At 42.8% G+C, this 72089-nt stretch overlaps 1 protein-coding gene across 1 annotated transcript; it reads right to left on the bottom strand.

Moving 5' to 3' along the window:
• Positions 1-21440: 21440 nt before the first annotated feature.
• Positions 21441-58676, bottom strand: AADAC (arylacetamide deacetylase). The gene is made up of 5 exons (XM_065411131.1): positions 58539-58676; positions 31165-31387; positions 28790-28859; positions 23310-23481; positions 21441-22049 (listed from the first exon to the last, which is right to left on the bottom strand). Exons 1-5 carry the CDS (start codon positions 58674-58676, stop codon positions 21441-21443), a joined length of 1212 nt encoding a protein of 403 aa, XP_065267203.1.
• Positions 58677-72089: the final 13413 nt, after the last annotated feature.

The following is a 72089-nucleotide window of genomic DNA, read 5'->3' as shown; positions in this document are numbered from 1 at the left end:
ATTTTCATGTAAAGTAGCTAAAATTTATTCACAACAGCCCAACACTTGGAGAAATTATTTCATACCTCTCATCTTGTTGCAGGCTTTGCAATGTATATAGTATGTACAAAAGCTGTCCTTCAAAACTAGGCAAATCTTATGTTATCTCACAACATGTAATGAAATACTTATTACTGTCTAGGTTATATTCTCCGTAGGACAAGACCTGCCTTGATATTTGTGTTTTGTAAAGCACCAATTACATGGAGGGCCTTTAAATAATAGACAGAATCTCTTCAATTTCATGTATACAGTATCCATATATATTTTTATATTTGGTTGCAAATTTAATCTGGAGGGAAGCCAAAGCTCTTTACAAACTTAAACGGATACACCAAGTACAGTATATGACTTTATCCACTACTGGCACATGTGGGATGGAACACTGCAACCCTTTAATAGTGAATAGAAACATGACAAAGTAGTTTCGATCAGGAAGTGAAGAACACTGCCCACCGTGGGAATGGCAAGTGTGCATAGTGCACCTTTCCAGAAGGCTGATGCATGCAGCTCTGCCAATGCAAGTTTGCACAATACCCAGGGCCGGCTCTAGGATTTTTGCCGCCCCAAGCAAAAAAATTTTTGGCCGCCCCCCCTTTTTTTCGTGCCCCGCGCCCTCAGCCCCGCCCCAACTCCGCCCCTTCTGAACCCTTCCCCAAATCCCCGGCCCTGCCTCCTCCCCCGGGGGTGCCGCATTTCTCCCCCCCATTGTTTCCTGCGGCCCCCCCCCACGACCTCCCGCCTTAGCTCACCTCTGCTCCGCCTGCTCCCCCAGTCGCGCCGCCGCTCCGCTCCTCCCCTCCCCCCTCCCTCTCAGGTGAGGGATGGGGGAGAAGCGGAACAGCGGCGCGTTCAGGGGAGCAGGCGGAGCGGAGGTGAGCTAGGGTGGGGGGGCTCAGGAAGTAATTGGGGGGGGGTAGAGGAACCGCTCCTCGCTCCAGCTCACCTCCGCTCCACCACCGCTGCCTCCCCCGAGCGCCCCACCTCTCGGCTTCTCCTCCCTCCCAGCCTTGCTGTGCGAAACAGCTGTTTTGCGCCCGGCAAGCCTGGGAGGGAGGGGGGAGAACTGGAGTGGTGGCGGCGCGCTCAGGGAAGCAGGCGGAGGTGGAGTGGAGGCGAGCTGGAGCGGCGGGGGCACTTTTTTCCATGCCACGGAGTCAGTGCCTATGATGGCCGGCGCCAGAATGCCGCCCCTAGAAATGTGCCGCCCCAGGCACCTGCTTGTTTTGCTGGTGCCTAGAGCTGGCCCTGACAATACCTGCCTCCATTATGCATGATATGAGCCATTGCTGATTAGCTCTTTCCCTTCATGAGCTGCAAATTCTCTCTCAAGTTTGCTTTTAAAATCTCAACATTTAAAACCAAACAACAAGAAATCAATCTTCCAGTGGATAAATACCTATTTCAGGCAGGATTACAGTGAACAATTTGTTATCAGTTGTCTAACATTCTCTCTAATGTGTGAGTAAAAAAATAGCTAGAGTGGGGCTTGTAGAGAAAGGTTGAGAGATCACTATAGCTCAGTATTGTCCCAACTGAGCAACTGCATGTGTGGCCTTTGAGACAATTTATCTTTTGATCAATATGGTGCAAGTGATCCCCTGTAAGGTGGGTTTCATATGTCAGCACAACACTGGAAACCCATGCTCATATCATAATTGAGCTGGACTCCAACCAAACATTAGCCCGGCAAATGTTACAATGGTAAATCCTGTAAATAGGACACTTGACTGGGAGGCAGAAGACCTGGATCTTCTATTCCTGGCTCTACTGTTGACCTTGGGCAAGTTACCTATGCTATCGGTTCCTCAGTTTTCCTTTCTTAGAATGAGGCTAACACCACTTACTAACCTCTGTAAAATGCTTTCAGGTCATCTCCTGAAAAGTCCTATATAAAGGCTAAGAAATGCTGGTAAGTAATACGCAGACTTCATATTGTAGCATGAATAAGCCTATGAACATTCCCCTATGTTTAAATGGCTTTAAGAAGTGATTTTTTTCATAATCTTTTTCATGTCCATGTGAAAAAGGGAGCCTCAGGAATGGCCAAAGGGTTTAGGAACAGGACACCATTCAGAGCCTTTCATCTCTAGGCCACACACTCAAATTCAGTTCAAGTTGCTAGTGACCAAAAGTGATCTCAGCCCTCTTCCATACCATAACGTACTATTACTGCCATTCCTGGCAGTCTCAGCAGAGATGTAAGGGACTGAGTAGGCTTAGTATCTGAACTACTCTCACTCCTGGAGGTGGTCTCTGTCGGTCAGGGCTAAGGCACATTTGGAGACAGAGAGGAACATGTGTATGGCTATCATCATTCTGAACCTATTCCGGGGCAAATAAAACATTTCAGGCTGAAGTGCTGTCAATCTCTCCTAAGCACTAAACTCAATTTAAAACATAATTAGCTCAAATTGTAATATTTGCCTAGACTGAGTCGTTAGGCAGATAAGTGGACTTTGGAGAAGACAAAGAGGAAGTGACTAAATCAAAGGAACTTGTTACGCCTTGGAGGCCTTTTGCTAAAAGAACAATGAGAAATCCTAGTCACTAATCAAGGCCTGTGACTATGATACATCACCAGTTGCAGCACAGAAAATGCAATACCTTGTGATGCTGATGTAAATAAATTCAATATTGTCATAGTGCTATCAAGCAAGAACCAGAATGACAAGAACCAAAAAGACTGAAAATTTTCCACCCCTTCGAAACATTTATGCTTAGTGCTCACAAAAAGTGCTGGATTGAAAGCCCTGAGACCCCCTTTATCTGCAAAACAGGTGTAGCCCAGAAGTGCAAGGGACATTTTCCCCACACTTCTTCTGAGAAGGGGAATCTATATCCTGGGGTCAGAGAATACAGTAAACAACCTTCCATGTCCTTTCAGAATTTATCCTCTCTAGACTGAGACCTCACACATTTTTTAAAAGGGTAGCAAACACCTACACAATAGTAACAAATTTTGGTCACTAGTGACCCTGGACTGACTTCAAAGTAGTAGAGAGGAAAGGCTTTATCTCCTGTTATCAGTCACCTAAGCCATCATATCTCCCATGGGAAACCTCTTGATTGCCAAGATATACATATATGTTTAAGCTCAACCCTGAATGCCAGATATGTTGCAATGTGGAGCCCTGCATCGCATGCATAACAGGGATGAGACCTCTGTGTCAGGACTGTAATGGGCAGTACACAAGATGTGAAAGTGGGTGTACTAGTGGCACAGCCAGTGGATATGTTAATAAAAATTCACCAGAATCAAAACACTCATAGCAATGGAACAGAAGGCCATATCCACCTCTCCCACCCATGCACAGCATTAGCTAGACAGAATTTGCCTACGCAGATTTTCCTGTGCCTTCCATGCTGTGATATCTCCTTCCCTCAGATCCCTCCCAGTTCCTTACAAAGAAGACATTTTTGCCAGGCTTTGCTCACTTGTTCAAGATTGAGACATCGGTACAATGTTGCTAAAACATTTGTTAAAAGACTCACTCGTAATTTATCATTTTCAGGATCATTTTTCTCCCCCTTGCAACAACAGCTTAGAAGTTTGAAATTTAGATCTGCTTTCTCCTGCACTGTGTGAGCATAATGATCTGTTACTTAGGGGTTGCTATTGAGCACCTGACTATGGGCACTGATCTACCGGTATCAGATCCTATTGCCAATCACCTCAGCTCCAGCCCCTTTTCAGTGTACGTGGAATAAAGAGCACTGAACATTTGAAAATAATTATATGAACTTTGCAAACAATTATAAAGAGAAAGCAAGTCCAACTGGGGCCTTTCAGCAACATCTCTGTAAATGTGATATAATTTAACATGTAATTTTATTTTATATTAGAACGTTAAGACGAACATTTAATAGCAATTGAGTCATACAATGTAACTAATATGAAACATGCTTTTAAAATGTTTGGAATCTGGCAGAGTCTCCTTTTTCATTTATAAGGTGTGTCTTGATGGCAGGAATTAGACTGTCTACTCCGGGGTCTAAACTGACCTGGAAGTCTCACTCGATACCAGAGAAGGATTCTACTCTGCAGGACTCATATTCCTCCTGAGGGTCATGGCTAGGCCCTACGAAATTCACAGCCATGATAAACGTGTCACAGACTGTGAAATCTGGTCTCCTACCATGAAATCTCGTCTTTTGTGTGCTTTTACCCTATACGATACAGATTTCACAGGGGAGACCAGTGTTTCTCAAATTAGGGGTTCTGGCCCAAAAGGGAATTGCAGGGGGTCACAAGGTTATTTTTTTTGGGGGGGGGGGGGAGAATGTGGTATTGGCACCCTTATTTCTGTGCTGCCTTCAGTGCTGGGGGGCTGGAGAGCAGCAGCTGTTGGCCAGGCACCCAGCTTTGAAGCCAGCGCCCTGCCAGCAGCAGCGCACAAGGGTGGCAATACCATACCGTGCCATCCTTACTTCTGTGCTGCTGCCTTCAGAGGTGGGCAGCCAGAGAGTGGCAGCTGCTTATCAAGGGCCCAGCTCTGCAGACAGCAGCACAGAAGTAAGGATGGCAATACCCTACCATACCATCCTTACTTCTGCACTGCTGCTGGCAGTGGCTCTGCCTTCAGAGCTGGGCTCCCGGCCAGGAGCCACCGCTCTCCAGCCTCCCAGCTCTTAAGGCAGCGCCACCGCCAGCAGCAGCAGCACAGAAGTAAGGGTCGCAGTACTGTAACCCCCACTACAATAACCTTGCAACACACACACACACACACACAACTCCTTTTTGGGTCAGGAATCCTACAATTACACCACCATGAAATTTCAGATTTAAATAGATGATATCATGAAATTTATTATTTTTAAAATCCCATGACCGTGAAATTGACCAAAATGGACTGTGAATTTGGTAGAGTCCTACTCAGGGCTCAAGGTTACAAGAGTTGTTAGTGTCCCAGCATCCACTAGGTGGCAGAAACAACATGTAACTCCAGATATGAAATGAATACAGGTAGCCCTAGAAATGAACACCTCTTTCATCATCAAGTCCCATTGACATACAAGGCTTTGAGATCCCTCTGTAAAGAAAGACTCTGCATAATATGAATTAAAATGATATCCAAATGAGGATAGCAGTGAGACATTAATTTTCAGCCAAACTGGGTGGGAATCTGCTGAAACTTATTTTGACTACTTCTTACAATTTTCTTACATAAATTGAAGACAATAAAACTCCCATATTATGACACATTTTGTAAATTAAGCCCAAAAGCCAGGAAGATACTATATAATGTATGCAAAGATCCAACTTTTTATCAGCTTTAGATAAGGCAGTCTCCACGCACAGTCCATCTCCTATTTAAAATAAAACTAAAAATACCATGCTGGGGACTGGCTCATTTGCCTAATGACAATGCTGTGCTTTCTCCTACCACACCAATGACTTACATTCATCTTTGGTCCCAGGCTCTTGGTATGTATCTGGGTCATAGCTGGGAGTTCTCTTAATGTAGTGCCTTATGTCATTCAACAGCAAATCCTCTAAATAAAGAATGATAGTGACTGGTCCCAAGGAGCAGCACGTCTTAATGGAAAGGATGGTGAATGAAGCATGGGGCCTCGAAAGTAGAAGAAACATAAAGCAGGAACACTTGGAGTGGCTGTTAAAAGAAAGATAAAAAACGTATACATAATTACACGCACACACAAGCCGTGTCTAAATATCCCCACCGCAGGAATGAGAGAAATAAAACTTATTTTATTACTCCCAATTTGTAGATTGTGACTATTGCTCTCAGTTAGCATAAACAGGTTCAAAAGCGGCTTTTTAATTTTGCTTTCAAGTCACATCTCCTTTTAAGTGATTTGCATTTAAGATATTGGCAGATAAGATAAAATATAATTTTATACCCCACAGAGCTAACCTTTCTCTGGAGAGACGAGCCCCATTAGCTCAGCTAATATTTAAAAGCAATATGCTTTTGAAAAGTTACCTACACATCTGCTAAATATTTTCTTTATTCGTTTAGAAAGATGAATGGATTTATGTGAACTATACAAAAGTATTCACATATAATCATGATTTAATAGCATTTCTTTTGTAAGGTTAAGTCTGGCTTATTGATTACTGCTATAGCAGACAAACTATAAAGGATACTCCCATTACACTACCTAGTCACTCACATACTAAACAGCTGCTAAATATTTTGCTGCTTCAGGCAACCAGGTAGAGTGAGGCCTGAATAAACCAGTGGGTTTCTTCCATGTAGTAATAATGTACAGACACTCTTTTCTTAACCTGTGTACTAGATCATTTTTTTAACATTAGCTTTAATAAAATGTTTATATCTTCAAGCCAAAGAAATGACAACATAACAACATCCTTTTCAGAAATGAACCTGTTTGAAAATGCACATACGTCTATTAAAATGTGCCTTTGCACATTCATGTACACATTATTGGCATGTACACATCAGGCAAAGTTTTGGTGTTGCTGGGTAGGTTTGTTTGTTTATTTCTTAATTAGGGTAAAGGCAAGGTGAAGGAAAATGGCAGGAAAGAGGGACTGAGTAAGGGCAAGGGAGAAGGTAAAAATGGAGGGGGAAAAGGGGGGAAATTGCACCTCATCAGCTGTCTAGCCATGATCAGCAGGTAGAGTTTATAGGCATCACAGCACAAATGATGGAGCTTAAGGGAATGACAGTAAAGATTTTTTTCAGGGAGTCTTCACCATGCATACAAGGTGGTTCAGGAGAAAGTGCAGAGCCATTTGAGGCAGAAGCTTACTGGTAGATGATAAAGGCTAGGAACGCTGGCTGAGTGAAGGTGTGGAGTGCCATTGTGATAAATTAGTAGAGCCCCTAAGCAGGTCAGGGCTAAGTATTGCTTAGTCATCACTCTCTCAGAAAGTTGAAAGTAATTGTTCTATTTTGATTTTGTATCTTCAAGCTGGCTGTTGGTATGTAAAGTCATTTTGTCCATTTCCTTTAGCAAATATCAGTTCTCTTTTATGCTTTGAATGGAACTAAAATGAAGCAGATTTAAAAAAGAAAAGAAAAGAGGAACTTTACTTATTTGCAGCTTTTCTGTGCCAAAATGTCTTTGTTTGTTCACCAGCGTCTTTGGCTGATGTCAGAATAGCTAATAGAGTTTGTCAATTAATTGGAAACAAAGAAACAGCAGGATGGGACAAAACACTGGGCTAGATGTATTATGCCTGCTATGAGGTCCGCACCAGGGCCATATTTGTCTATTGCATTTTTTGTTTTATTTTTATTTTATTTTTATACACAGCTAAGGTTAGGGGCCTTTTTATCATTATTGTTTTACTTTAAATATTTATAAGTCAGAGGAGTTTCTCCTTCCATTATTATTATCATCATCATCATCAAATTTTGAGCCTGCAGTCCAGATTTTCCTCCTATGAACTGCATAGAGCCCACTACACATGAGAACAGGCAACAGTGTGCTGGTGCTCTGAAGCAAAAAGGCCACAGTCTGACCAAGCTCCCCTTACTCTTGTGTCAAACTGGCTAGAAGTGGCACCTGTCAACAAAAGTATAATATGATGACAAAAGGTTTATTGACTGAAGCTGCCCTCCTTGGGCCAACTTAGCCAAAATGGCTCCTTAAACCATTTGTTCTTAACTGAATCAAACAGAGACATTTCTATTGGTCACTTCTCAGAAGCTGATTTTGTATTCTCCCTTCATGAAAAAATGAAAGGCGTCCCTTCTGCAAAGCTCACCCAGGATTCCTTTCCCTCAGGGTGGATTCTCAGGGTCTCCTTCATGCTTCTTATGACAAATGCCTGACTCTCACTTTCCTCCTGCAGCAAAAATAGCCCACTGTCCCTTCCCAGAAACATTCCATTTGGCCGGTTCCCAACCCAAGGGAGTCAGCCAGCCATCAAAACAGCTCCCCAACCATATTAAGTCCTAAATGTCAGCCCTTTCATGGAGGAAAGTAATGGCCCTTTAGATGTATTATGCCTGCTATGAGGTCTGCACCAGGGACATATTTGTCTATTGCATTTTTTGTTTTATTTTTAAAACAAGAACCATGATGATATTCAATGGAACCACTACCTCCAAATCAGTAAGAGAGGAATGCATTTGACACTCATGGTGTTTCCTGACCACTCTCTTGTCTCAGTGAGTTAAAGTTTAAATTTGTGGGGGGACAGTTTTTAAGCCACCTGGGGTTTTATCATTATGGTAACCAAATGCCTTCAGACTGCTTAAAAAGAGTTGCTTTGATGTGATGCCCGAGTCAGTGAGGAACAAAGCCTCTATTACAATGTGCTGGCTCAGCCCCAGGCACTGCATTACTGCAAGACAAATTCATTTGAGCAGCCTTAGTGGTACAAGATCAGTAGCAATGTCAGGAGGAGGATGCAGACCAACCTGTTCAGAGTGAATCTATGGTCCAAAATGATATTATCCCCATGGCAGTCAGAAAAATGTTTATCTAGTCTGAAACTTTTTTCCTCTGGGACTCATTTGTATTTCAGCATTTATAAATCACCAACCAGTTTTCAAAGAACTTGTTTCAGAGACCTGCAAGGATATCCTATTTCCTTTTTCTGAAAGACAATAGGCTGATGGGCTTGAGGTTTATGGATTTTCCATTACCAGAGTACTTCTAAGTCAGTGATTCTGGTGGCTGTAAAATGATTTCTGACTCAAGATAGGCAAATACTGCAAAACAAAACAGTACAACCCCCCCCCCCCCACACACACACACACACCTACCCTGCAAATATTTGAGTTTTTAAATGAATTCCCTTCATGTTTGTTTCCCTTTTCATTCACTTTCTACAGATATTCTAGCAGACAAATTATTTGAAAAATGTTTCCCAACTCAGTGTGTTTTCAGCAAATATTGGAGACTATCTGTGGAAAACAAATATTGAACCAATAAATGCTGGTATTGGCACCAGAAAACAGATTATAAAAATGTCAAATTGGAACAAAATAACATTCTGACATTCTCCCAAACTCCAACCACAACTCAGACTCATGAGACCAAAATAAGATAACACTTAATTGTGCAGAACTTCATAACCCCAGAATACCTTTACTTTGTGTGCTGTGATCAGCAGTGAAATAGTTAATGTGGACATTTTGATAGCCAGTGTTAGGGTTCAGCATAAACACTCATCTAACATAAAAAGGGGCAGAGCTCACACTACTTTAGGGGCTTAATCTCCTTAATCCCCTAAAATTAAACTAAAGCAAACTAAGGCCACTTTGCTTGTGAATAAGAATTGGGGTTTAATGAGTTTTAACTTCACACCTTTACTTCATTGGTCTTAACTTTTCTGAGTTTTCCAATGTAAATATGCCCTAGATCTATTGTTTTCAACTGTTGGCCAACATTACCACATTGATTCATATACTGCTTTGTCATAACTATAAAGGGAAGGGTAACAGCTCTCCTGTGTACAGTACTAAAAGCCCTCCTGGTCAGAGACTCCAAAATCCTTTTACCTGTAAAGGGTTAAGAAGCTCGGGTAACCTGGCTGACACCTGACCCAGAGGACCAATAAGGGGACATGATACTTTCAAATCTTGGGGGGGGGAAAGGCTTTTGTGTGTGCTCTTTGTTTTAAGGGGTGGTTCGCTCTTGGGACTGAGAGGGACCAGACATCAATCCAGGTTCTCCCCATCTTTCTAAACAAGTCTCTCTTATTTCAAAATTGTAAGTAAAAGCCAGGCAAGGCGTCTTAGATTCACTTTGTTTTTCTCAACTTGTAAATGTACCTTTTATTAGAGTGCTTATCTTTGTTTGCTATACTTTGAACCTAAGACAGAGGGGGTTCCTCTAAGCTCTTTAAGTTTGATTACCCTGTAAAGTTTCCATACTGATTTTACAGAGATGATTTTTACCTTTTTCTTTAATTAAAAGCCTTCTTTTTAAGAACCTGATTGATTTCTCCTTGTTTTAAGATCCAAAAGGGGTTTGGATCTGTATTCACCAGGAGTTGGTGAAAGGAAGGAGGGGGGAAGGGTCAATTTCTCCTTATTTAAGATCCAAGGAGTTTGGATCTGTATTCACCAGGGAATTGGTGAAGGTCTCTCAAGGCTACCCAGGAAAGGGAATTAGCGTTGGGATGGTGGCAGCGGACCAGAACTAAGCTGGTAGTTAAGCTTAGAAGTCTTCATGCAGGCCCCTACATTTGTACCCTAAAGTTCAAAGTAGGGATACAGCCTTGACATGCTTGCTTTTTGATTTTCATTTATTTTTGTATCCAAAATAACTAAAAACATTTTTTGTTAAAAAGGAATCTCAGACTCCGGAGCACAAAATTCAGCCACCAAAGAAAGGTTCCAGCTGGTTGAATGCACAGAAGCTTGTCAAGTTTTATCTAAGTCTAAGGAGTTTTCTAATCCAGTCAGGGAATAGTAATATACAGTATTGCCCAGCCAAAAATAACCATAGCTTAAATTTCAGCAATAATCAACCTTTTTCCAAACCAAGAATTGTTTGCACAATTCCATGACACTCTTGATCATCACGGGTTACTTTTAGTTTGTATCAAAATTTAAAAGTCTTTCTAAAATCCTTAAGCAAGTCACTTCCCTTCTCCATGCTTTTTTTGCCTCCCACCATTTATCTGTCTTGTCTATTTAAATAGTAAGCTCTTTGAGGTAGGGAATGTCTGTTACTATACGTTTGTACAGCATCTAGCACAATAAGGCCCTATCCTCAGTAGGAGCTTCTAGGCCATCCCATTATACAAATAAAACAATAGCTGCTACTGTACAATGTTAGCAAATTTAGTAACAGTACCTGTAATTCTTTTGTTGCCTTCTTTTGTGATCTTCATTGGCAGAAAATACCAATACAATGTGGTCCATACACACTATTAAATGAAAAAAAATATTCCCCATCTTCCACGGTGTACTTATCCTGTGGAATTCAGAGTTGCAGGACACTGCTGAGAGAAATGGAAGAACAGCATCGTCTAGTTCAGTGGCTCTCAACCTTTCCAGACTACTGTATTCCTTTCAGGAGTCTGATTTGTCTTACGTACCCTCAAGTTACACCTCACTTAAAAACTACTTGCTTACAAAATCAGACATAAAAATACAAAAGTGACACAGCACGCTATTATCGAACAATTGCTGACTTTCTCATTCTTACCATATAATTATAAATCAATTGGAATAGAAGTATTGTACTTACACTTCAGTGTATAGTACATAGAGCAGTATCAACAAGTCATTGTCTGTATGAAATTTTAGTTTGTACTGACTTCAGTAGTGCTTTTTACGTAGCCTGTTGTAAAACTAGGCAAATATCTAGATGAATTGATGTACCCCCTGGAAGTCCTCTGCATACTCCCAGATGTATGAGTACCCCTGGTTGAGAACCACTGGTCTAGTTGATAGGGCATAGTTTAAACTCAGGAGAGATGGATCTAGTTCCACTCTGCAACTGATTTGCTGTGTGTGATGTGAGGCAAGTCAGTTCGCCTCGTTTCCTTTCCCACCCTTTTGTCTGTCTTGTGCAGTTAGGGTTCGAGACTGTAAGGATCTCTCAGCTAGGAACCTAGCAGCTTACAGGATCGAGCCCTTGGACTGTAAGGTCCCTGGGACAGTTACTGCGTCTTACAAGTTTGTAAGAGTTAGTGTTTGTACAGCACAGCCGCAGCTGGGGCCTGCCGGTGCTATCATAATACAAATAATGCTGAGGATAATAACCTCCAACGCTTATCTGCACATTTCCAAAATTCTCTAGAATTGGTCTGAAAACTGGAGTTCTTGTGAACACAGGGCTGCCTTGGAAGATTTCTAAGCATTCATCATTTCCGTCTGATAAGAAATGCCACGAGAAAGGAATAGCTGCTACTTCACTTCTCACTTCAGCACATACCAACACGTGTGCACAGACACACAAAAATTTTAAAGAAAAAAACAAGTTAACCAAACATCTAAAAATGACTAGGCTGAATTCAAATCCTGTGTGAAGATGTCCGTTCTACAGCACCAAGCACAATGGGATGCTTGTCTGCGGCTAAGGCTTCTAGGCCCTAATACAAATAATACATAACAGCTGAACAGATGTTTCCCCAACCGTAATTATTGTTAGGCAAATTCCTTAGCAAATGTGTGTAAAAAAAAAAAAAAGTTTAGACATAGTTATATCAAAAGAAATAATGTCTGTAATTACACTAGCTTCTGTAGATTTGAGAGTCACAAAGGATATCGGTCCTTATATTTCAAGATATGAACCAATTGCCAGCTGGGATGTAAAAGGAGGTTTCGCCAGATGCACACAGCCTTCCTCTGAAATGTCACATGAAAGCCACTGCTACAAGCAGCTATACTAAGCCTGATGGGCCGACAGTCTGGTCTTATATGACTATTCCTAAAAGAATACTTGGTCACACACTTCAGCCTATGTGTAAAGCATTCCGAGACATTTTGCTCTTATTACTAGTGCACTATGCATGTTTACCCACAACTTCGTCGTGATTTTTAGTTTTGGTGTTATATACATGGAAATTTCCCAAAACTGTTTATGGCTACAGAGGCCTATTTTCCCATGAATTTATATAGCTTTGTTGTTGTTGTTGTTAAGGTTGGTGCAAGTCCTGGGCCTGGTTTTAGGCTAAGATATAATCTTCAATTTTCTCCAGGCCACCAATGTATTAATTTACTCTCCTTTTCAGGAAAACATTTCATGTTATAATACTCATGTATTATAGCAGATAAACAAATTTAATGTATCACAGCAATACTGTTTGTCTGTCATATACTTTTGTGGTATACTGTCCTCTACTGGCTGTTCTTTCAGCACTAGGTTTATGTCTAAAGTTATTGAAAATACAACTTGAATGGTTAGTTCTCACTTTGAATGACATCTTGGTTGTCTTTATAATAAACCCCAATCCTGCAAACTCTTAGTACTGGCATAATGTTAACAGCAGCAAGTAGTCCCACAGAATTCAATGTGCACTAAACATGCCATCTGGTAGTAAGCGTTAGCATGCAGAAAGTCTCAAAGCTGTAAGGTTCTCCTTTTCCAAACACTGTATATACCCGACTTTCAGAACACTTGATGAAAGCACGCACGTTGAAATTTACACATACTTCTTATATACTTAGGTAAACTCTGCAGGGACCATCTTTCCACTCTATGTCTGTTCAGTGCCTACAATAATGGTCCTGATCAGGACCTTTAGTTACTACAAGAATAGAGATAATAAATAACATCAGTAAATCAGAGATTTGCTGATTTACGCCACCTGAGAATCCTACCTAAAGTTGAGTAAGAAAGACTGAGCTAAACACAGACATGCAAATAACATGTGACAGGGAACACAGAAGTCATACCAAAGCAAACTGGAGAGATGATGCTCATCACCACTGTGTGGTTACTATGCTGGTACCCAAAAGATTAGGCAATAAAAGGTAACTTCTAACTGGATATTAACAGCTGCATTAACAGTTCCAAGAATAAACACAAACAGAAATTTCCCATGGACATTTTTTAATTCATATACAAACTTATATGGACTATGGCCACTCTAGTTTTTCATGTTAATGAGGCCTCAAGCCTTTCTCCATTATTAAATGCAGTAACTGTGTGGCTTTTGAGTTAAAAGTTCTAATTTCCTGAGCCAGTCAAGCTTCAGTGCTTATGCTTAAATTTGATGTACACTAATGAACATTTTTCTGAAGCCTTTATGGTAAGCATAGTTCATTTGACTGGCCGTCTCTCTGAACATGTAAAAAATTGCTTTCACAGATGAATACTCTGTCAATGGGTTTTAGAGCTATATTTACTGTATGTACAGTGCTTAGGCAGTACATTAAGTAGTATAACAGCAGTTTTATAATTAAAGAAAAAGAATTTGAGGAGATATTGTATTTCCCCCCTCTAACCCCCCGTTTGCAAGTACAAACTAGTTTGCTTTTCTCCACATACAACCATCATTGTATAAATAATGCTTTGATGAAAGGATTGGACATGAAATATAGCACTGCGCTCAGTAACTTCCACTTGAAGCAAGGTCAGTTCTGAGCTGATGGTTGTACAGTATCATTAAAACATGTCTGACGGTAAGAAAATCTGCCTTCTGTTTTTAAAACTCCTTCTTAAAAGGAAGCACAAGATGCCCCGTAAGGTGGAGGATTGGACGGTCACAGAACATTCCTTTTGACTCTGGTTAGCCCTGCCAACTGCTAATTAGAATTTCACTTTTTCATTATATAAATTTAATAGCAGTTTTTCCCAGTCAGAAAAATGAGACCTTTGTTGGAGGTGGCACATACAGTTAAGTCAGAAGTTAGCATTGTCTCTGCTAGCTTAACTGTGTCAGATGTGTTTATTTATGATACATCTGGAACAATTCCCTTAGCCAGCTAAGCTACTAGGCCACAGTAGAGGCTTCCTTTTTTGTATAGGGTTTTCAAAAGCATCCAAATGCCTTAGCAGTACAAGTCTCCTTGACTTTTAGTAGATGGGAAGGTCCCAGGTTCAAATCCTGTTATGTGATGTAACTGAGGCTTGTGTCCTAATGTATACAAGCACATAGAGTTAAGGTTCATGGTCCACATTAGTACTAGCATTTTCTAATTTTTGAGTGATTGACTTTGCAACCTGAATGTTCTTCCATGGGGGATTTTAAAGTGTAATACAAGAATTCCTGGGGTGTGAGCTTTTGACTTAGCACCTACTGGGGGCTGGCATGCATTTGCTAGTGAGCTGCAAATCCTTTCACCTCTATGTCAGTTTGAATCCAGCTCACTTGAGTGAAGATTGTTCCCATCTAAAGGATGTTTGGGGGCTCTTATGTGAGATGAGGTTGGTGGGTCTCAGTGTGAGCTCCTACATCACAATTCATCCCCACTATTTTCCCCCAATTGCCTGACGATCGCTTACAGAGGCCAAGAACTGCCTGGGTTATGCAGACTGAACTTCCTCTTCAAGGTAGCATGTGGGCGGGAAGCTTGCCCTCAAGATATACGGCAGGATCCAGGCACCAGCCCTGATGCGGCACAGTCTTGCATAGGATGAAGTTTATGGTTATATGCAAATTAGTTGTGACTATGCAAATCAGCTCATTCTGTAATTTACATAATACCACACTTGGAGCTGTCCCAAGCTTGACAGCTCTGCCCACTCCCGCCAAGCCTCCTTCCTGCTCTGCCCTGCCTCATTCCTAAACCCCTGGCAGCCACCCCATCACTCTGCCTGCCCCGCACTCAGGGTTCCTGGTGCGGGTGAGTCAGCTGTGGCCCCAGCAAGCAGTCTGCACAGCAGGGGAATAGACCGGCCTCTAGTGGCAGGTGGCCACACTTGCAGCATCTGCTTCCTGCTCTGCCATCAGCTCACCAGCTGACTCACAGGGAGCACCTGAGCGGTGTCAGCAGGAACAGCCTCAGGCTTTTCCCCCCTCCTGCCTATACACAGGATGCAAGCGTTTCCCTCAGGACTGGCTTCCACCCTAAGTGAATGTGACTGGCTGTCACTACTCATGCACCCTGGGACAGTACAGCAGGCAAATCTCATTTTTAGCCCCATAAGTGGGGTGTTAGTTACAGTGTTTGTGCCCTTGCTACTGTGCTTTGAGACCCTTCCGGAATATGATTGGCAGCAATGATTGCTAGAAGAGTTTCCACAAACATGTCAGGCTAGAGATGTGACTGTTTCACTGCTCAAGCTTACCAAGTATTTCCAATCTGGAAACCTCCTTTAGGATTCTAGTCAAGAAAATGTTTATAAACTTACAATTTGACTAAACTTTTAATACATATATAACTTAGTGCTGGTGGTTATACTAATTTTACTTGTGTTCTTTTAAACCTGCTTTGGTTTTTCTTTTCTATACACTTGTATAGATCTCATTATTACTGTATTTACACACACACACACACACACGGGCTGTCAAGCGATTAAAAAAATTGATCACAATTAGTCACACTATTAAACAATAGAGTACCATGTATATAAATATTTTTGGATGTTTTCCACATTTTCAAATATATTGATTTCAATTACAACACAGAATACAAAGTGTACAATGCTCACTTTATATTTATTTTTATTACAAATATTTGCACTGTAAAAATAAAAGAAATAGTATTTTTCAATTCACAATACAAGTACTCTAGTGCAATCTCTTCATCATGAAAGTTGAACTTACAAATGTAGAATTATGTACAAAAAATAACTGCATTCAAAAATAAAACAATGTAAAACTTGAGAACCTACAACTCAGTCCTACTTCAGCCAATTGCTCAGACAAACAAGTTTGGTTACAATTTGCAGGAGATAATGCTGCCCGCTTCTTGCTTACAATGTCACCTGAAAGTGAGAACAGGAATGGCACTGTTGTAGCCGGCATTGCAAGATATTTAACGTGCCAGATGCGCTAAAGATTCATATGTCCCTTCATGCTTCAACCACCATTCCAGAGGGCATGCTTCCATGCTGATGACGGGTTCTGCTCAATAACGATCCAAAGCAATGCAGACCGACACACGTTGATTTCCATCACCTGATTCAGATGCCACCAGCAGAAGGTTGATTTTCTTTTTTGGTGGTTGGGGTTCTGTAGTTTCTGCATCAGAGTGTTGCACTTTTAAGACTTCTGAAAGCATGCTCCACTCCTCATCCCTCTCAGATTTTGAAAGGCACTTCAGATTTTTAAACCTTGGGTCAAGTGCTGTAGCTAGCTTTAGAGATCTCATATCGGTACCTTCTTTGCTTTTTGTTAAATCTGCAGTGAAAGTGTTCTTAAAACGAACAACATGCTGGGGTATCATCCGAGACTGCTATAACATGAAATATATGGCAGAATGCAGGTAAAACACAGAGCAGGAGCATACAATTCTCCCCCAAGGAGTTCAGTCACAAATTTAATTAACGCATTATTTTTTTAACAAGTGTCATCAGCATGGAAGCATGTCCTCTGGAATGGTGGCCAAAGCATGAAGGGCCATACGAATGTTTAATATATCTGGCATGTAAATACCTTGCAATGCTGGCTACAAAAGTGCCATGTGAATCTCTGTTCTCATTTTCTGGTGACATTGTAAATAAGAAGAGGGCAGCATTATCTCCCGTAAATGTAAACAAACTTGTTTGTCTTAGCGACTGGCTGAACAAGAAGTAGGACTGAGTGGACTTGTAGGCTCTAAAGTTTTACATTGTTTTGTTTTTCAGTGCAGTTATGTAAAAAATAAATTCTACATTTGTAAGTTGCGCTTTCAAGATAAAGAGATTGCACTGAGGTACTTGTATAAGGTGAATTGAAAAATACAATTTCTTTTGTCATTTTTACAGGGCAAATATTTATGATAAAAATAATATAAAGTGAGCACTGTACACTTTGTATTCTGTGTTGTAACTGAAGTCAATATATTTGAAAATGTAGCAAAACATCCAAAATATTTAATAAATTTCAATTGGCATTCTATTGTTTAACAGTTGGATTAAAACTGCAATTAATCATGATTAATTTTTTTAATCGCGATTCATTTTTTGTTAATTGTGTGAATTAACTGTGATTAATTGACAGCCCTAATATATACACACATACTTATAGTCTTTCCCTTACCTTGTAGCTACAACAAGGGGAGAGTCAAACCTGGCCATCTTCAAGTCACACTATTGTTCATAAAAGTGATCACCACACCTCCTACAGCAAGGAGTCACTTACGATTAAAGGGGACAAATAAAGTGTCTTAATATGCAAAATCTTTTCTTTTTATAGGGCAGGGAACAGTCATAATAGCTGCTTTGCTTAGCAGGGAAACTGGCAGGTTCACAATTCTCTCGTCAGCATGGTCCAAATAAACACAGCTAGTTTTCCTTTGTAATGGTGGGTTCTCTTTTATCAGGGTCTAAAAACAGTATAGTTCTGAGCCTCCTTTTTGGTAGAAAAATAAGCATAAAAAGCACCCTTCTGAGCAGGGTGGAATAAAAAAATCCAGATCTTCCTTTACAGAAGGATGGGGGGGGGGGGAAAGGAGAGACGAGTGACAACCCAAGAGTCTTATACTTTTGGCTCCAGAGCACAAGAGTCCTACATTCTCTCTCCTCAGAGCTGAATGAACTTCAGCACCAGAGCAAACAAGTCCACGTACCCACAACCTCATCCCTCTTTACAGATGATTCAGCACAAAGCTGCACCAAGACCGTTTTCCTAGTAAGGAGCAGAGCAGGATCTCCTTTCATGCTCTCTTACCCACTTTCCCTTCTCCCAGACAAAATCCTCACTGCCCTACCACCTCTCTCAGGCCCTCTGGCCTCAATTCTGATCTAACCACCTATTGAAGCCATCCTTCAATCACTCTGCCCTTACCACTTCCCTATGCTCCTCCCTCATTCCTCTATTCCCCCCCCCGAAATACCACCCCATGTTACCAACCCATTGCCCACCTATACAACACTTCCTGCTACCTTCCATGCACTTTTAGAAGCTAAGAAAAGCCACACAAACCCAGTTACGTTGTAATTAGAGTATGCATCTCCTAACCAAGCATAGTATGTCAATTAAACGAAAAAAACACTAAAAACTATGGAAGTCACCTTCTAAGGTTAACTATACAATCCTGACCAATTTAACCCCAGTATTCAGTGACACAAAACCATATATTAGAAATGTTGGTAAGGCCAACCCTTTGCCTAATTCCAGTCTTTCCCTCTTTGTTGCTTTCACACCGAAGGCCTAACACTAGACACCTTTGCACAGTGAAGGGACAAATCAGTTCTAATAGCAATGCCCTGAATTAGTGTTGTGTTGGGAAGTTTGTTTTTTCTCTCCAAATCCAACAACATATTTAAGGCTTAAAATTAACTGATGTTTGTTTTCCAGTATAAGCCACATTCTATATTTTCCAGACTCTCAAGAAACAAAAAGCAAAGACAATGCAGTCTTTTTCTATCTAGGTCAGAGTTGATCACGAGTGCAAAACCAGCTGTGCTTTAAGACATTAGCACCTTGTAAGTCAGTATGTACCCAAATCTCAGTCCCTGCGGGGGATCAACCACTCTTCTGTTTGTTATTTGATTTCTTCTAACAGACTGAATGAGGAGTGACCTTTTCTAAACATTTTCAATCAGAGTAATGTCATTTTATCAGCAGTGCTTTAGTGCTTGTGTGGATGAAAACAATTAAAAATAGTAAGTAACAATGGCCATAAAATTCAGTGTCTGACTGCTGATCTCCATGTTTGTGGTTAGTTGTGCACCTCCTCCATTTTTCCTGAGCTAATATCCATAAAGATCTATATCTATAGCCTCACTCTGAAACCAGCTTTTTCTATTGCTGAAACTAGAGGAAAGGCCAATTTCTGCTGTATACCATTTTGAGCAAGGATAATAGAATGGGGATAAAATATGACCTATTCAGAGCATGCCTTAGTATTTTTAGATGTGCCTATGACAATATTCTACCCCAAAACCAAAGTATAGGCAACTCCACTGCACATGATTATATCACAATAAAAAGGTCAGCCTGAAGACGTAGGTGAGCGTTAGCAAGATAATTCCTTGGAAAAACACCCAAACTTAACAGACTAATTTCCAATGACAGAGAGCAAGAGAGAATTCTTCAGTTCCATCCAGCCTTCTGCTGTTGGAGAAGAGGAATCCTGCTTCTTGTGCTTGCAGCTATGTCTGGTTGTCAACATTGTACAAAGCTTTGTAAGGAACATTTCTCCAAATACATGGAGGGTTCCAGCTCTGAACCTACTATAATTCATATGTAATTCCAGGCTCCCAGCACTTTTTTTTGTTGATAAAAAGAAATCTTTTCAACCACTTTCCTTTCAGAAGAGACAAGAGTCCTCAAGAGTCATGGTGGTTAAGAGGTGCTAAGCACCCACAACTCCACTGAAATCAATGCTGGAGGTCCGTCATCTAATAGGATTTGGCCCAAACTGGTTATATTGATTATTTTATATATGCAAAGTGAGCTTCTTTATCATCTCCTGTAAATGCAAAGTTTGAAAGACGTACAGTACATTGTGGTAGAATCAAAGGCAAGTTTAATTTTGATAACAATAATGATGAAAAATTGAGGAAAAATATGATAATCATTGCACACACATTCTGTTTTTATACATAGCTGTAAAAATGTTGACTTCTTGAAGATTGTGTGTTTTTCTTAGGGAGAAAATACAGCATGTTACTAGCACATCAAAAACAATAAATATTCAAATAGATGCCACATGTACAAACAAACAACAAACAAAAACTCAGGGCTGTGACTTTTCATGATTCCAAAACCTTTAGGACACATTTTTAATGTACAAAACATTTACGTTTGTGTTAAAGCATATTCATGCAATATAGACTGACTGAGATTTGTATCTTGTTTGAGTCCATATCATGTCTAAGCCTAGATTTTAAAATGTGCTGTATGCAAGTGTTATACTAATGGAATAAATACAGCTAACTTAAAATCATAAGGCTTACCATATAATGAGTAATAAGAGAAACACAAGCCACAAAATGGTGTTATTGCAAGGCTGTAATCTTCAGCGTTTTATTTTTTTTGATCATACAGTATCCAATGCTGTTAAATTACACTTTGTTTTTTGCAGTAAACAAAAAAGTTAATGAATGTGATTAGACAAAGTCTAATAATGGCACCAAAACCTAATTACATATTTATAACAGCTGTCATATTCACAGCCATTCAAATTCAGTTATGTTTTCAACTGCTTCCTTGCATTCTGCCGAGAAGAGAAACATACCCACACAAGTGCCAGCCACAAAGGCTTCTCGGGCTTACACAAAATTGTGTCCTTACCTCAGCCATGGAATTTGGTCTCTGCCCTGCCCTTCATCTCCACCTCCCCTTGTACTCCAGATTCGTTTCTCACTGATGACTATAGGAACTGACCACCACTGATGATATTAAATGGGCTACCACAAACATTCTATTGTTAAGTGATCCCACTGATATCCATTCAAGGGTGGGGGGAAGGACACTAAGATGGATCAGCACACATACAGGCTTATGAGGCATGGAGCATGGATTGTAATAGAGAAGTCCTGAAAGATAAAGACACTTTGGGAAGTATGATTTGCTGTGATAGGTTAGCAGCAGAACCCATAGAATAGAAAGAAAGGAAGTGGGCAGAGTGGGTAGGGGTAGTTAGGTGTAAAAGGATCTGGTGCAGGGGAACTTGTATTCTTGTGTAGAGAAATTCAAGGCTCGTAACTGATGGCAGTAAGGGCGATTGTACTTGGATTTTGTATCCCAGTGATGAAAGAGCACTTAGATTAGAGACAGCCTAAGTCACCTGCCAGAGTAGGCAAGAAGCCAACCTGAACCCAAACATTGTAGAAAAATGTATAGTTTCAGTATGGCAATTTCACATCCACAATTTTCAGCAGGGATCCTTGTCTCTCCAAATACAGTGTTTCACCCAGACCCAGTGAATAAGAGCCAAATGCATTAAATACCCTTTTTCACTTTATAAGTTTATATTTAACCACTCAATATATTTATTTGCTACTCTATGTCCTAGAGCTAAATCAGTTGGACTTGTAATAAACATTAGAGCCCCATGAATTGCATCCTCAATGTGGTCATGTATTACTTCAATTCCTACTTCCCTAAGTCGTGAGACATACATGATTCCATCATCCCTCAAGACATCATGTTGACACGTAAGGACATATGTCACAGGTAAGCCAAGTAACTTGGTATCATCAACCAAGAGTGGTGCAGCTCTTGGATCCAGAAATCCTGGATATTTTTTTCCAAGCCTGGAACTTCCATAAATGGGGCTGGCATAAACATGATCCTTTTTAAACTTTTCAGGCAGCAAATTGCTCCAGTTTACAAACCTAAACAAATGGCTTGATTCTGCAGGGACATGACTATTGGAAGCCATAGCTTCTTGAAGAGAGACATCAGTAGTAAAGTATTCACTCCAGAATCTGACCATCAATGACTTGGGCAGAATTGGCTTGTTCTCATTATCTTTATAGGAGGGCAAATCCAGATCAAGGGTCTGAAGAGCAGGGTAAAGTAAAGCTTGGATCTTAAGTTTAACTTTAACTTCAAGGTCATCTAGCAGCTGTAAAAAATTAAAATGTTTACACAATCAATTAAAGGTTTCAGTTCCCTGACAATGACTGAAGATCCTACAAGAAAGTTTACAGTATAAGCAAAATAAAACAAAATAAAACAGATTAATAAAAATCATAAGTTCATAGGAAGGTCACCCAAGACTACATTGTTGTATAAGCATATCTTGAATGATATTAACAGTTTTCCCATGTAAAGTTCTAATTAAAGAAATAGTTCCATATTATTTCTTGTGCTGAATAAAAATAATACATCTGAAAATGTTCTTCTTTAAAGGGCATTAATTAGAAGTCACGCGTGCATTTCTAACTAGTAAAAAATGCTATTTTGTAATATCCATGATTTATGAAGCACAGACTTTTGAGACTTCATTAATTATTTTGCACCACGTAAGCTTTATTCACTCTGTCTTATTAAATCTGAGGAGAGATTTAGGGCTCTAATAATTGAGCTTTCATCCATCCTTAACACATGGAGAACAAAATGAGAGTATAAGAAATGAATTCTACACCATGGTTGCTTAAATGTCATCCTAGCCTTCTCCTAGCTGTACTGACCACCATGAACTTGGAACATTTCCAAAGCAGCAACTTTACAAAATACAAATAATTTCTTCTCAGGGCAGTAACATCTTCACTTCAGTACAGAATACCTTAACTAAACAGAACAACCCGCTTACAAGGCTGTACTACACTGACCAGTTGCTAACATTTAAGCACCTTTTGCAGTAGCACTTTAATCAAAATGGACCAAATTCTGCAATTATTTTTAAAAAGTCCCCATTACATGGGGTTTCACCTGAATAAGGGTTGCATGATTTGACACTAATTATTATATTATTAAGTAGAGCTTTTTTCTGCAGGGGTATGCAGATTTGGGAGGTCCCCCCCCCATCAGCAGGTTGTGACATCAGCTGCGGCATTTATCAATTAGTGCTACAGTGTTATTAAGTGGCAGCATTAGTAAGAGCAACTAAAGTAAATCGTGCTGAGGTAGTTTGTTCCATCTGAGATACAAAAACCACATTCACCAACCTGAGAACTGATGTTTTTTATCTACCCACTTATGTGTGATTCAGTTCTCACTGACACCAGCATAAATAGAGGTGAAAAATAACTGGGAGGCATATTTTTCTTTAATGAACTGAGATATTTAAGATATTTAAATTTAAGAGATATTTTGCTAAATCACCCTGGTAAGAAAAATGAGCAGAACAAATCTCTAGACCTGTAAAATATAAACAACTTACCTGCTGTGCCACTGCTGCAGCTAAGTTACCTCCTGCACTATCTCCTGAAATACAGATCCGATTTGGGTCCACCCCATATTGCGCAAGAACACTGTTTTGTAGGAAGAACTTCACTACAGTGTACACGTCTTCAAACTGAACTGGAAAATGATACATCGGTGCTAATCTGTACCTTTGGGGGAAAAAACAAATGTATTAGTTGGACCTGGCAAAACAAACACATTTTAAAGATGCTAATTTTCATGAAAATTCACACATTATTCCAGTAGCAAAATTTTACCATTTCCACCTTTTTTTTTTTTCCCAACCTGACAGTAAAAATGTTGAAATTTATTTCTTGGGGTCATGTGTCAATTTTCATCAGAGTTAGTTGAAATGGCAATATTTTGCCAGTGGGCCTTTTCTCTCCTTCCATTCTACTGAAGATATAAACAAATCATGGTCCTGGTAGTTATTGCCCTAACATATTCAAAATTAGCAGTGAACTTCCATTGTTCTGCAATTACCCGCTGACTACAATACATACATTGATTTGTTTCACTTCTATCATGCTCTCTCTGTTCCAGGGGTTGTGATAAGAAGTACTACCAAATGTGACTGGTTTGATGTTATTGTGATTAAAGAAATTCACCCCGCATATTTTGAGAACATTCTAATGCTATGTAAATGTATTCATTGCATTGTCACTGTTCTACAGATCTGTGTAATGACAATAATTGCATACCAGCATATATCAGTGGTTACAATAATTGTGCTGCTAGAGAAAACATGGAGAAAAATCCCATCACCTCTGGGTGGTTACTGATTTAAACAAAGTTCATGAATGATGAAGCCACTACTGGGAGTTGAAGCACAACTCTGTCCCAAGCAGACAACTAGCCAAATACATAAAATACTATGAAACACTCTACTCGTCCATCACTGAAGACACCAGAAGGACAGGCTAGGTCCTGGACAGGGATGCATTATGTTCAAGTGGTTGGGTGGGGAGATTGTATTTATTTCCAGACTGGGGCCCAGAGGGCAAAAAAATAAATCAGTAAAAAAATTATTTCAGTCACTAAAATTAGCAGATGGGGCGCTGAACATACACACAGGGAACAGATTTGTGGTGTAAGAAGGCACCATTTTCCATAGTCACTGTTCAAAGTATTTTACATTTTTAAAGAAGTTTTAGAAACTAGGAGGGGGGGATGGGGGATGAATGATGCTCGTGCCATGGTGAGTCCCTGAGACAGCCTATTGATAGGATGGCTCAGAAAAGCCCTGGTGGAATGGGCTGTGTACTGAGTCTTAGTCCAGATCTAAAAAGAGGCAGTCAGCACAAACAATTCTGTGAGTGCCTGCAGCATATGTACAGTGGAAACAATAACGTAATCACCTCAAGCTGCCTGGCTGTGGCCCTTGGGGTGACAGATCACTGGCAGATACATTACTTCCTATTGCTTCCTCTAATCCTGCTCACCTGCATGCAGAAGTGTGCAAAAAGTAAAGAGCCTCCTTGCATCCTTTCCCTGGAGTGCATCCAGGGACACAGGGTAAAATGCTGTCTTATCAGAGCAGTACTGTTGCTCCCCCTACTCCTGCTCTCTTTCAAATTTAATGTCCCAGCCCTTCATTTCTTATCTGGCATATTTTAAAATAAAAATAGGGTATTTGCGGAGGAAAACGTAATCCCTTGATTGATGAACAGCCATATCACCATGGCTGACAGTTAGAGTTGGTGCCTGGGAAACCTTGATTCACAGTATAAGGCGATTAACATGAGTTCTACCAATCTAATGGAGTGCCTGTTAATTTAATGTTAGTTTTACAAGACAACGTAATTACTACAGTGGAGTCTGGTGTGCCAAGCCAATTTCCTATTGCAAAGAGGCAGGTACGGAAACAATGGCAATCCTAGAAGTAGTCTTCAATTGATTACATTATTGTGTTCTTAATACCCACTACTGCAGTTTTTTCTATAATTAGGCCACCCATGGTCATCAGTGGTTTGCTCAGCATTGCAAATGACTCTTTGATAGTGACATTTGGATGGTGATCTGAAAGTAAAATCCATGTTTGACATTTAATAATGAACTTCCTATGGGCAATCCTTTTAAAAAAGATACACAGGCCTTGGGTTCTATGGACGCATTTGTATTGTATAGCTACATAACTATCTTGAGTAATTACACATGACAGCCTAAGTCCAAAGCAGATTGTGAAGAGTTACAAAGGGATCCCACAAAACTGGGTGAGTGGGACACAAAACGGCAGATGAAATTAAATGTTGATAAATGCAAGTAATGCACATTGGAAAATATAATCCCCACTATACATATAATATGATGGAGTCTGAATTAGCTGTTACCACTCAGGAAAGAGTGGAGTCATTGTGGAAAATTGTCGGAAAACATCTGCTCAATGTGCAGAGGCAGTCAAAAAAGTGAACAGAATGTTTGGAACCATTAGGACAGGGATCAATAATAAGACAGAAAATATCATAAGGCCATTATACAAAGCCATGATACACCCACGCATTGACTACTGCATGCAGTTCTGGTAACTCCTGCTCAACAAAGATATATTAGAATTGGAAAGAATACAGAGAAGGGCAACAAAAATGATTAGGGGTATGGAACAGCTTCCATATGAGGAGTTTTAAAAGGCTGGGACTTTTCAGCTTGGAAAAAGAGGACTAAGTAGGGATATGACTGAGGTTTATAAAGTCATGAATGGTGTGGAGAAAGTGAAAGTGTTATTTACCCCTTCACATCATACAAGAACCAGGAGTCACTCAATGAAATTAATAGGCAGCAGGTTTAAAACAAAAGGAAGTACTGCTTCACACAACCAACAGTCAACCTGTGGAACTCATTGCCAGGGGATGTTGTGAAGGCCAAAAGTATAATTGGGTTAAAAAAAGAATTAGATGAGTTCATGGAGGATAGGTCCATCAATGGCTATCAGCCAAAATGGTCAGAGATGGAAACCCAAGCTCTGGGTGTCCCTAAGCTTCTGACTGTCAGATGCTGGTGTACGGGGAGACTTTGGCAAACCAGTAAAGTGCTTGAAACCACTATGGCTTATTGTTAAAAAGCAACCTAGTCAGCAAGCTGTAAATTGGCCAGTCAGCAAACTCAGCTTGACCAAGGCAGGAGGGGAAGGGGTTTTGGGGTGCCACGGAAGGGGCAGCTTGACCCCGCGTCCTTCCTGATAAGAATTATGTTGAAGTTGCTGATACATGCATTTTAAAAGAGCAGGAATGTCTATTGGGGTCTCAGAGCTGCAGACCCTGGAAAAACCCACACCTGGTTAATCAATAATCAGAAGGAACCTCTTGCTTGAAACTGCTTACTTGACAAGATTTCTTTAAAGGACATGTCATTGTATTACTAATGTATAAATAAGGGGGAAAAGCTTGAGATAGGTGGGACTCTTCGGGACTGGCCTCTCCCTCTGGATGCATCTTGTGTTCCCCCAGCAGCAGATGGGCTGCCACTGTGCCACTCGAGAGCCACACTCAGCTTTGGTAATTATCAAGGGTTGGGGGTGTTTTACTAATCTTGTTGCGGACGTGTGTAAGTGCTTGAGTCTAAGTAAAGTTTAGCTTTAAGTGAAAGCACTCTTGTGTTGTCCTGTTTGTGCCAGCCATCTATCGGTCGGACGGCCGTGTCTCCCCTGATTTATTTCCTGACACTTCCTCGCACAGAGTAAAAGTTACCAAAAGCTTTGGGTTGAAAGAACCCCGGGTAACACTGGGACTGGACAACAGGTATCACATGATAATGCTGTTCTGTTCATTCCCTCTGAAGCATCTGGCACTGGCCACTGTCTGAAGACAGGATAATGAGCTAGATGGATTGTTGATCTGATATGTCCATTCTTATGCTTTACTTACACCATTAAATATAATGGATGTGCACTGCCAGAGAGCAGGGCTGGGGTACTGCTGGGGTCAGAGCTATTACAGAGGCACAGATACCACTGGCCACTTGCAGATTTCTAGAGAGTCACATGAATACATGGGGGTTTAATCAAGTTTGGGGTGGCCACTGCAATCTTTTCTTGGGGAGGGAAACGCCATGTTCCACTCCCTTACACCAGTCTGGCCAGTGTGGTGGGGAGAGACTCAGTAAAGAGATCATGGAAACTTCCTTCCTCTGCAACTCTTCCCATGGACTTTTCTGCAGGAAGGAGTGATCTGGTGTAGGCTTTTCTACTATGCCCAACACCCTAGTAATGGAGTGCCTGTGATAAATCTCTTGCTTCAAGGATGTAGAATTCAACTATAAAAATCTGTTCCTGGTGTGAACTTGGTTAAAATGAAGAGTCGTAATTTTCTAAATAAAATCAAACTGTATATTTCAAAGTTACAAAAATGTAAAAGCTGAGATATGGAAAAAGGAGATGGCTTCCAAACTTTAGCTGATTTTTTCCCATATTGTATATGCCTCTTGAAGATGGACCCCCCATTCTTTTTAATAGACAAAGACACAACTAAATAAAATACTGAGCTAATTGAAAATCAGCTTATCTCATCATCACCCTAGGGTGGCCAGGTGCCCAGTTTTCAACCAGAATATCCAGTTGAAAAGGGAACCTGGCAGTGTCCAGTCAGTTCCACTGACTAGACACCCAAAGTCCGGTTACTGTGGGAGAGGGAAGTGGGGAGGCACTGAGTCATCACCCGTGCTAGCCCCTACTCAGTCGGGGCAGCTCCCAGCCCCGGCTCCGCAGGGGAGTCTCTCCTGATTCAAGTGGGGAGGGAAGGGTGTGCATAGGAGGGGGAAAGCAGCGAGTGACGAGGGGGAAGGGGAAAGAGGAGTGGATGGGGCGGAGCCTGGGGTGGAAGAGGCGGGGCTGGATAAGTTCCAGCACTCCTGCTTGAGTGTACAGTTTTTAAATATTACCAAGTTGGCAACCCTACCTCCCCCCTGCACATACCAATAGAATTTAATTTCACTTTGTAATGGCATTATAAAGGTGTGGATTCCATGCAAGTCTTTCCAGCTATTTGAATGAGCTGCTTTGGATCAGGCCCTCTGGAAGGAGAAGGGAAAGCATTCAGGAAGGATGCTGCTCTTTTCCTCCCTAACCCATTGCTTGGAAAGGGATCTGTGGGTCTTGGCTCTTGTCTGTTCACTTTTCTGCAGGGAAGTACGGGGCCCACTGTAAGTGAAAAATCTGACATAAAGAGAAGTGCTAACATTTATCCTAATTAGAAAATGCCTATAACTATGGGCTGGGCACATCTGGAGAAATAGGCATTAACCCTGCCCAGGACGCAGAGCAGAAGGTTAGCTACCCACCCCCCTCACAAAAGAATACCCATGCACCACCATCGGGACAGTGTTCACTATTAAAATCTTTGAAGTTTTTGTTTGCACGTAATTATTGTTAACCACATAAAACACATACCCCAACACAAATATATAGCAAACAAAGGGTCATTTATCCCAACCCCTAGTTCAGTCTAGAAACAGAATCGCTCTTACTCGACTGATATGACAACAGCATTTAGTTTGTTTGCAGTCCATCTTGACAGGAGGTCATAGGGTTCCATGGCTGAAATGAAATAAGTCACTTAAAGCATATTTGATTGCACTTATAAACAAATACGTAAACAGCTCCACATTTCTCTTGGCAAAAGTCCTCTGGTCCCTTTCCAAAATCTTCACAGTTCAGTGCCTTCACAGCAATGCAATTCAACTGTTGTACATACAACTTTATCGAGAAGCACAAAGTAAACAAATGATTCAACTGGTGCTTGAACACTATCCAAGAAGACACCCATGAAAGAGCAGTGCATTATTTAAACTCATGAAAGCTTGGATTTTATGACAGACAAAAAAAGAATGAAAATTACACCAAGGAGGAGAAGATTTATCTCTCATCATATGCGTGCAACCATGCTGAAATTAAAGGGGTTGCATGTGTGTGAGAGAAGAGAAATTTGTCTCAGTCTCTGGCAGACTAGCAACCATCTTCCCTAGTACATAGGGAGCAATGCAATGTGAGCTATTTAGTGATCATTAGGAATTTAAGCCATAGATGCTTTTGTTTGTGATACCAGTCTGGCTGCTCATCCTAAAATGGTAATTTATAATCATTTATTACAGTCATTAAAGTACATTAAGAAGAAGCAGAGAATGTTTGCGACGAGGGAAAACATGACTGGGTGTGAGTGTGAGGGACAAGAGAAATCATTCCAATTAAATAATACTAGCAAAAGCATAGCACAAAAAATCAAAACATTTTAAAATGCCTTGTTGGAAGTAATGTGGAAGAAGACTAAGCAAAAACAAGCAGGGAGATAGTCTCTATAGCAAACTGAAACAAAAGAGATCTACTTTTCCTTCTTCCAGGAGAATGCACAGCATCAGAAATGCCGACCTGATAGGAAAAGCTTTCCCTAAATGGAAGAGACCCTTTTAAATTACACGTGGTTTGAATTTATTTATACAACATAGCACCCCAGGGGAACCATGTCATACATGGAGAAATATAATTAATGCAGTGGTACCTGAAGAAGCAAGTTCAGTTACAACGTCTTTTCTCTTTTTTTTCTTTTTTTTTTTGGTAACACATTTTCCCTGCCAGTGAAAACGCAAGACAGACAGGGCTCTTGCTCTAATTTCTGAAAATGATCTCCTAATCCAGGCCTTTCTTAGAGGCACAGTACTAAAATCACCCTCAGTGGTGAAAGAAATGTAACATATAAGTTAATGCATAACTCTGCCTTCTCGTGAGGAAAAGGGGACCCTCCACTATATACACTATACATTGACTTGTTAGGAATGCTTCCTAATTCTGGCATTCTGAATACGTACCTTCTAACAGAAGATGTAGAGTAACCATAAGAAGGGCCTAACAACCTCTGCATTGCACCATTTGATTTCTTTCCATTTTCTCTCTATGGTCATTCTTAAAAGGCATGGGGAATCTAAGGATCTGGGCCAATCAAAATACACTTTAGGTGGCAAAAGATACCAGGCTGCCCCCTAGGTTATCAGAGAGAGACTGATGGTTGCTTTCCCTCTCCTCCTGTGGAGACAGCAGAATCATGTGGAGAACAGGGCCGGCTCCAGGCACCAGCTTAACAAGCAGGTGCTTGGGGCGGCCAAGGGAGAGGGACGGCACCTGCGGCAATTCGGGGGCGGCAGGTCCCTCACTCCCTCTAGGAGCGAAGGACCTGCCGCTGAACTGCCGCCGCCGATCGCAGCTTTTTTTTTTTTTTCCAATTGCCGCCGCCGATCCTCTCTACCTCCCATTCCTTTCCCCTGGGTTGTCTCTGCACTTTCCCCTGTGAGATGCTGATGACTCCAGGACACTTCTCTCCCCTGCACTCAGCCCATTCTCATGAACACCCACCCATCACTCACACTTAACCCAAGAGAAACTCAGTCCCTCCCTTGTGATGGACACTTCTCCCTCCCCATGAGGCTCCACCATGAGCACTGTCCTATCTGTGGGTCAGCCTTTCACAGGGATTTCCTCCTCTGGGAGGCACCTGACTTCCCCATTTAGATGCTCTTCTCCCTTATGAGGGGCCTGGCCATTCCCGTTCTTGCTCCTTTCTCCTGTTTTTGTTAGTGTAACAAATCCATGTGCTGCAGATAACATTTACGTGCTCACATACACAGGAATTTGGAACTAGAACCTTTATTCTTCTCCTCAAAAGACACTGACCTGTGTCACCTGAGCTACAAAAGAGCTTTCGCAACTGTGATTAGTAGCAGGTCCCTTATCTGTTTTGTGGGCCAGTGACTAGAAAGCAATATTGTATACAAAAAACTAACACCTTACAACAGTTAGTGAGACCTTTTGTACAAGACTCTAGTTAGTGAAAAGAAGAGGCCCTTGTATTTACCTGAGCCTCCTACACACCAGCCTCCACCGTGAATATAAATCACTGCCCTTTTCAGCCCACTGGATTGCTTCCTGGGTATGTACAAACGGGCTGGAACATTGTTAAATTTTGTGTCAGTGACGGTCACATTTTCATCTGATATTGGTGCAGTGTACTCAATACTTGTGATCATCATCAGAACTTCCATGTAGTGCATCAGACCCAGCCACTCAGCAAACTCAGCCTAAGGTCAAAGGAAATGAAAACAAAGTAAGTTTTAACATCAGTACATCAATTATAGACTGAATCCTACCTGTACAGTACATACTATGTACAATAAGGGCCGTCCTTTGCTTTATTTAAGTCAATAGGAGTTTTGCCATTAATACTTCTCCCACTGAACTCATGCTGTAAACTAGTGGTTGCCAACTTTTCTGGGCAACTGTATCAGTTTGCTATACTAGGAGCCAAGGTGTACCACCCACTGCCCACTATTTCCCCATCTCTTTTGTGTGTTCTCATCTGTAATGGAACTTAGGCTCTTCCAAAACCCAGCCTCATAACTGAATGGAAGGTGGGCAGAGGGAGAACTCCAGCACCCAGCGCACAAGCATTAAGATAGAGAGCAGGAGCTGGACTTCTAGGGTGAAGGGGGTGTGGCTAGAATGCTGGTGTGCTCTGTTGCAGCCCCGAAACAAAGCAACGATCTGAGTTGATCTAGGAACTGGACTGATGTCTGGTATTCATTTGTGCCCTTTTGAGACCCCCCCAGGATCAGAACCTACTCCCAAAACATGGAAGGACAAGTACTGTTAGGCACTGGCTGGAAATCACTGTCCTAAGAATTAGATAATTAAAAACAACAACAACAAAACCAATACACATACACCTACCAAAGCCGCCTCTCTGTTTTGAAATATTGATTTTAACGGTTTGTCTTTTCATGGTGTCTTGTAATAGCAAAAATGATGTACAATAAACTGAACTCAAATCTTTCATCTGAATCTTAATTAGCATGGGACGTTCTACACCAGGGGTAGGCAACCTGGCACGCGTGCCAAAGGTGGCACACAAGCTGATTTTCAGTGGTACTCACACTGCCGGGGTCCTGGCCACCGGTCCGGGGGGCTCTGCATTTTAATTTAATTTTAAATTAAGCTTCTTAAACATTTAAAAAACCTTATTTACTTTACGTACAACAATAGTTTAGTTATATATTAAAGACTTATAGAAAGAGACCTTCTAAAAACGTTAAAATGTATTACTGGCACGCGAAACCTTAAATTAGAGTGAATAAATGAAGACTCGGCAAACCACTTCTGAAAGGTTGCTGACCCCTGTTCTACACTATCAGTTATTAAGGCGAACTCTTTACTGATTTCATTGTAGTTCTGCTTAAAACTGATGGTACAATATGGTCCTGCATATTTATTTTATTTTGTCTACATGTATTACATGTTTTATACCTTCATTTCTGTAGAAATACATAGAAACAAATACAAAACCACCACATGAATCAATCAATACAAAAACAAACAAATTACAAGTGAGATAAGCCTTATATGCCAACAGGATAAGAGGGAAGATGTGGCCAATGGAAGTCTTTGATCCTTCCTGAGGGATCAGCAGGAAATGTATAGGGAGACTTTTGGTGGCTCTCCTCTCCACTCCCAAAAGGAATAGGAATTTCAAATGAAGCCACATCTTCTCTGACAGGAGAAGAAATTCCCTCTGGGTTGGAGAGACAATGAGGATAGTTCACGCAATCTCTTCATCAAAAGTATCCCTTCCTTATTAATACATACAGTATTCTGCAGCAATAGTCATAAGGTAGCTGCTGCCTTTGGATTTTACCTGTGTGGGAACATTACATGCTTTGTAGATTCATATTAGGGGAGGGGGAACTCTACCGCTGTTATTAGGAATGCAGATGAACAAAAACAGAAGATCCAGTAGATAACCTTTCACTACCAGCATTCCACACTGCCTGAAACATACCAGCCCGCATTATTTCTCCCTCCAAACATTCTGTAAATAGATTTTAACAAGCTCTTGGAAGCTTATCTGTTAGGACAGTTTCAACCCCCAGGAGTGTTTAAAATGAAATTCCCCACCATAAATCTCTCTGACTTACTTAACTGCCCAGAACCAGCCCTGTCTGTTTTATTACATACAAACACAAAAACGTTATAGACAATGACACAGCAAAAGAGTAACTTAACAATACAAACCAAACAGAACTGGCATTGGACATAAAAATATCCATAGCTTCCAGATATCTGAGAGCAGGCAACATACAGTATGCTATTATGGTCTTGGTTTTGGGGGGGAGAGGGAAGGGTTGGGTTTTTTTTTAATGGTACAGCTGACAGCGGCCAGCAATTGACTTCATCCTCCACTGATTATAAGGATCTAATAATTAGAAACTATATCCACCTTGCTTAAAGTCAAACTGCTAATTAATGGAATCTGTGCCACTGGGGCCCTCAGGAGTAATGGGAGTACTCACTGCTCTTGCTGCAGGGGGCTGCCCTTGAGGTTCCATCGCAGGAGCAAGTAGAAGACCAGGATATATTGCAGTAATAAACTAGTTGATCACAACAGTCTTAAAATCTATGAAGCTTTTTGGTTAATTGGTTAACAACAAATCAATAACTGTCAAATGTTTGAAATAGTCTCTGTTCCCAACAACTGGAGGAAATTAAGAATGAAGAACTTCATGATGGTGAATATGCCTCTGGTTTGGTGGGTACCAACATGTGCCAAGTGGGAGGGCACATTGTTTGTGACTGGGAAAAGCAGGGAGGCAGGATGCTCCAGTGCTTAGGGCACTACCCTAGGACTCCGGAGTCCCAAGTTTCACTTCTTGCTCCACCAGTCTTCTTGTGATGCTTAGCATCTCTGTGCCTCAGTTCCCAGTGTGTGAAAAGAGGAATAAAGAAGTTCCCTACCTCCCCAGGGTATTGTGAGGATAAATACATTAGACTGTGAGGAGTTCAGATATTACAGTATTGGGAGCCATGTAATTACGCTCTCCTTGTTACCAGACACCACTGAAGCTTCTCTGTATAGATGTTCTCCTACACAGGTGGAGGTAGGGAGAGTGGCAACATGCTAGAAGAGACACTTGGGGTCTTGTAGGAATGTCTTGTTAAAATTCTGCCACCAAGTCAAGGGAAAGTTGGGCTAATTTCACTACTTCTGCTGTCATTCACCCCCTCTCTGGGGGTTCCCACAAAATGTCCATAGTACAATCACTGTGGCATAGAGAGGTGCTGAGGAGCAGTCTGCCTTCACAGTGTACTTCCTGTGAGTTTGGGTGGCTTTCCAGTTGGAACACATCTACTGAGAATATACAGAGCTATTCCTCATGGTCTTGGAAACACAGATATGATGGACTAAAGTTTACTCCTAACTAGGAAAACAAAGATTTCATTGCATGAAAAATTGGGAGGTTTCTTTTGTTTTTGTTTTGGTGCAGAACAAAACTGTCTGTGTGAGACACATACATTCAAGTCCTTGCTCCAAATGAGGCAGAACAGGGACTTGACACTGTCTCTTCCACATTTCATGTGAACACCCTTACCACTGGGTTATTGGGTATCTAGGGGTCACTCTCTCTCCTTCCTGTTTTGACCAGAAATTACATCCTGGATCTGAGCAACCTTCCCAACTTTTTTTTTTTTTTTTTTGCCAAAACCTTTCGATTTTCACAAAAAGTTTTGGTTTTCACAAATTGGCATTTGTCAATAAAATGTTTTATCTGAAAACACTCTCTTCATTTTGGTGCAAGGATAGTTAAACCCAGTAGGTGAACTATATGCTCCAGCCTTTTCAGCACACACCACCTTTCTCATTGCTTTGAAGATCTGTGGGTATCTAGTTATGGGATTGGTGTATGTCCTCTCTCAATCTTTGACAAATTATTTCTACCACATTCAGTTAAATGGCTTCAAAAGCCAGAAGGATTTTGGAGACAAAACCTTTGAGGAAGAACAACCCTCAGAAAAGTGTACACAGTACTATGCATGCCCTTGCTGTTCTTTAGATGTTATATCGAATCTTCTGAAAGAGGCGACTGAATCCATCTATGAAATGCAAATTTAGGTCACAGCATTCTTGCTGCTAGTTCGAAGAGTTAAAGTACGTGTATAGTAATGTTTCTAGAACATTTGAAAAGTCTTTAGAAGTTGATTTTAGAAATATATATATTGTTAGTACTGCAAAGAATTATATGATTCTTCACTGTTTCCCTATGTAACTCCTGTAAGGTAACCAACAACATATTTCAGTTCCTCATAGTGTTCTGCCCACACCAATATTAAGCATAACTACTGTTTAAAGCCTGCCTTTTAGAACTCGAAATAGCCCAGTTCAGCATGTAGGCTTATCTACTTTTGTATTCATTTATAACTTCAGTTGCATGCTAGCCAGCCGATCTTAGGCAAGCACTAAAATAGCAGAGTAATGATATATACATAACAAACAACATTGATATTTTATGAAATACCTTTACTTGGCTTATTGAAGTTGTTCTGGGGAGGCAAAAATTGGTTTCCATATCAGAGGGTCTCAATATATTTGAATATGACAGAATGGCCTTATTACAGTGGAAGGCATATTATAAATGACTCCACTGGTCTGCACATGGAGAGATCAAACAATCTCATTAGCTTTTCAGTCTAGAGTTTTGCAGGGCCTGCTGTTCAGTACCTATCTGTGACCATTAGCTGTAGTTGGAAAAACATTAACATTTTCCAAATAATCCCTGATTATTTCAGAGATTGTCACCATTTAGGGGCAGTTGTCTATGTGACTGATTTAATATTTGGTACTCAAAATCAAAATAGCAGAAGAATTAGGAACCCAGGAATTGCCATATTGGATCAGACTCAAGGTCCATCTAGTCCAATATCCTGTCTCTGACCATAGCCAGCACTCAGATGCTTCAGAAGAAGTTGCAAGGAAACCTCACATTAGGTAGAGGTGGGATAATGAGAGACCACATTGCGGTCCTCTTAATCCCTTACAGTTAGAAAAGGACTTAAACCCTGAAGCGTAAAGTTTTATACCTCTTCCAAAATTTAGGCTACCATTTACTACTATAACACTGGATATGCTTGTTATTGGTATACACATCCAACCTTTCTCTGAATCTTGCTAAGGTTTTGCCCTCAGTGACATCTGCTGGCAATGAGTTCTACAGTCTAATTTCATGTAGTGTGAAAAGATTGGTTTTGAACCCTTTAGCTTCCTTGAATTTCACCTTATTTTAATGTTGCGAGAGAGGAAGAACAAAAGCTACCAATGTTTCTTCTCAAGATCATTAGAGACTTTTATTATGTCCGTTCTTGTTTGTTCGTTTCATTTCGAAGTTAAACAATCCCAATCTTTTCCATTTCTGTTCATAGGAGAGTTTTTCCCATGCCCATAATCATTTTTGTTGCCCTTTTCTGAATCCCCTCTATTCTGCAATCTCCTTTTTGAAATGGGTGACCAGTACTGCATGACATATTCTGGATGAAGCCACACTGTTGATGTATAGATTTACTTTTCTAGAACTGTTTACTTATGTAGATATTGGGTAAAAACTCTGGTGTAACTCCATTGACCCCTACTGAATGTCACCCACTGTCTCCTTTGAAATCATATACAGAGGTTTGGGCCAACTTTTTTCTTCTTTTTGTTTTGCAGAATGCTAAGAACCGTTGTTATTGCTATCAGTATATAGGCTGCCTGCAAAAATGATGCACCTCTGTGGATTATAATTCTTTGCTCCTGAGGGAAGGCTATGTTACCTTCCATTTCTCCTTTCCATCTGCAGCAACAGTCTTCCACAGCTCTAGTTACACTCACATTGTGCATGGAGCTGATTGTAAAAGCAAAAGGGAAAAGGACAGGAGTTTGGGTCAAATTCTGTTGCAACCAACTGATCTTTTTTAAAGCTTTGAATAATGCAGCTACTCTTTCCTGTTTTGTTTGCCTGAACTGAGCATTAAAAACAATTTTAACCTGTACATAATCCAGATAATGAAGAGATTATATGCCAGGACATGTATGTCATGAGGCTGTCTCTGTTTCAGCATTCTACTTCTGCCTCACCAGTCATGTGTTACACACGTGAATTTTTCTCCCCAGTCCTGCAGAGAACCACTGACTGAACTCTACCTGTGGTGCTGATTCAATGATGCCTATAGTGTAATGCTCTCTTTGCCTGATTTAAGTAGTCTGCCAACCACAGGGCATGAATAATAAGATCCGAAACATCTCTAATATAACATTAGTGCCCCTGTGTGCCCTTTCCCCATTATTTTTTACTTTTCCAATTCTGTCCGGGATAATGAATGCACCAACTACTTAGTATTCTATTCCATTCCTCAGAAGGATAAGATAACTTACTTTCCATTGTTATAAGCCAGTTCAGTAGATTTTGATAGAAATACCTAGATACCAGGGTTATTCCTTATTCTGCTGAAAAGTGCCAGCAGAACTGCCATCCCAGATGGACAGAGGGATTGAAATTTACCCAGTTCATCTAAAGCTTGGGATTGATAAGGGTGTAACAGCGCTGGTGTAACAGTTGGGGAAAGGCCATGGTCATGATGTTTCCCTTTCTCTGCCATACCACATGAATATAAATGTTAACATTCTGAATTTTCTGTAGTAGCTCAGTTATGTCACACGTCTTTTGAAAAAACAAACAGGTTTCTCCAGCTGAAGTGGTTAGTGGTAAGCACAGGCTATTTCACATTCTTTGCTCACCACCAGTCTAACATCTCAGTTCAGAAGCCAGGGATTTCACAAATAATAATTGTCAAAGTATTTATGTCAGTCACAGCAATAGCATTCCTATTTACTCTTCATTGCGTTGGACACACAGATCCTACAACTAATTTCTCCAAAATCAAACATTCAGGTAAAGTAGATGTAAAGTTTCCTCAGTGCTGTTTCTGAATGCATCAGTGTAAACAGAGAGGATATAAGCTTAAAAAAAATCTGCCTTGTGTTTTCTCTGGCTTGTTTCTTCTTCCACTTGCTTTTTCTCCCTACCCCGCTTCCAGTGGAACTCTGGGTTTTAAAAATATTGAAACCTAGTTCTTATGTTGCTTTACAATGTTTAGCAAGAACATGATGAGATTATGAGACATGAGCAATGGAATAACAGAGCAATGCCACAGTGGTTGGCAAGCAAATCAAGGATTCAGCTTCTGAAATTAAAACCAGACTCTTAGAATTAGACACTATCTAACTGTTATCATACAAGGCTTATCACAAGTGATTCTGGGGGGCTGAGGGAGAGACATTGGGCCATATTCTGATGTCACTTATGTGGAGTGATTATTATACTGTCTCCATATCATGTGCTAGCTCCCTGAAATTTTGGCAATGAGTTATTGGTATTTTCTTTCAGCTGAAGGAACCACATATAGTCTGGACCATAAAGTGAGTATTATTCATGATTTGTGGGCATTACAGTGTAGTTCTAATTGCCACTGAGACAGCTAACAATAACTTTGTTGTAATCATGGTCTGGCACATGCCAGTAGCAGAATTTGCAGTTTATTGTGAAAGTTTAATATATGATCTGGAAAGCAGAACTCATGCTAAGAATTATATATTGGTCCCCTTCCTCCATCTCGTTTTCATTGACCCAGGGGTGGTGGCCATGCAGCTGTGTGAACAGAAATGCAGTTTGCCGGTACTTTTCCTTATTCTCTTTCACTTTGTTCTCTTCTTCCCCTTATTGGATTTATATTTTAATAACTGACTATCCTTTTGTGTAAGGTAGCACCCTCTACCTTATATCATTTAGTCTATGTAATCTGGATCAGAGTTCCCATATTATGAGAAACGCCCACAAGAAGGGGCTGGAGAAGAGAAGGAACTCCATGAGTTTCCTACTGCAAATGTTACTTGCATCATCATCATCATCTTAGGTGGGTAGGTGGGCTACAATTTTGGAGACCATGAACCCTCCTGGCCCTCTGCATCTCCTGAAAAAGGAACTGCCTCCCATGAGCTGTTCCACAGGAATGACTAGTGCTTCATTGACCTTGGCCCCAAGGGAAGTTTGGTATCAACAACAGCAGCATAGTTCTAGTATTAGTAAAACTTGACACCAATTACTGATACCTGAGTAACCTGTGAGTAGGTAACAGGCCACATTCAGAAGTGACATACGGAAGTTGGGGGTAAGCAATAAAATAGTGTCATTTATACTAACTTGGATGTGCAAAATGAGTAACTTACATGCAAAGGGGACTGAAGAGAAGTGTCACAGAAAAAGCATCTCTCTCCCCGATGCTGTTATTCCTTCAGGTAGTTACTTTTCCTGCTAAACAGCAACTTCCACATCCTCAATATGTAAGTTACTCATTTTACACATGCACAAAATGCCAGATCTGTGCAAGTGACACTTTTGCCATTTACATATTTTACAATCAATTTACACCACACATGCAACTTTTGCACCACTATTTAACTCACTGCTGAATTTAGCCCATCAAGCCAGAGTTTGATCTCAATTACACCAACATAAATCCATGAAGCTTCACTGATGTTTGTGGAGCTATTTTAGATTCACATTTTAATGTTACTAAATACACCCAAGGATCCGCCATCATGTATTTTGATTTAATAGTAAGATATAGTTTTCAATAATTGGATGGGTTTAATCCAAATAATTTAACAAAGCTCAGGAGAATGTGTTGAAGAAAGCAATACTGTGTTGGCAGATGGATTGGATAAGATCACATAACAGGTCTTTTCTGTCTTTAATTTCTAGGATTCTGCCAGAGGTAAAATACATACAAGGAGGTACCTTTGTTGGATTTTCAATAAACTCACTTAATTTTCAAAAGAATGTTCTCCAGTGACACCTTTTTTAAAAGGTAAGAGTTTATTTGGTACTATATTAAACCCCAGAACTATAAAGAATTAGTTAAAATACAGAATTGAGGCCGATGGGGAAAGCTGTATTAGAAATGCAAGGCCTTGTTGTGAATTGCTTTTAGAGTAGAATTCAAGAAGATCACATGTTTCTCAGGTTACAGTCAGTTTATTTTTAAATCTGCCCACAGAGTTCATGTTTAAGAGCCCTTTGCTTCATTCCCCTGGAGCAAATAATATTAAAATGTATTAAAAACACCAGAAAAGTAGCAGAGGAGAAATAGTGGCTCCTTAACTTCATACTCCTTCACTCACTGTGACCCACAGAAGCACGCCTATGCCAACCAACTCTGTACTGCAGGGCCTCTGCAGGGTTTCAGAGAAAGGTCTGAGCAGAAACTTGTCAATGGTCTCTTTGTGGCATTTTCCCCCTCTCTGAAGCTTATGCTGGCCCCTAGGCATCTGCTATTCTCTCAAGATGGGTAGTTGAACATGCCAATGAAGTAGAGGCAGTGAGTACATTTCCTCTGAGGGAGCTACACTGCCAGAAATTATGAGGAGGTTGAGCAAATCAACAGAACAGCTGGTACTCTGCAGGTTTCCAGCTTCCTTTTCCATTTGGTCCAGAGGATCTGCAGGATTAAGAGGCTAAACCCTCTCTCTCTCTCTCCCATCCTCAAATCTCTCCCATTGTTGGGAGCATGCATCAGTATCTCCGCAAGGTGAGCCAAATGGAGTTTCTGGGGCTCTCTCTTCTCCCGTGGGTTCTATCACCAGGGAGAGGGTAGTGTGTGCCTTTACATTTTACCTCCCTGTACTAGAGCCTAAAGAGTGATGGATCCAAAACAAATCCTCAAATGCAGCTTACCAAAACGTGCATGCTATATTCTTATCACTATCTGAGGATGTTTAAACCTAACTGAAGTTTCAAACAAAAGTCCCCACAACTCAAGTATCAGCTTTGAGAGTTCTCTAATGGCTGAAACCAGTTAAATGTATTAACTCCATTTAATTGAAATTAATACCTTAATTTCTTGAGTAAACTTCAAAAATGTGTTTCAGTTAAATTTCTCCTTGGCAAAGGTATAGGTCTGAAGTGTCATTTCTTAAATGTATTCAGATTTGCAGTTGAATATATTGCAGTAAAAGCTATATCAGAAAGGACCACAGATTCGACTAGTGCATTTAAAAACCAAACCGTGGATATACTTTCACAGTTGCAACACAGAAAATATGGAGCTTATTAGTAACAAAGATGTTATATAAATTCATGCATAGCCCAGAATCTTTTGCATAAAACAGGTGTCAGCTTTTTTTAAAAAGATAACCAAACAGCAGACACTGCTTCTATTTTTCACACCCAGAAGATTGAGGGCATGTCTACACTGACAAAGTTACAGCGCCAGAAGTTACAGCATCGCTCAGAGAGCACAGAAGGGAAACCACGGTTCTGTGTTCACACTGTCAGCTGCCTGCGCAATTGCGTGTTCACACTTGCAGCAGTATTTGGAGCGGTGCACTCTGGGCAGCTATCCCACAGAGCACCTCTTTCTCTTCTGCCGTTAAGACTTGTGGGAAGGCCGGGGGCGGTCACGGGGCATCCTGGGTCCTGTCCCAATGCACCGTGATGCATTGCTTGGCATCCCATCAATGCCTGTGCTTCCGTCCACATTTGGCGCCATCTTTCAACGGTTTGTGTATTGTGTGCCCTACCTCTTTTGGGCAGCAGGATGGATCCTGAACTGCTGCTCTCTCTGACCACCATGGCACGAGTGGCAGTGGAGTTATTCCTTAAACTACAAAGGCAAGAGGAGTGCGCATTGATCTCGCCACACGTAGTACAACACTAGATTGCTTGTGGCATTCACGGAGGTGCTGACCACAGTGGAACACTGCTTATGGGCTCAGGAAACAAGCACTGAGTGGTGGGATCACATCATGATGCATGTCTGGGATGACGAGCAGTGGCTGCAGAACTTTCGCATGAGGAAAGCCACATTCATGGGTGGTGCAAGGACATGAGAATGAGAGCTGCCCTGCCTTTGGAGAAGCACGTGGCGATTGCACTGTGGAAGCTGACTATTCCAGACTGCTACTGATTGGTCTATAACCAGTTTGGAGAGGGAAAGTCGACCGTTGGAGTCGTATTGATGGAAGTGTGCAGGGCCATTAATTGCATCTTGTTCCGAAAAACTGTGACTCTGAGCAACGTGTGTGACATTGTGGATGGCTTTGCACAAATGGGCTTCCCTAACTGCGGTGGGGGGATAGATGGCACGCAAATTCCAATTCTGGCACCAAACCACCTAGCCACCAAGTACATTAATTGCAAGGTGTATTTCTCAATGGTTCTCCAGGCGCTTGTGGATCAACGTGAGCGTTTCACAGACATTAATGCAGGTAGTCCGGAACACTGGCCTGTTCAAGAAGTGCAAGCAGGGACTTTCTTCCCAGACCAGTCGAAATGCCCATTGCGATCCTGGGAGACCCCGCCTACCCCTTAATGCCGTGGCTTATGAAGCCATACATGGAGCAACTTGACAGCAGCAAGGAGTGGTTCAACAACAGGCTAAGCAAGTGTAGAATGACTGTTCAGTGTGCATTTGGCTGTTTAAAAGCCCGCTAGTGATGCCTGTATGGGAAGCTGGACCTTGCCGATGACAATATTCCTATGCTTATAGCCGCGTGCTGTACGCTCCATAATATTTGTGAAGGGAAGGGTGAAAGCTTGACTCAGGGCTGGACCACAGAGGCTCAGTGCCTGGAGGCTGAGTTTGAACAGCCAGAGACCAGGGCTACTAGAGGGGCACAGCATGGGGCCATAAGGATCAGGGATGCCATGAGGCAGCAATTTGAAGCTGAAAGCCACTAATATCTGTTGCTATGCTTGGGATTGCAGTGCTTGTAAAATGCTAGGAAGTGATTGGTGCACATGATGCAAGAAGGGGGTTTAACATAATTGCCTGTTGCTCTGCAGTGCTCTTTTTGCTTTCACTTAATAGAATAAAGATTGCTTTCAAACCAACACAATTCTTTTATTAAAAGACAACAAACGGAGGAGAGAGTCAAACGAAAAAATTTATCAGCAGGGAGGGAGATGGGGGAAGGGAAGGTCTTAAGAGGAGGAGGGGGTCCCAGGACGGCTACAGATTTGTGTATGTCCAGGGATCATACCCAACCTTCTCCTTTGGTGTATAATGCAGCGGGTGCTAGACTTCAGCACGTCCAAACTGCAGAGGGATGGGTGTTGAGTGCAGTGGGTACTGGCAGTCCACAGTGCTGGACGGTGAGGAGGGAGGAGTGGAATGCTGTGGGTAGAGAGTGAAGCCAGGAGGTTGATAACAGTGTGTTGGCAGTGTGTGTGGGGGGCGCATGGGAAAGAGTTTTGCAACAGTGGCTGCAGCGGATGGCGGGCGCGGAGCTGCTCGGTTTGAAGAGCTAGTATCGCCTGGAGCGTGTCCACTTGGCGCTCCATAACCTTTAAGAGCTTCTCCGTGGCTTCTTTCTGGTGTGCCGGGTTCTCCTTTCAGTCCCTCTTCTCATTGTCTCACCACTCCTTCAATTCCTGTTTCTCGGCAGTGGAGTGCATCAAAACCTCACAGAGAAAGTTCTCCTTAGTTCTTCCTGGCTTCTTTCTAATTCTGTGCAGCCATTCTTTCGCCGACAACAAAGAGGGAGGCTGGGCTCCCAAGGTCCTCTCTGTGAAGTTTAAATGTAACATTTTACAGAAGCAGTATTGTTTGCAACACAGACAACAGTGAATCAGTGCTTTAAAACACAGCCAGTACTCACACACCGGACACTAACTGGCTGACCCCAGGCAAGCACACATGAGCCACAAGACCCCCACAATGGTGAGTAGCCGCAGGGGCAGAGTAAATCACTGTTCCTGGATGCTGCTGTACACTGGGCACATGGCTCCTGGGGAGAGCCAGCACTGTGGAGGGGGCGGGGGGGCTGATAATCATTCCTGGTCCCAAACTCTCCACAGCATGTGATCATTATGGAAGACAGCTCACTGCTGAGGGTGAGCAGGGAATCAAGAGAGGGTCTTCTCCAAGCCTGTGTCTTCCGCCCTGGCCCCTATGCAGCTTGCCTGAGTGCAGCAATGGTTCCCCCTTCCCCCCCCCCCCCATGATGGTAAAGTGGAGTGGGAAAGTTACCATTAATGGGGCAAGAAACAAAGCAGTTCTGCCGAGAAACCTGCAGCAGCAGACTGCCCAGTATCTCTATGAGAGTTTCCTGGAGATCTCTGAGGGAGATTCCCATGAAGTGAGGGAGTCAACAGCCTGTTCCGCTGCTCAGACTAGGAATGTGGTGGGAGACAAGCCTGCTTTCTGCAACCCTCCTGCCCCAAACAACTCACTTCAGCATGTCCCAAAATCAGATCCACTTACCAGGGGCCTCCTCTTCTGTTTGTGCTTCGCCAAGATCCGACTGCTGTGACTGGCTAGGCTCCTCCAGGGTAGAAAAGAGCTCTTGACTGCATGCATCTCTGGCCTCCAAGTCATCCTCTGCCCCTGGGTCCCCCTCCCCCTCTTCATCCAAGATTTCCTCCTCCTGGCTTGGTCCACTCTCGACTGGCACGCAAGCCAACGAAGTATCCACAGGGGCCTTCACAGTGGAGGTGGGGTCGCCGCCAAGTAACGCATTGAGCTCTTTGTAGAACTGGAAGCTCGTGGGCACAGCACCAGAGTGGCGGTTTGCCTCCCACACCTTGTGGTAGGTATTCTGCAGCTCCTTCACTTTTACCCTACCCTGCAATGTGTCCCGGTCATGGACCCTTTTTATCATGCATCGTGAAATCTGTCCTTAGGTATCAGAATTCCTATGGCTGGAGTGCCGCTGGGACTGGACAGCCTCCTCTCCCCAAATGCCGATGAGGTCCAGCAGCTCAGCATTGCTCCAAGCGGGGGATCGCCTGGTGCGTGGAGCAGGCCTGGCCACCTGGAAATATGCGCTGAGACCACTGCACGCACCACGGAGCAAACAGGGAGGGGACTTTCAAAATTCCAAAGGAATGTACGGGGATAATGGTTGGTCACCTGAGGGCAGGGCAGTAGAGTTCAAACCGATGACCAGAGAGGTGAGAACAGGCATTGTGGGACACCTCCCGAAGGCCAATCGCAGCGCTTCTAATCACCACGGTGTCTACACTGGCACTGCAGCACTGTAGCCCCAGCGCAGAAAGCTGTACGTCTCTCATTGGAGTGGTTTTTTTAGAGCAGAAAGTTGCTTTACTGTGCAGAAACTTGCCAGTGTAGACAAGGCCTTAGTAACTACAGCAGCTAATTAGCTAGTCAACCACAAACTCTTGCAAAATTATGATGTAACTTCTTCTGTTACCTTTTTTCCTATTTTGTATACTTTATGCCTGTAAATTAGTAACAGAGTAGATCACATTATTATATTTGTTACAGTATCACAAGGTATAATCCTGAAAGATGACAATTAAGATTTGATACCGTTTTTTAAAAGATTAAAGCTATAAAAGTATTCTTAATAGACCTCTTCAGTTTGAGGACACTGCATTTCAGTTTGTGGCCTAGGCAACCACAGAAGTACTGCAAGCAGTCTGGACCATGCTGTCAATTTTAAATAGAAATGTGATCTATACCTATATAAAAACAAATCTTTAATGATAATATCTAATGAGGTATTTATTTTGCATGAAAGAAACTGAGACATTCAAATGGCATGTTTGAGAAGCCAATGTGAGGTGTAAATCTTTGAGCTGAATCACCAAAAGTTTTATAAGCCCTGATCAACCATATGTTTGGCACATATGCAGACTAGGATCATTTCATAGGCAGGACTCCCTCACCTTGCCACTGAAGTTCAGGGACTGTAGTGGTGCAGAATTGTGTACAGCTGTTTTGTATGATTTCTTTCATTGTTCTTTCCTTTTAGGGATTGACCAAGCACAACACCTAGCACAACGTGTCCTGGTCCATAATTAGCAGTCCTAGCGCTACAGTAATACAAACAACAAATGGGTCAAATGACTTTATATTGATTTGGGATGAGCTACTAAACCAGGACAACACCACCAAGGAGTGTGATGAGACTTTACATAAAGATTCTATTCAAAGTTCAAAAGTGGTGATGGAAAGAGTATGGAGTCATGCAAATTTGGCCAAAGGATCACACTGCAAATGGGCCCACGGAAAGTAACTGGTGGGAGAGAGTTACTGACTTCAGCTAAGCAAGCAGGTATTCAGCATATGGTTCAACATGTCTTACAAAAACTGCTATGGCATGAGATGTTTTGCACGAAGACACTGGACTTTTCCAGGCAAAGTTGCAAGAAGCCATAAAGGAGACACCCTGTTTTCTCACTGGATGATGAGAAAGGACACCTCAGATTCTGGCTGGACAGTTCAAATCTTTATCAGAACCATAGGTCAGTTTCTGATTGGTTCACATCAGCTTTGCCAAAAAGAGGACCCAGGCTATGCCATCCAGCAGAAAAATGTACAAAATACTGTGTTGTTCAATACATCGTGCCCCGAAGCCAAAACATCTGGATGAGAGAGATTGAACAGATATGTTATTGCCTGGCCAGTGAGAGTGACCCTTCTGTTAAGAACTAGTCTTGTTATTGTCTAGAAGTTATGCTAAATCAAAAGTAACTGAGCATTGAAGCAGGGGAAACTCATTACACTAATTAAATCTAGTACTATTTAGAAAAGAAATTAGCAAGAGCTACTGCAAGAAACCTTGAGTCTTTCAGAGCTCTGTGGGATTTTTAGGTTGATTTTGGTCAAAAGAACTAACAGCTTCTTAGACAAAGAGGGGAAGGAGCTTTAAATTGGCTTGCAAGCTAGATATTTATCACTATTTGAATCTTTGGGGTAAATTGGTATAAGAGCTTGCAGTATGGGATACGTTCTAGAGAATTTTGATGCTATTCTACTTTATTACCTCCATATTTTGTTTTTGTTTAAGGTGTGATAGTCTTGTATATGTACAAGTGACAAAGCTTGGCTGCGAGTATCCCCTTGGCAAGGTAATTTTGAACTGAATTAACATTCTTTGATAATTAAGTAGCTTGTTTAAAGTTCTAGATTCTACTGTAGAACTGTTTGGTTGAACTGACATGAGCCGTGCCACCATTCCACTGGCAGATAAACTTGATTGGAATTAAGAAAGGATCCATAGTTCCATGTTAGTACCAACAAATCACCTGCCCTGACTGGTACTGAAGTAACACAGAAGTTTGCCTTTGTAAGAAGTTTGTGGTAAGATGCTGAATGAATTTAACTGATTTATTATCTCTGAAAAGATGTAACATCCCATGTTGAGTTCAGTTTTTGACACTAAACTATTATCTAACCATTCTTAAACTGTAGGTAATTTCTTGTTTGCTTTAAAAGCTATTTTGTCTAATCAAATAAAAATAATAATGATCCTTCCTATACTTTACTTAAGCTAAAAAGATCCAAAGAACAATGAGAAACCTAGTAGAGGTAACTGGTTAATTAAAATTATTTAACCAACGTGTGTTTTCTCTCACATTCCCTGTACTTCCTATTTCTGTTCCCCAGACTATCCATTTAACACCATATTATTTAACATTGTATTCCAGTCATATCCCAATGCCCCATCAGCACTAGGACCATATAGTGCTAGGTGCTGTACAAACATATAGTAGGAAATGGTCCCTGTCCCAACAAGCCTGGAATGTAAACGGACAGTAATTGACAAATTCCTGGTCCACCAGACAACCTGCTCTGCCACAGCTAAACCTAGGTGCCTAAGTTCATGCACCCAAGTTTGAAAGTCTGCCCTAAATTCTAGAAGGCACAATGAGCTTTAGCATCTGTAGGATTTTTTCTTTTTAAAAAAAGCATCATGCATTGTCTGCTAAATCCTTTACATTGAGTTTACCTTTAAACCTAATAGGTTTATTTAAACTGGTTCTTCATTAGATGCCTAAGCAACCTCATTTCTGAAAATGTGTTTAATACTTTAATGAATTTACAACCAAACATAATTACTAACTTCCATTTAATTTCTAGAAATAATGGTATAACTCAACATAAGCCCTGAAAGAGGTGTTAAATTACTACAAGCCAGTTTTATTAAAAGGTGATTAGGTGCTTATGAAAATTCAACAAGGCGGCTGAACACCTAACTCTAGGAGTTAGATGCTTTTGAAAGTCCCCCTAAGTGCATATATGCATCTTTCGGTGCCTAGAGGCCTTTACAAATCAGGCCCTGCATCTAAATGCACATATAGTGAAATTGTCCAAAGAATGCTAAAACACATTCTGTGGAAAACATCAAAACAGTTAACAGTGGGAAACCCACAGCAAAACCCTGCACAGTGATTTGCCAAAGGCATGTGAATGGGAACATAAAGATACATTTGATTAAGTCGAATGGTAGAAGTATTGTGACAAAGTTCCTCCTCTATCTTGGTGGGTCCTGCGCTTATTGGCGGATTTTCTTGCCTCAGAGATTCACCATGTGGGTTGGGGAACAGCCCAGAGACCTTCCCTTCTGGAAGAACCCACAGTCCAGGTCAATTGGGAGGTTTGGGGGGAACCCGGGCCACCCTCTACTCCGGGTTCCAGCCCAGGGCCCTGTGGACTGCAGCTGTCTATAGTGCCTCCTGTAACAGCTGCATGACAGCTACAACTCCCTGGGCTACTTCCCCATGGCCTCCTCCAAACACCTTCCTTATTCTCACCACAGGACCTTCCTCCTGGTGTCTGATAATGCTTGCGCTCCTCAGTCCTCCAGCAGCACACCCTCTCACTCTCAGCTCCTTGCGCCTCTTGCTCCCAACTCCACACACTCGCACCACAAACTGAAGTGAGCTCCTTTTTAAAAACCCAGGTGCCCTGATTAGCCTGCCTTAATTGATTCTAGAAGCTTCTTCTTAACTGGCTCCAGGTGTCCTAATTAGCCTGCCTGAACTGGTTCTAGCAGGTTCCTGATTACTCTAGTGCAGCCCCTGCTCTGGTCACTCAGGGAACAGAAAACTACTCATCCAGTGACCAGTATATTTGCCCTCTACCAGACTCCTGTACCCCACTGGTCTGGGTCTGTCACAGTATGTTTACAAAGTTCATTTATTAGTGTTTGAATAATGATGACATCATAGCAAAATTTTCGGAAGCATTCTCAATCCCTCACAAACTTCATGGGAGAAATGTTCCGTCTGAAAATTTAAAGCTGACTTCTCTCTGCTGCTCCAAATGTGAAAGAAACATTCTCCTGGCATGCATGTCATGTTAACAGGAAGAACTTGTGTGTCACAATGGAAAAATATCTTCACCACCTTTAAACATCCAGCAGCACTTTTAGCTTAAAATGTACATGCTTCCCTTCTCACCTCTGACACTTGCCCATTTAGTGGAGGTGGTGAGAGGGAAGTGAATATAAGCATTCACAGATCAATAGATTTGGAATGCCAGAAGGGACTATTGTGATCATCTAGTCTGATCTCCTGCATAACACAGGCCAGAGAACCTCACCCAGTAAGTTCTGCATCAGACCCATAACTTCTGAGCTATAGCATATCTTTTTAGTCAGATAGCCAATACTGATTTAAAGACTTTGTGATGGTCCCTAGGTAAGTTGTTCCAATGGTTAAGAATTCTTCAAAATTGTGCTGTATTACTAGTCTGAATTTCTCTAGCTTCAACTTCCAACCAGAGACCTAGAGATGCCCACTTTGGGGTTTATTTTTTCAGATTGTCAAATACTTTATTATAGTAACAATAATGTTGAGCACTTCTATAGCATTTTCCATCAAAGAGCTTGGCAGATGAATCACTGCAGCACCCGCTCAAGATAGGCAAGTACCATACTAAACTGAGGAAGAAGTGATCATGAAAGTCAATCTGGAATGGAGTAATACCCAGGCTCCCAATCTGGTGCTCAGAACATCCTCCCCAAAACACAAAACAACTCAAGATCTGAAAATCTGTTTCAGAAACAAAGATCTAAATACTTCATATCCAAACTACCCAAACAATAGGAGTTAACTAAGGCCTGGTCTACACTAACCCCCAACTTCGAACTAAGGTACGCAACTTCAGCTACGTGAATAACGTAGCTGAAGTCGACATACCTTAGTTCGAACTTACCGCGGTTCAGACGCGGTCCACACGCGGCAGGCAGGCTCCCCGTCGACTCCGCGGTACTCCTCTCGCCGAGCTGGAGTACCGCAGTCGACGGCGAGCACTTCCGGGATCGATTTATCGCGTCCAGACCAGACGCGATAAATCGAACCCGGAACTTCGATTCCCAGCCGCCGAACTAGCGGCTGGGTGTAGACAAGGCCTGAGAATAAGAGAATGTATCTGTGACTGCTGTTGCAAGTGGTTGTGGGTATATGCAGAACAATTTATATTTTCTATCTTGTGTATTTCTATGTAAGTTGAATGTATATTAGGACTGTCAAGCGATTAAAAAAAATTAATTGCGATTAATCGTGCAATTAAAAAAGTAATCGCACAGTTAATAATAGAATACCATTTATTTAAATATTTTTTGATGTTTTCTACATTTTCAAATAGATTGATTTCAATTACAATACAGAATACAAAGTGTACAGTGCTCACTTTATATTTATTTTTGATTACAAGTGTTTGCTCTGTAAACAACAAAAGAAATGGTATATTTCAATTCACCTAATACGAGTACTGTAGTGCAATCTCTTCATCATGAAAGTTGAACTATAAATGTAGAATTATGTACAAAAAATAACTGCATTCAAAAATAAAACAATGTAAAACTTGAGAACCTACAACTCAGTCTTACTTCAGCCAATCGCTCAGACAAACAAGTTTGGTTACAATTTGCAGGAGATATTGCTACCCGCTTCTTGCTTACAATGTCACCTGAAAGTGAGAACAGGCATTCACATGGAACTGTTGTAGCTGGCGTTGCAAGATATTTACGTGCCAGATGTGCTAAAGATTCATATGTCCCTTCGTGCTTCAACCACAATTCCAGAGGACATGCTTCCATGCTGATGATGGTTCTGCTTGATAATGATCCAAAGCAGAGTGGACCGACACATGTTCATTATCATCTGAGTCAGATGCCACCAGCAGAAGGTTGATTTTCTTTTTTGGTGGTTCGGGTTCTGTAGTTTCTGCATCGGAGCGTTGCTCTTTTAAGACATCTGAAAGCATGCTCCACACCTCGTCCCTCTCAAATTTTGGAAGGCACTTCAGATTCTTAAACCTAAATCTCACATTGGTACCTTCTTTGTGTTTTGTCAAATCTGCAGTGAAAGTGTTCTTAAAATGAACATGTGCTGGGTCATCATCTGAGACTGCTATAACATGAAATATATGGCAGAATAAAGGTAAAACACAGAGCAGGAGACAATTCTCCCCCAAGGAGTTCAGTCACAAATTTAATTAACGCTTTTTTTTTTTTTAAGGAGTGTCATCAGCATGGAAGCATGTCCTCTGGAATGGTGGCCAAAGCATGAAGGGGCATATGAATGTTTAGCATATCTGGCACATAAATATCTTGCAACGCCAGCTACAAAAGAGCCATGCAAATGCCTGTTCTCACTTTCTGGGGACACTGTAAATAAGAAGCAGTCAGCAGTATCTCCCGTAAATATAAACAAACTTGTTTGTCTTAGCAATTGGCTGAACAAGAAGTAGGACTGAGTGGACTTGTAGGTTCTAAAGTTTTACATTGTTTTGTTTTTGAGTGCAGTTATGTAACAAAAAAAATCTACATTTGAAAGTTACACTTTCACAATAAAGAGATTGCACTACAGTACTTGTATGAGGTGAATTGAAAAATACTATTTCTTTTGCTTATTTTTACAGTGCAAATATTTGTAATAAAAATAATATAAAGTGAGCTGTACACTTTGTATTTTGTGTTGTAATAAAAATCAATATATTTGAAAATGTAGAAAAACATCCAAAAATATTTAATAAATGTCAGTTGGTATTCTATTTTTTAACAGTGCGATTAAAAGTGATTAATTTTTTTAATCGCAGTTAATATTTTGAGTTAATCACGTGAGTTAACTGTGATTACTTGACAGCCCTAATGTATATATATACACAGAATCTAGGGCCGGCTCCAGGCTCCAGCCAAGGAACCAGGTGCTTGGGGCGGCCAATGGAAAGGGGCGGCACATCCGGGTCTTCGGCAGCAATTCGGCGGTGGGTCCCTCAGTCCCTCTCGGAGCAAAGGACCCGCTGCCGAATTGCCGCCAAAGAATGAAGCGGCGGCGGTAGAGCTGCCACTGAACTGCCACCGATCGTGGCTTTTTTTTTTTTCCTTTCGCTTCGCCGCTTAGGGCGGAAAAAAAGCTGGAGCCGGCCCTGACAGAATCTCACCCACCCACCCCTATATTGTATAGTCATACACATTACACAGTTTATATCAACACTCCACCCTTTTACTACTCTCCCTAAAACTAAATACAGTTGGCCAAATTGATCACTGGTACAACTCTATTAATGTACTAAAAATCTGGCCTATCATATGTTCTTGAGAATTTTTCTTAGGTTCAGGGCTGTGAACTTTCTGTTCCTTGTTGATGTTTTTTAAATCCCAAGAAGTGTTCAGCCTTTTTACAGGATTTTAATTGTCAGTCCACTTCCTCAGGTTTCAAGGGATATCAGTTAAAAATGTCACTTCTATCCCTACTACTATTGTAACACCAGAGATTTCTATAACTGGCAGATAAGAAAACATTTCCTCCATTTTTGCAGTTTCTTTACTTTGTGCATTTGACCGCACTTTGTACATAGTTCCTTTCACAATCTGCCATGAATAGTAAATTAATTTTCCTTTTTTGGTGTGGGTTTTTCCACACAGCAACAGGGAAGAGAAAAATATTTTTAAAAATAGGGAACTCTGATTATAAAGCCCCTAAAATTGCCATGTTCACTGCGCAAATGAGCTTTTAATTGTTCTCGTTCTCTCTCACTGAAAAGACTTCAAGTTCAAGGTGTCCCTTTAAGAGGAAATCCACCTAGCTGAATAAGCAGTCAATTTACCAAAAAGACTGAAGAGAACTCAGTATAAAGGACATTTTAATGGTGGTAGGGGAGGGGGGTGGTGAATCCAGAGTTCTGAAGGCAAGAAAAATGTTTGAGAAAGTGTAGATTACTCAGGCAACAAAGAAACTCCTCTTTATCAAAACATTTTACAACACTTTGTACTGCTTATACACCTTGATTTAACCCTTGTTCACAATTACTTCGTTACACGGAGAGAAAACACACACAGCCCTGGGTAGCCATACACCACACCCAATCTTTCCAGTGTGTTCCCAGAGATCAGACCCCAGCTCTGCTATGAAATAGCTTGGAGCTGGAAGACTATTCTTGGTATTAACATATAAATGAGCAAACTAAGGTCCACCATCTCGTAATCCGCACCACACAGTTGGAAACCTGTGACCAAAGAGAGCCCCACTGAAATCAGTGGGACTCTGGACAGATATGTGCCTGCTAGTTTGGATCCAATCACAAGATGGAGGTGTAAATCTCCCACTTTACTTCAGAATTCTTGTATCCATTGCAGCATCCTTTTCATACTCAAAGTAGGGGAGAGCAGAACTCAATGGTGTTGGTTTTAAAACTCAACAGCATGCCATATCAACGTGTCCAGGTAAAAGTGAAGCTGAGTATATATTGCATCCACACTCAGAAATAGACAGACTTCAGTGGAGCAATGCTAATTTACATCATCTGAGGATCTGGCCCTTGAAATCTGAAACCAGGGAAATCTTTGCACAATGTGGGCTTGGAAAGCATAGGCTACCCTCCCCAGGATATTTGTACGGAAGAGAGAAAACACTTAAGTTGGCTGTTTCACAGCTTCATTCACCCTTTTATCTTGGTATTTGATGCAATTTGTGTTTGTTTGTTTTTTAAATCAAAACAAGAGATTGGAAGGCTCAAAAGACATGCAGCCTTTTCAATGAGATCACCTCTTCACATTCTGACCCATGATTAAGTGACCATAAATCGGTGCCATCTGGTCACATGGCAGTTCAGCAGCACATGCTAAGTGAGCTTGGTGGGGATCTATGGTATTAACCCTAAAGGAAAAACAGGAATACATAAAAAAGACTTTTCTATGGATTGCCTCATTATTCAGAATGGCTAGAATATGGCATTCCTTCCAGTACAAAGCATCCATTCCTACTGTTAGTAATCTCTAGAGAACCAAAACACGACAGTGCTAAACACTGCTTTTGACACCAAGCATAGAATATTGTTCATCAGAGCAAGTGGTTACTCTCGAGTTCATAGTAGACAGGAGGCCTAATCACAAAAAACACCATCACAAGTGGAACCCTTGCTGAGAGTCTGATCAATAAAGCCAAGGATTGAGTACAATAACTTACCATCTTGCTTCTAGTGTTTCCCATCCAGAACAGGTTTAAGACATTTTGGACCAGTTTCAGATCTAACTTATACTGGTGTAAATTCAGAGAAACTATCAGAGTCAAAGGGGTTCCTCCAGCTTTGCACTCCTGTTTGTGAGATCATAATCTGGCCAATTGATGTGAGGCAATTTGCACTATTGCTGCCAGAACTGTACCAGTTCTATGGAGAAAGGACGTCAGTCTCAAGTGCAGTTAATGCAACATCCTTCAGAAGTACCAATTCCAATTTAAAAATGAAAAGAAGACACTGCTGTAGTTGTAACAATGCATATTCTCTCTGATTTCTAGGGGCTTGACCCTGTTAAAGTCCAGGAGAGTTCAATGGAAGCAGGATCATGCACTGGATGCACACAACTCTCACAAAGATTAATAGGAGTTACGCATGTGCATGGATTTCTTGCATACTAGACCCAATAATGCTGTCAAACACCGTACTTGCCAAAAAAATGAGACCATATTACCAGAGCTTGTACAGACAATGCTGCCAACACCACAGCTGCAGGGGGTTCTTGGTGTCCCTCTTAGACAGGTTCAAGTACTAGTGTGATGTTTGATAGCTGTGTTATAACCATGCACGCTGTGTTGTATGCACCATTTCATTGTGACAAAACTCTGTCATAATAATAACTTGAGCCTATTTTAAAGAGCTCTCGCTTTTATCATTTCCTGGGCTGGGGTATATTGCACGCTTCTCCTCTTCTAGTTTAACATTAAACCTTTACCAACAACTCCCTCAATTCCTCCCCAAGCCACATACACATCTGTACTAAACACATTACTTATGGCCCATCACCACATGCTATAGAGGTGAATGATGTTAGAGGTGAATGATGTTACTCAAGGAATTTTGCCCATGCAATCCAATGAATTTGCAAGCAGAACATCATTTGCTTCAGCTGCATGATTTGCTTCAGCTGCAACATATGTGTAACTATGCACTAACATCTTGAATTATATATATTTCCTTTGTCCCCGCTGAGGTGTCATGTGTTATAAACTTTTTAAAACACTTCCCGTTTCTCACTCTATTTTTCCTAGCACATCTGACAGAAGTGACTAGACAAAGAATAATTAGGCTATGTATTATGTCAGACATGGTATAGAAATCAATTAGTGTATGAGAGAAAATGTTTCCATTTGAAAAAGCCATGGTATGTTTTTCTGTTACAACATTATAAAAATCTCTACATTTTAAGTACTGTTCAAACTAACTGTTTAATCCACAGTGCTCCTGAGAGGCAGATAGGATGCCTATTGTACAGATGGGGGAATTGAAGCATAGAGAGATTAACCCATGATTTGCCCAAGGCTACCTAGTGAGTCAGCAGCAGAGCCAGGATTAAAACTCAGGCTCTCCAGACTCTCCGAACTCTAGACCATGCTGCTTTTTTCATTTTATTACACATTATTCATTCACACTCAGGGCCCATGCAGAGTTGTTGAAATCATCCATGTCACATTGTGTAATCATCATCTTTACAAAGAGCTCTTTGGGTGTGCCCTGAAACTCTGTGCAGAGTTTTAGGGCACACCCATAGAACATTCTATTGGAAAGAATTTCTTTTTAAATACTGAGTGACCACATTACTTATAAAAGCAAAGAGCCAAACATACTTGCAAACACTATTCGAACTTCACCATAAAGCTCAATTAATGCCCATCTGTCCTGACTTTCACTACCTGACATTCCACTACTGGGCATCTTGAACTGAGACAATCAAGCATGTCAGTGTCTCCCCCTGGAAACAAACTCATACTCTAATGTGTTTCTGACCACAAACTTTGTCTGTCTCACACACACACACACACACAGGACACAACTGTTTCCCTGTGATATTACTAATCTTACCCAAATGGGTAAGGACCCATCTGAGTAATCTCCCTCAGACACAGAATCACATCCTATGCATCTTACTTCACGTAATAGACAGTACAGTATGTCCATTCTGTGTTTGAAAGGACACAATTAGACCCGTCATAGCTTTTCACAATGGGCCCTGTTAAGTAGCCTCTCACTTCTTTATTTCCTTGGACACAAAAAATACCTTTAATAGTATGTCTGGGACTGAATGTTAGTTTTCCTCTCTCTTTCTTAGCCCTCACCAATCAGACCTCCATACTCATCTGGCACATGACAAACAAACCTAGGGTGATCAGACATCCCAATATTTGGGGCTTTGTCTTATATAGGCAACTATAGCCCATCCCATCCCCTGGGGGGGAAGTGTCCCTATTTTTCACACTTGCTATCTGGTCACCCCAAACAAAACCCATAATGAAATTATACCATAGCAACTACTTTAAAATTTGTAGTTTTGCAGCCATCCTACAGTCCCTCTAGCATGGGGGATAACTTGAAATCCGCTCACACTAGAGATTTTACTCCTGGGCGGAGGGGTGGGGGGCTCTCTAATGAAGGTTTTCAGGCTTGCAAAGTCCATAAGGCAAACGAGAGTTATCCTGCACACAGACGAGATTTGGAACAGATCAGACAAGCTAGTGCAGGATGAATGAGATACAGAGACCAAATCAAAACAAAAGCTCATCAAAGAGCAGAGTCCAGTTTATTTATAAATTAACGAAATGATTGTTTCCCCCCTCCTAGACCCCACAACTCACTTCCCAACTAACACCAATAAGAGATCGCCCACCACCCCAAAAACTTATTCTCCGGGCCAAAGTGCTCAAAATTGGACAATGATTTTGGGTGACCAAATCCAGACACGCAGGGCTTAGTTTTCAGAGGTAAGCACCGTCAACTCCTACCGAAGTCAGTGAAAGATGCGCGGCGCTTTTGCAAATCATACCCACGCATCTCAAGCTGGGCACCAAAGGGGTGAAACAACGAGCTCCCCCTCCCTCGTCCGTCCGTCCCCCCCCAAAAAAAAATAAGAGAGCACGTCTGAAACTTGAGCCCTGGTGTTTACAGCCTCAGCCGAGCAACCTTGCAGTTTCACCCTTTCAAGCTAAATTCGTAACCTCCCCCTCTCGGTGTTTACCTAGTACTGTGTGTATTCCTAACAGAGCGAAGCAAAAAACCACCATCTAGACAGATCAACACATAGGCTTACACCTCCCCGTCCCCCCAGCAACAACCACCAACCTTCATAGCTAGCGCCGACAAAAGTGTATAAGAAAAAAATCATCATTGCTGCAGCCTCTGCTGATTCGCAAATGCAGGTTGCGTTTGAGGCAAGGGGGAGCTTGAGTAGATCAGAAGTTTAAGATGTATGTTTCTTAAACTGTACCACGCACAATACTTCTACAGATTTGACAGTACTACCCAGAGCTGGAATTACAGCCCTGTTTATCCACACAGGAAGAAACGCCCTGGTATGTATACACGGTGTGCAAGAGTTAGTGAGGACTAAAATGAAGCCCAAAATGTAATAAATAGAGACAAACGCGTAGGTGTACATCAGAATACATTTAGATGTGTCCTGTATCGCCATTATAGCCACACTACTCTACCAATCATTTCTAGAAGGCTGCACATCGTTCTGTGCTGCTGAGTTAGCCACCTCTCCCGTTATCACACAGGATTACAATTAGATCTTGCATCAGTACCCAGGGAAAGTGATTAGAAAGTCTCAGAGCTTTATATGTGTTTGATTACATTAGCACTTCTATAATTAGCTGGTGTTTATTCATAACCTCACCCATGCGCGCATGGACTATGTAAATCCCCAATGATGTACCATATTTAAATGCACCTCTCGCTTTCCTTCCTCCGACGTCTGACACAGTATTTCTAGTTAGGCTCAGGAGGGAAGAAAAAACAAACAGTAATAATTTAGCTATACAGGATTGTAGAGTAAATTGCAAATCAACTACAAGTTTGCACTTCCTCATCTGCATTCAAATTAATATATTTCTATTATTGTATATACTTATGTTCGTAGATTTCATTTTTCTCTAATAGTTTATTTAGTGTCAGGGTTACAGTTCCTTGATTGGTTTCAGGTATTCTTAGATATAATTTTGGATATTACTTAACCAGACACTGATATTATTCTTTGATCTGTATTTTTCTTTGCTCCACATTAATACATTACTTGAACTCAATTTCATACATAAGCACCTGGAGTAAATAAAATTCTAAACTTACCACATGTGCTACAGTTCTAAAGCCAGCATTTATGAGCATCAGTTTCCAGCGTTCCTCAATATTCTCTGGAGTGGGTGTGTAAACATAATATGCTATCAGAACAGACGCCAAAAGAAGGCACAGGGATTTAGTTCCCATGTTCTACTATCCACTTCTTTCAAGACTGATCAGATTAAACGTTCTCACTGACTCTTAACAGTTGCAAATCAGCACACGCTGATAGGGCAAAGTTAATCTGTCGTTATGTTTGGATCACGCCCAGGAGGTGAGTTCTCATCCGATCACCCTGAACAGAGGTCATTCTGCTACACAGGGGGAAACGTGTGTTTAAGTGGAAAGCATTCAGCTACAATATTTAAATGTAAAGATTAAACATCAAAGTAAATACATGGATGTCAAGCAGGGGTTCTTCTAGCAAGAACCACAGCTCTGAAAGACTGGAGAGGAAAATGCAGTTACAAAAATAAGTAGAGTGCAGCATATGAATTAAGAGCTGCAGCAAAAGTGATGATCATAGACAAAAAAGCCCCTGGAAGGTCCACCTGTCTCATAAGTTTGTTCTTCATCACTATGCAGGGAGCTTGAAATAAATGCAAACACTTGAGAGACACAGAATTTACTGTAACAGATCAGACCATACATCCTTCTAGTCTAGTATCCCTTCTGACAGTGGTCAGACTGTCACATTTCAGAGTGGTAGTCATGTTAGTCTGTATCAGCAAAAACAACGAAGAGTCCTTGTGGCACCTTAGAGGCTAACAAATATATTTGGGCATAAGCTTTCGTGGGCTAGAACTCACTACATTAGATGCATGGAGTGGAAAATACAGTAGCAGGTATAAATACACAGCACATGAAAGGATGGGAGTTGCCTTACCAAGTGGGAGGTCAGTCCAATGAGACAATTCAATTAACAGTAGGATACCAAGGGAGGAAAAATCACTTTTGTAATGGTAATTAGAGTGGCCCATTTCAAAGAGTTGAGAAGAAGGTGTGAGTAACAGTAGGGGAAAATTAGTATGGGGAAAATTAGGTTTAGGTTTTGCATGGCTACAGATATTACTTATAAAAATGATATTACTTATAAAAATATTCAGCTATTTTAAATATCCATGATATTCAACTTAATAGATTCTTGTTGCAATGAACTCATGTGGACACTATTGGGAAATATAAACTTTTGTCTGCTCAAGATCAAAAGAGCTTCTGAAATGAAAATGTGTGTTCCAAATGAAACCCCTTATGTGAAATTCACCTCTGTGCAGAGGAACAGCATGGGATTCTACATACCACTTAGCACCTTTGAAATCAGAGCTCAGATCTAGGTCAGGAGTGGAGTATAGGATTGACAGCCAGGTTTACTAGCAGGAAGCTAAAGAAGCTTGCATGCCAGCTGCGTCATCTCTCCACAGGGGAAGACAATCTGTAGAGCTACAGTGACGGATCCACAGTTGGATTCACCACTCAGCATCCTGCCATAGAATCATAGAAGATTAGAGTTGGAAGAGACCTCAGGAGGTCATCTGGTCCAGTGCTTCTCAAAGCCGGTCCGCCACTTGTTCAGGGAAAGCCCTTGGCGGTCCGGGCCGGTTTGTTTACCTGCCACGTCCGCAGGTTCGGCCAATCGCGGCTCCCACTGGCCGCGGTTCACCGCTCCAGGCCAATGGGGGCTGTGGGAAAGGCGGCCAGCACATCCCTCGGCCCACGCCGCTTCCCACAGCCGAACCTGCAGATGCGGCAGGTAAACAAACCGGCCTGGACCGCCAGGGGCTTTCCCTGAACAAGAGGTGTCCCGACTTTGAGAAGAACTGATCTAGTCCAACCCCCTGCTCAAAGCAGTACCAACACCAACTAAATCATCCCAGCCAGTGCTTTGTCAAGCCAGGCCTTAAAAACCTCTAAGGATGAAGATCCCACCACCTCCCTAGATAATCCATTCCAGTGCTTCACCACCCTCCTAGGCCAGGTCTACACTACGAGTTTAGGTCGAATTTAGCAGCGTTAAATCGAATTAAGCCTGGACACGTCCACACGACGAAGCCCTTTTTTCGACTTAAAGGGCCCTTTAAACCGGTTTCTTTACTCCACCTCCGACGAGGGGATTAGCGCTAAAATCGGCCTTTGCGGGTCGGATTTGGGGTAGTGTGGACGGAATTCGACGTTATTGGCCTCTGGGAGCTATCCCACAGTGCTTCATTGTGACTGCTCTGGACAGCACTCTCAACTCAGATGCACTGACCAGGTAGACAGGAAAAGCCCCACAAACTTTTGAATTTCATTTCCTGTTTGCCCAGTGTGGAGAGCACAGGTGACCACGCAGAGCTCATCAGCACAGGTAACCATGATGGAGTCCCAGGATCGCAAAAGAGCTCCAGCATGGACAGAACGGGAGGTACGGGATTTGCTCGCCATATGGGGAGACGAATCAGTGCTAGCTGAACTCCGTAGCAGTAAACGAAATGGCAAAATATTAGAAAAAGTCTCAAAGGCCATGAAGGACAGAGGCCATAACAGGGACGCACAGCAGTGCTGCATGAAAATTAAGGAGCTAAGGCAAGCCTACCACAAAGCCAGAGAGGCAAACGGAAGGTCCGGGGCAGAGCCGCAAACATGCCGCTTCTACGCGGAGCTGCATGCCATGCTAGGGGGTGCAGCCACCACTACCCCAACCGTGTGCTTTGACTCCATCAATGGAGAATCACGCAACAGGGAAGCGGGTTCGGGGTACGAGGAAGATGATGATGAAGACAACGAAGATAGCTCACAGCAAGGAAGCAGAGAAACAGCCAGGATATGTTTATCACCCTGGACCTGGAACCAGTAACCCCCGAACTCACCCAAGGCATGCTCCCAGACCCTGAGGGCACACAAGGGACCTCTGGTGAGTGTACCTTTGTAAATATTGCACATGGTTTAAAAGCAAGCGTGTTTAATGATTAATGATTAATTTGCCCTGGCAATCGCGGCCAGTACAGCTACTGGAAAAGTCTGTTAACGTGTATGGGGATGGAGCGGAAATCCTCCAGGGACATCTCCAGAAAGCTCTCCTTCATGTACTCCCAAAGCCTTTGCAAAAGGTTTCTGGGGAGGGCTGCCTTATCCCATCCACCATGGTAGGACACTTTACCATGCCAGGCCAGTAGCACGTAGTCTGGAATCATTGCATAACAAAGCATGGCAGCGTATGGTCCCGGTGTTTGCTGGCATGCAGACAACATTCATTCCTTATCTCCCTTTGTTATCCTCAGGAGAGTGATATCATTCATGGTCACCTGGTTGAAATGGGGTGATTTTATTAAGGGGACATTCAGAGGTGTCCGTTCCTGCTCGGCTGAACAGAAATGTTCCCCGCTGTTAGCCATGCGGTAGGGGGGAGGGGTGAAGTGATCATCCCAGAGAATTGGGTGTGGGGGTGGGGATAGTTGGGTTTGTGCTGCATGTTAACCCGGAAACCGCAGCCCCTCCTTTTACATTGCAAACCCATTTTAAATGGCCAACCCAACGGGTGCTTGGTATGGGAAATGAGGGCGCTACTGTTTGAAACCATTCCCACATGTTAAGAAGGTTAAAAAAGCCAAAAGACTGTGTCTTACCATGGCTGCCTGCAAGCCGAAATCTGTTGCCTGGCACTGCGTGAGTGATCTCTCACACCAAACCGGCAGGCCCTCAATATAAGAGGAAAAATGCGACCGTGTAACGAAAGCACATGTGCTGTGTAATGTGAACAGCAAAATGTAACGTGAAAGAGTGTACCCATTGTTCTCTAAAATGTGTCTTTTTTTTAACCATCTCTCCCTTCTCCTCCACCAGCTGCAAATGTTTCTCCTTCACAGAGGCTAGTGAAGATTAGAAGGAGAAAACGGCGGACTCGGGATGATATGTTCTCGGAGCTCCAGATGTCCTCCCACGCTGACAGAGCACAGCAGAATGCATGGAGGCAGTCAATGTCAGAGTGCAAAAAAGCACAATATGAACGAGAGGAGAGGTGGCGGGCTGAATCGCGGGCTGAAGAGAGCAAGTGGTGGGCTGAAGAGGATAGGTGGCATCAGCTTGCTGACAGAAGGCAAGAGTCGATGCTCCGGCTGCTGGAGCATCAAACTTATATGCTCCAGCGTATGGTTGAGCTGCAGGAAAGGCAGCAGGAGCAGAGACCGCCACTACAGCCCCTGTGTAACCAACAGCCCTCCTCCCCAAGTTCCATAGCCTCCTCACCCAGACGCCCAAGAACACGGTGGGGGGGCCTCCGGCCACCCAGTCACTCCACTCCAGATGATTGCCCGAGCATCAGAAGGCTGGCCTTCAATAAGTGTTAAAGTTTTAAAGTTTTAAACTGCAGTGTGTCCTTTTCCTTTCCTCCTCCCCCACCCCTCCTGGGCTACCTTGGCAGTTATCCCCCTAGTTGTGTGATGAATTAATAAAGAATGCATGAATGTGAAGTAACAATGACTTTATTGCCTCTGCAAGCGGTGCTCGAAGGGGGGAGGGGAGGGTGGTTAGTTTACAGGGAAGTAGAGTGATCTGGGGGGGGGCGGCGGAGGGTTCATCAAGGAGAAACAAACAGAAGTTTCACACCGTAGCCTGGCCAGTCACAAAACTCGTTTTCAAAGCTTCTCTGATGTGCACCGCGCCCTGCTGTACTCTTCTAACTGCCCTGGTGTCTGGCTGCGCGTAATCAGCGGCCAGGCGATTTGCCTCAACCTCCCACCCTGCCATAAATGTCTCCCCCTTACTCTCACAGATATTGTGGAGCGCACAGCAAGCAGCAATAACAATTGGAATATTGTCTTCGCTGAGGTCTATCCGAGTCAGTAAACTGTGCCAGCACGCTTTTAAATGTCCAAATGCACATTCCACCACCATTCGGCACTTGCTCAGCCTATAGTTGAACAGGTCCTGACTACTGTCCAGGCTGCCTGTGTACGGCTTCATGAGCCATGGCATTAAGGGGTAGGCTAGGTCCCCAAGGATAACGATAGGCATTTCAACATCCCCAACGGTTATTTTCTGGTCCGGGAAGAAAGTCCCTTCCTCCAGCTTTTGAAACAGACCAGAGTTACTGAAGACGAGCATCATGTACCTTTCCCGGCCATCCCACATTGATGTTAGTGAAACGTCCCTTGTGATCCACCAGGGCTTGCAGCAGCATTGAAAAGTACCCCTTGTGGTTTATGTACTCGGTGGCTTGGTGCTCCGGTGACAAGATAGGGATATGGGTTCCGTCTATCGCCCCACCACAGTTTGGGAATCCCATTGCAGCAAAACCATCCACTATGACCTGCACATTTCCCAGAGTCACTACCCTTGATATCAGCAGGTCTTTGATTGCGTTGGCTACTTGGATCACAGCAGCCCCCACAGTAGATTTGCCCACTCCAAATTGATTCCCGACTGACCGGTAGCTGTCTGGCGTTGCAAGCTTCCACAGGGCTATCGCCACTCGCTTCTCAACTGTGAGGGCTGCTCTCATCCTGGTATTCTAGCGCTTCAGGGCAGGGGAAAGCAAGTCACAAAGTTCCATGAAAGTGCCCTTACGCATGCGAAAGTTTCGCAGCCACTGGGAATCGTCTCACACCTGCAACACGATGTGGTCCCACCAGTCTGTGCTTGTTTCCCGGTACCAGAATCGGCGTTCCACGGCATGAACCTGCCCCAGTAACACCATGATTTGCACATTGCTGGGGCCTGTACTTTGTGAGAGGTCTATGTCCATGTCAATTTCCTCATCACTCTCGTCACCGCGCTGCAATCGCTGCAATCGCCTCCTCGCCTGGTTTTGCTTTGGCATGTTCTGGCTCTGCATATACTCCAGGACAATGCGCGTGCTGTTCATAGTGCTCATAATTGCCGCGGTGATCTGAGTGGGCTCCATGATCCCAGTGCTATGGCGTCTGGGCTGAAAAAAGGCACGAAACTATTGTCTGACGGAGGGAGGGAGGGGCGAGTGATTACATGGCTTACAGGTACAGGGAATTAAAATCAACAAAGGTGGCTGTGCATCAGGGAGAAACACAAACAATTGTCACACAGTATGGCCCCCCCAAAGATTGAACTCAAAACCCTGGGTTTAGCAGGCCGTTGATTTCATGGAGGGAGGGGGAAGCAAATGAATACAGAACAAATCTGGTCCATCTATTTTTTACATCTTAAGCTGGCAGCAGACGGTGCAGCATGACTGATAGCCATCGGCATCTTCTGGGTGCTTGGCAGAAGATGCTGTACTACGACTGCTAGCCATCATCGTCAAGACGGTTCAATAGGACTGCCAGCAGGACTGAGTCTCCAGGAGACAAAACATGTCTGCCCAGGTGCCTCTGATCGAACTCACTGAGGAATATGACGATGACGGATATCAATCGTAATACACCATCTACTGCCAAAAGGCAAGGAGCTGCTGCTGTATAGCAATGCAGCCCCACGTCTGCCAGCACCCAGATAGCTGATGAAGGCTACCAGTCATACTGCACCGTCTACTGCCAAAAGGCAATTAGCTGCTGCTGTGTAGCAATGCAGTACCACGTCTGCCGGCACCCAGATGACATATGGTGACGGTGAGCTGAGCTGAGCTGAGCGGGCTCCATGCTTGCCATGGTATGTTGTCTGCACAGGTAACCCAGGTAAAAAGGCACGAATCGATTGTCTGCCGTTGCTCTGACGGCTTCTATAAATTTGACCTAATTTCGTAGTGTAGACATACCCCTAGTGAAATAGTGTTTCCTAATATCCAACCTAGACCTCCCTCACTGCAACTTGAGACCATTGCTTCTTGTTCTGTCATCTGCCGCCACTAAGAACAGCCTAGCTCCATCCTCTTTGGAACCCCCCTTCAGGTAGTTGAAGGCTGCTATCAAATCCCCCCTCACTCTTCTCTTCTGCAGACTAAACAAGCCCAGTTCCCTCAGCCTCTCCTCGTCAGTCACGTGCCCCAGCCCCCTGATCATTTTCGTTGCCCTCCGCTGGACTCTCTCCACTTTGCCCACATCCTTTCTGTAGTGGGGGGGGGCCCAAAACTGGACGCAATACTCCAGATGTGGCCTCACCAGTGCCGAATAGAGGGGAATAATCACTTCCCTCAATCTGCTGGCAACGCTCCTACTAATGCAGCCCAATATGCCATGAGCCTTCTTGGCAAAAAGGGCACACTGCTGACTCATCCCCAGGTGCTTTTCTGCAGAACTGCTGCTTAGCCAGTCGTTGTGTAGGGGAAATTATCTGGGAAAGAAGAGCAGGAGTTGTCCTTTACACAAATGGGATGTCGCTCTTAAGATAGCTCTAAACAGCTTTTACTTCTTTTCCAGTCCTGGGCAAAATAAAGTACAGAATGTCACACATTGGTTTTAAGTTAAACTAACTCTTAAATCTCAAAGCAGTGTGTGTTCAGGTCATATAGTTAGATTTTTTTATTTTTGTCTGAGCCAGTTGAGTGAGACCTTGTACATTCTGTACAATACTTACAATATTAATTTGTAGTATCCTGGATATCTATATCTGTATAGTCCAAGGGTTGTGTTTGAATCTGTTGATAGATACCACCTCATTATATGCAGCTAATTATATTGAGTATAGATTACTCTGGCTCAGTGGGTGGATATTTATTTTTCCATTTCTTCACAGAACCATTTTGCCATGGTCAGTTCCCTAGTTAACCACCTCCTACGTACCTACCATATTTCTGTTAAGACGGAATGATCAACGAAGGGGGATGCAGTTTTGTGACTCCCATGTGGGCCTCGGTATTAAAGCATCTCTCCTCAAATTTCTGGATCTCTTCACAACTACATAAACATAAGAAGGAAACATATTGCAATAAGCCCGCTGACTCATTACCTGGCACTGTTTAACACTCCCTCCTCATCAGATTTCAACATCCACCTCCATAAACCCAGAGTACAAGAAAGTGAAGTATAACCTGTTTCAGGCATAGGAAAAATACTGAGGCTTGGTCTACACTAAACCCCCAAATCGAACTAAGGTACGCAACTTCAGCTACGTGAATAACGTAGCTGAAGTTCGAAGTACCTTAGTTCGAACTTACCTCGGTCCACACGCGGCAGGCAGGCTCCCCCGTCGACTCCGCGGTACTCCTCTCGTCTAGCTGGAGTACCACAGTCGACGGCGAGCACTTCCTGGTTCGACTTATCGCGTCCAAACAAGACGCGATAAGTCGAACCCAGAACTTTGATTGCCAGCCGCCGAACTAGCGGCTGGGTGTAGACATACCCTGAGGCTGTGTAAGAGCAGAGGAGGCAGGCTAGAGGAAGCAGCCTGGTAGCTGACTGTGGACAGAAGGGCTGGTTGTAGGCAGCTAGGAAGGCCAAGAGCTGGGCAGAGACACACCTTGTTGCTATCAGGCGGCTGGCAATAGCTGCAGCAGGAACATGCAGGCAGCAGACTGCACGCAGGCAGGACAGTATGTAGCGATTACCAGAAGACACAATTATCCTTATACCCCTCTCCTGGAATGCCCCCAGAGGCTGGTTAGAATCTGTTATTGTGATCTTCATTGTATTGTAACAAAGTCACTGCACTTAGGGCACTTGTAGATTTTACTTCTGGCTACGGTGACCAGATCGCAAGAGTGAAATATCAGGACACATTGGGCGAGCGTGGCGGGGGGAGGGGAGAGGACGACAGTAACAGACACAGGTGCACAGAGCCATGAGAGGGGGCCCTAGGAAGCTGCGAGAGGGGGCCCTAGGAAGCTGCGAGAGGGGTTGTATGGCCCCTGCTGCAGCCCGCACCACAAGCCACAGGGCAAGGACACCTATTGAATTCAATGAGAATTTTGCATGTGAATTGATGTACCTTGTTCTGAGATTATAAAGCCAGAAGGGATCCGGTGATCACCTGGTCTCACCGCCTGTACAGCACAGACATAGAACTTTCCCAAAATAATTCCTAGAGGATAGCTTTTAGAAAAAGCTTTTAGAAAAATACCATGACCCTTAGTATATTGTTAATCGTTAATTACTCTTACCATTGAAAAGGTATGCCTTATATCCAGTCTGAATTTGTCTAGCTGCAACTTCCAACCGTTGGCTCATGCTCTACCTTTCTCTGCTAGACTGAAGTGCCCATTATTAACTATTTGTTCCCTATGTAGATACTTACAGTCTATAACCAAGTCACTTCTTAACCTTCTTTTTGTTAAGCTAAATAGATTGAGGTCCTTGAGTCGATCACTAAAAGGCATGTTTTATAATCCTTTAATCAGTCTTGTGATTCTTCTCTGAACACTCTCCAATTTATCAATATCCTTCTTAAATTGTGCACACCAGAACTGGACACAGTATTCCAGCAGTGGTTGCACCAGTGCCAAATACAGAGATAAAATAACCTCTCTACTCCTGCTTGAGATTCCCCTATTTAGGCATCTGGTCACCCTATTTCTGTATGCATTTCCCCAGGTTTTTTTTTGTAAAAATCAAAACTGAACTGCCCCAGAAATTCTGGCATGTGGAATCATTGTGAAACTCATATGGCTCCAACCCTGCCGATGAACCTTTAGATCCACTGCACAGACTTCTGCCGCTTGAGCTAATGGAGTAAATGATGGCAGAGGCAGTAGGTTGTCATCCTATATGTGATAGATCAGCTCTATAGAGGGATGAGACACTTTTTTTGCCACTGGGTTTCACAGATATCTGCTGACAGAAGAGGAACTGTGAAACTCAGGAATCCTGGGTCTATTCCAGGCTCCTGAATGGAGTGGTCTCTAGTAGTCAAAAACCTTTCTTCCCCATCCCCTGCAGTCTATGTCTATCCTATTGCTGTCTAACCCACCCCACTCCTCATCTGATTTCAACTGCCCCCCACTACCGCTCTGGATTCCTTGTCCCAGTTTCCTGGTCATGTCTCACTCTCCTCTCTCCCCGCCCCCATCCCTCAGATGGGATGTTCGTTCCAGACTGGCAAAATTATAAGGCTTCCCAACATTTCAACACTTCCCATTCTAACTTTTCGGTTGCTTAACTATAGACTAGCTCTGCCTACAACAAAGCATATTCAGAACTTCTGATTAAAGGGATTATAAGTGTAGCAACCTCCATCATAGCTAGTCACCAAAGATTGAACCCAAGCCATCCAGACTTAAAAGCATGAGCTTCTACGACTTGAGTTCAAGATATAACTCCTTAGCTGGTAGCTATACAGTTATCCTCTAAAAATCCACCAGAGGAGGGCACAAAACACATGTTGGACAGTGAATTACAAAAGTGCCAAATATTATTTGTGACAGACCCAGACCAGTGGGGTACAGGAGTCTGGTAGAGGGCAAATATACTGGTCACTGGATGAGTATTTTTCTGTTCCCTGAGTGACCAGAGCAGGGGCTGCACTAGAGTAATCAGGAACCTGCTAGAACCAGTTCAGGCAGGCTAATTAGGACACCTGGAGCCAATTAAGAAGAAGCTTCTAGAATCAATTAAGGCAGGCTAATCAGGGCACCTGGGTTTTAAAAAGGAGCTCACTTCAGTTTGTGATAGGAGTGTGAGGAGCTGGGAGTAAGAGGCGCAAGGAGCTGAGAGGGTGTGCTGCTGGAGGACTGAGGAGCACAAGCGTTATCAGACACCAGGAGGAAGGTCCTGTGGTGAGAATAAGGAAGGTGTTTGGAGGAGGCCATGGGGAAGTAGCCCAGGGAGTTGTAGCTGTCATGCAGCTGTTACAGGAGGCACTATAGACAGCTGCAGTCCACAGGGCCCTGGGCTGGAACCCGGAGTAGAGGGCGGGCCCGGGTTCCCCCCAAACCTCCCAATTGACCTGGACTGTTGGTTCTCCCAGAGGGGAAGGTCTCTGGGCTGTTCCCCAACCCACATGGTGAATCTCTGAGGCAAGAAAATCCGCCAATAAGCGCAGGACCCACCAAGATAGAGGAGGAACTTTGTCACACTGGTGTGAGAAGTGGGATCTTGGGGTGCACAGCGTGGCGGAAGAAGGAGGGTGATAAAAACAAAAAAGGGAGAGGGTTTAGTTTTTTTCACCACAATGGATGACGTAGTGCGGGCACTGATACAAGCTACGGCGGCCTAGCAGGAGGCTACCCGTGTCCAGGCAGCCGCCCAACAGGAGGCAGTGCGGCTGCAGCAAGAGACTAATCGCCTGCTGATGGACCAGGCTGCTCAAGACCGAGCTGTGTTGCAGGAACTGGTAAACCTGCAATACTTTTCACAATGAACATCAGCGGGGGATAAACTGGGAGTTTAAGAATATTTGGAAAACAATTTTAGAATAACATTCAGTGCTGTGGTTTAAAAGAAAAAAAACCTGTTAAAACTCATAACTTAGCAGTATTCAGTGTTTGAAAAAAAAAACAACTTCTAGGAGCTATGGGATACAAGTTAAGAATGTTGAAACAGGAAGATGTTATGCTTAGTTACCACTTGGGCAAGGCGGTGTGCTATGCAATACTTGCAAGATTTCGCTGTAATGTTTTACAATATATAGCAGCGCAATGCTGATTCCATTGATATTGTTGAGCAATTCATTTTGATTTTATTTCAGCCCACATCTTAATAGATTTGAATACTATAGATCACAATTTTCAGCTCAGTTGGTCTGAGCATGCAGAGCTTTAAAACTGCTATGCTCTAAACTGTATATTAACTACAATTTTATAAACCTGCATGTCAGAGAACTGTGTGCCACTACTACTAGACAGTGTGAATTCAGTGTGAATCACAGAAATGTAGGACTGGAAGGGACATCAACAGGTCATCTAGTCAAACCCCTGCACTGAGGCAGGACTGAGTAATAACAACACTAGACCATCCTTGACAGGTGTTTGTCTAACCTCTTAAAAAACTCCAATGACTGCTATTCCATAACCTCTCTAGGTAATTTGTCCAGTGCTTAACTACCTTTAAAGTTAGGAAGTTTTTCCTAATGTCTAACCTAAATCTCCCTTGCTACAATTTAAGCCCATTGCTTCTTTTTCCTGCATGTCCTGAGTGGGACGGGGGTGGGTCCAGGCAGTGGGATTGGGGGGATGGAGGTCGAGGAAGTCGGTGGGTGTGTGGGGATGGACCAGGGGAAGCAGGGTGGAGGAACTGAGGGGGACAGGACTGGGAGAGTCGGGGGGGCTGAGGGGGATGGGACAGGACTGGGATGGGGGGAGTAGGGTAGGGGCTGAGGGGAGCATGAATGGGACAGGGTAGAGAGCCATGTAGAGCGGGGCAGGGGAGACAATGGGGCTGGGCTGGAGAGGGTCTGGAGGGGATGAGACAGAGGGGAGCAGGACTGGAATGGGGGGAAGCTGAGGGGGTGGGATGATGGGAGAGGCTGAAGAAGAGATTTGGGGTAAGGCAGGGACTGAGGGCAGGGGGTTCGGGGTGGGAGGTACAGGGGGGACTGCAGGGGAGGCTGAGGGAACAGGGTCAGGTTGGGGGCTGAGGGCAGTGGGTCGGGTCTACACTGGCACCTCTCAGCATTGCTGTGCCGGGCGGCAGACCTGCACCAGCGCTACCCTGGCGATGGAAGAGCCCTCAGTGGAAATGCAGACTTCATGACACAGACCCTCCTCGTCACTTGAAACCTGATGCTGCTCTGGTCAGTCGCTAGGCTCTTGTCACTTTCAAACCCATGCAGGGTATCTGGCTCTTTTTCAGTTCTCAGGTTAAGAAAAGCCTCTGCATTTTGTGAGGGCTTCAGCATTCACACTCCTACTTGACAAACTGTCTGCCTGGCACATTGCTCCCAGGGCATTCATCTTTATTCATTATCGGCAGGTCCATCAGATTAACGAGCAACACAGGGGGAAGCAACACAATGGTGTCATGGATTTTTAATTTTTCAAACCACTTTGGCCTCAACAGGGATAACAGCAAATCTGGACAGAGCAGATGGGTGTCAGGATGGGTTTGGGTATTTATTTATTTATTTATTTATTTGTTTTAAGTGAAAATGTTTGGGTCTGAGCAAAGGCTGCAAACTTCCCTTTGGAAACCTCTGCTGATCTTTTGCCCCAGGGGCTAACGACAGCCTGGAATCCGGGACAGATTTCCACATCCATGCAGGGTGAGATGATGGGGGGGGGAGGGACTGTGGGGGAGGCTGTTGGAACAGGGGCAGGGACTGAGGGCAGTGGATTGAGGGTGGGGGACACTGTGCGGGAGGCTGAGGGAACAGGGTCAGGGTGGGGGCTGAGGGCAGTGGGTCGGGTGAGATGATCGGGGGGAGGGGAGGGACTGTGGGGGAGGCAGAGGGAACAGGGTCAGGGTTGGGGCTGAGGGCAGTAGATTGAGGGTGGGGGGAACAGGGGGGACTGCGGGGGAGGCTGAGGGAACAGGGTTAGGGTGGGGGCTGAGGGCAGTGGGTCTGAGGGGAGCCCCCCAAGAGGGACCTGCCAGGGGGCCAAGTGAGCCCAGCAGTGCTTACCTGGAGCGGCTCCCAGGAAGCATCCAGCAGGCAGGTCCCTCCCAGTCCCTCTGGCCCCTTCCTAGGGTCAGGTCAAGGGGAGGGGGGGCTCTCTGCCCGGCAACCGCTGCCTGCTGCCGGAGTCTGTAAGCCCCGCCCCACTGCAGCACGCAGGGGAGCAAGACCTCCTGCTAACTCTCTCTG

Source organism: Emys orbicularis, chromosome 9 (assembly GCF_028017835.1).
Source record: "Emys orbicularis isolate rEmyOrb1 chromosome 9, rEmyOrb1.hap1, whole genome shotgun sequence".
NCBI lineage: Eukaryota > Metazoa > Chordata > Testudines > Emydidae > Emys > Emys orbicularis.
The sequence above is the reverse complement of the archived record's forward strand: the minus strand, read 5'-3'. Positions and strand labels throughout refer to the sequence as shown.

Excerpts from the sequence above, each read along its gene's own strand:
- AADAC (XM_065411131.1), bottom strand. The coding sequence starts at position 58,676 with ATGGGAACTAAATCCCTGTGCCTTCTTTTGGCGTCTGTTCTGATAGCA. Across the intron at positions 28,860-31,164 it reads CTGGTGTGTAGGAGGCTCAG|CCATGGAACCCTATGACCTC; the intron begins GTAAATACAAGG and ends ATTTCATTTCAG. Across the intron at positions 22,050-23,309 it reads CTGCAGCAGTGGCACAGCAG|CTGCTAGATGACCTTGAAGT; the intron begins GTAAGTTGTTTA and ends AATTTTTTACAG.